We start from the raw sequence: 72,089 nt of genomic DNA, 5'->3' as shown, positions 1-72,089 counted from the left end.
GCCTTTGAGTACGTTATCTTGCAATAGGTCCATAGCTTACGCGGCCTCTATCGGAATGGTATCTATTTTATTTTTTTAATTTTTTTTTCTTTGTTGTCACTTGTCAGGTTAAGAATGCAATATCAGAAGAAGGAAAAAATGATTGGGCTCCTTTGGAAAGGTTGGAAGGCACGAAACTCGTACGTAGCTGCTGAGAAAAATGGTGCTACGGACGTGAGTTGGCTAAAAGTCGTTTACATAATGCATTTTTTTATTTGTGTTTCTGATTCTGATAACCTTCCCCTTTAAAATTGATATACATTATGATATATAATTATGTATATAGACTTAGTTAAATAGTTTTTCGACAACAAATCCTGAGGTGATTTTGCAGTCCACTACTGTACACTCAGGACAAACATGGCCGTAAAAAAACCCTAGGACAGAGTTTGATAGAACTTTGCCAGAATCATAGGACAAGTATAAGCTATCATTACATGCAAGTCTCATCAGTGGAGGTTCTTGGACCAAGTTCCAAGTTGCTGATAAGCTTATAATATGCAATACCGTAATGACTTGCTAATGATGACGATTTCTTGCAATAGGCAATAGCTTAGTCGGTCTCTATCGGAGAGGTGTTTATTTATTTTTCTTGTTATTATCACTCAGATCAAATTCCGGAAGCAATATAAAAAAAAATCGGTAAGATACTTTTGGAATGGGTAAAAGGCATGAAACTTGAACTTAGCTACCGAGAAACAATGGCGCTGCAGATATAAATTGACTATAATTCGCTTACAAAAACATTTTTTTTTGTTTTTTTTTTTTATGTTTCGGATTCTGGAAAAGATCCTCTTTAAAATGATATACAATATGATACATAATTATTTATGTAGACTTAGTTATCCAGCAACAAATCTTGAGTCGATTTTAGCTCCCACTGTATTTTATCACATTTTTAGCCAGGACAAACATGGCCGTAAAAAAAGAACCCCGGGACAGAATCTGATAGGACTTTGCCAGATTCATAGAGAAAGCATAAGCTTTCATTACATATAAGTCTCATCAGTGGAGGTTCTTGGACCAGATTCGCCCATTCTCCTTTATAATTAAATTACCTAAACTCGTGTTTTGTTGAACAAACTTTCGGAAGTTTCTGGATTTGCTTTGATGAGTATGTTTACATAAACATAATCCCTATTAATGAGAAGCTGAACTTTTTAAAAAACATACTCAAACCCTCTCTAGGTAATTATTAGTAAGTAAGTAAGTCAGTCTTGACTTACTTTCCCAGTTATATAATATTAATAGTATGACTGACGTGAGCTGTTGGTAGTTTTGCATCGGAACTCCTTTACCAATGGTCTGATGACAAAAAATAAAAATAAAAAAATTGTTGCATTTTTTTCATTCACTCACTACTGTATTATGCACACCCTGTTTGTAAGCCGTCCTTTTCCCTTTTATATATTTTTCAACATACGATGCTTTGTGGTTAGGGGGTTAGCTATAAATCGGGAAACGTGTCGTTATTTCGGTAACGTTATGCCTTTATGTTTTATTTGTTATGTTGTCTTTTCGTGTGCGTTACACACAATCAGATGGGTTATCTATACAGGGTGTTAGTGACATCGTAACGAATACTAAGGGGGATGGTTCAGACCATGATTCTGAATTTATATCAAATTGAATTTTCCGTTGCAAAATTATTGTTGTTTTTGTTTTCAATTCTATACTTTTGGGATGAAAAATTGCGCTTGATATTAACTCAGATTAATGAGCTGAATCATCCCTCTCAGTATTCGTTACTCACTTACACCACGTATAAGCACGTACAGGTAGCAATACAAGTACGTATGTAGTGTTTTTTTTAAATTATGGTAAGTTCTTTACTTTTTGCGATAGAAAATTCCACTTGATGTCAACTCAGAATCAGAGGGAGAAGTTTCCATTATGATGTCACTAACACCCTGTAGGCCTGTAGGCAGAGAATTCGAGGATGTTACACCCTTCTCATAAAAAAAAATTGAAATACCTCGTCAGTTTATATTTTATATTTCGTATATGATCAGAAAAATATTAAAAAGACAAAATGTTTTACGAGGAGTTTTGTGTTGATGTTCTTAATTAAAATTTAAAATTAAGTTAAACTCGTGTTTTGTTGAACAAACATTCGGAAGTTTTTGGATTTGCTTTGATGAGTATGTTTACATAAACATAATCCCTATTAATGAATATCTGAACTTTTAAGCCTGTTAAAAACATACTCAAACCTACTCTAGGTAAGTATTAGTTGCCTAATATAAAAAATGAATCATATTTAATTACGATTATTTTATTACGATGTAATCTTTTTTTACGTTTTCTCCAGTAAGTACAAATGTTTTGTCGTGCTTCGGAGGGCACGTTAACATAACCGAATTCCCGAAGGGGTAGGCAACGGTGTAGTATATACATCCATTTCTCCCCAGCTAATTTTAAGTCCCATACATACATACATAAACAGCCTATATACGTCCCACTGCTGGGCACAGGCTTCCCCTCAATCAACAGGAGGGGGTATGGAGCATACTCCACCACGCTGCTCTACTGCGGGTTGGTGGAGGTGTTTTTGCGGCTAATAGCCGGGACCAAAGTTAATTTTACATAAATTTTGCGCCTCGTTACATTTTTTTCACTGGCTTCTTCTGTCGTGTGGGCTGTGAGCTGGATTACCAACCCCAACAACCCTGGTGTCAGGGTTACTATTGAGCCGCCAAAGACTCCTGACATGGCTCATGTAACGACTACTAACTTACATCAGTAAGTAGTAACCGGGACCAACGGCTTAACGTGCCTTCCGAAGCACGGATCATATTACTTTCGGACAATCAGGTGATCAGTCTGTAATGTCCTAACCAAACTAGGGATCACAAAGTGATTTTTGGGTTTTTTTCGCTGTGATTTGTCGAATTACTAGGAGTTATGGGCATAACAAGTCATCTTCCATTGCATGCCTTCAACAATCTCGCCAGTCAGTGTGTCAATAAAATTCAAATTGCCAAGAAATCCTGACTGTATCTTACAAATATGGGTCGGAAATCGCGTGCGTGCGCGTCGTTAGCGTGTGGTTTTGGTAGAATTTTTCACAAACCACCGCTTGCATGCCAAATCAGACGGAAGTCGCATTTCGCATTATGTCTTGAGGTATTTTTGTGTTCTGTCACGTTTTGGTTAAGCGAGGGTTGTCATTATTTTAGGATTAGGTATTGGGGGTTAAAAAGGCCAGTCCACCGACTGTAATTGGAATACCATTGTATTTAAGTCTATAAATTATGTAATACAAACTGGATTTAAAAAAAGAAAAGAAAGGAAAACATGAAACAGTAGGACTAGGGCCCTGTGCTGGGAGGTTTTCTGGCCACGTCTTTCCCTCAGCGTTACAGATTCCGATGTGGTAGTAGTATTACAGCTAGTTACATAATATGTAATTAAATTTTTTGACGTTCAAAAAGCGCTAACTTTGTAAGCCAATTTTGAAAAATAAATATTTTTGTTTTTTTTCAGGCCACATCGAAGCAATTGATCTAAAAAAACAACATTACTATTTGCATTCCGCACTTACTTTTATTTATTTATTTATTTGTACACAATGAAACAGACACAAGAAACATACAAAGAAAACAGAGAGATTTCTTCCAGCTTACCTACGTGACAAGAGAGACTTTCAACGTATAATATTACATAGATAGACATACATGCGCAAATGTCAAATTGCAATATTCCTTTCTTCTTAGATGAATAAATTGCTTCGATGTGGCCGTTTTAACCCCTTGTTTCATGATTTTTGACAACTTGTATATTAATTATAGGCTATTTGACAACCTAGTCAATTGAATACCTTTTACGAAACGTAAAACGAAAGATTTTTTCGGAGTTCGTTTACTTTACTGTCCTGTGACGTGAGTATGCTCCATACCCCTTCCGGTTGAGGCAAAGGGACGTTTATAGGCTCTTTATACTTATTATGTTATTATAATTAAAACACATAATAACGGGTTCTTACCGCGTTTAAATGGGGATATGAGACTCCCGATATTTCGACACTGTTGCAAGTGCCATGATCACGGGATGACTGATGAGATTGGAGTGGAGTAGGTAGATCCATAATTTTCTACGGGCAGACATATCTGTCTACCCTCTTTCTTTGCCGCTTGTTTATGTTTTTGATATCGGAATGTTCGGAACCATCTGAACTCGCACCAAACTCACTACGACAAACCGCACTCACTGTGTCCTCACGTTTTTTCACCACATTAGGCCGTTTCAAGCTTTTTACAACACCTACTACTGGATTCCACATGGTCGATAATTTGAACCCGTCTTCCCTGTTGAAATTTTTATGTTTTCTGATTTCATTAGCCTCTTTTACGAGTCTGGGGATGTAATGACGTTCTGTCGATAATATTTATAATATTTGTCGATAATACTTAAAACAATGTATATGTGTAATGTGAAATTGATATTCTGCAACGAAATCTTCCGTTCATTTCACCATCACTTTAATCTTAGGTTCGAATGAAAGAGTCTATCTATCTATCTACACAGCCTGTGTCCATCCACTGCTGGGTATAGGCCTACTCTCTTTCACGCCATAATTTCCAGCCCTGTTGAAAGAAAAGAAAAACAAAAAAAAGAAAGAAAAATTGAAAAAGGAATTCTCCACCAAAGAGTAATTGAAACAAAAAGTGAAGATATAGAAGGCCAACTTTTCCCACCGTCATCATCATTCATTTAAGAGCTACGCTCTTGTCGGTGTAGCATTCTCCATTCTTGTCTATCAAAGGTTATTTTGGCTTCCTTATAAGGCACGACGCCTTCCCCGGCTTCCCCTTTCTTTCTTTCCTTTAAGCTTCTATTCTGTGAAGTTTTTAATAAATTCGTCGTGTCTTATTAAGTGTCCAATCATCTAACCTCTTAACTCTTACCACTTCAACCGAAACACGATTCGATGGAACATGAAAAATATTTAAAAGTGTAAAATTGAGCTGACTTTCGGCATTTTCACAAGCAATCAATTCCAAATGACATCGGTTCCACTGAACGAGTTAGGTAGGGGGTGGCGAAAAAAAAACCGAATACCATCCATCATTGACTTCCATTTTGCCCTGACAAAGCTATACTGACGTCACATAAAAATAATTGATTTTTTGAGGACAAATTGCATGTCATAATGTGGGACTCTCCGATGCTGGCTCGCTGGATTCGGCTGCACGCAGTCGTATGATTGGCCGCCAGCGTCGGGGAGTCCATTCGGACTTGCCATTTTAATATACAGGGTGTTAGTGACATCGTAACGAAAACTTTGAGGGGTGATTGAGGCCATGATTCTGAGTTGATATCAAGTGGAATTTTCCGTCGCAAAAGTATGGAACTGAAAATAATTAAAAAAAACACAAAAAAAATATAAATATTCAGACTGAAAATTCCACTTGATATCAACTCAGAATCATGGTCTGAACCATCCCCCTCAGTATTCGTTACGGTGTCATTAACACCCATACCTACTAGTATGGCTACTGTATGAAGTTGTACCGGGTGTAAGTGACATCGTAACGAATACTGAGAGGGATGATTCAGCTGATTATTCTGAGTTAATATCAAGTGGAATTTTCCATCGCAAAAGTATAGAATTGAAAATAATTAAAAAAAACTAAAAAAATATCATGAATTTTGCGACGAAAAATTCCACTTGAAATTAACTCAGAATCATGGTCTGAATCATCCCCCTCAGTATTCGTTACGATGTCACTAACACCCTGTATTTGTATGTTACTAACACTAGTTTTGTAAGCTTGCAATTTTACTAACAAATATGGATGTAATCAATGTGGATGAGTCCGAAATAAATGATTATTATTATTATTATTTTTTTCTATCTTTGAGATTCTCAATATTTTTAAGAAATATTGGTGTACTAATGAAATACACGGGCCTAGGCCAAGTGTATTTCAGTTTCAGTGTCTGGTGCAGTTATTATTATTATTATAATGTGGATAAGTTGTATTTGTTGAATTAGGAATGGAAACATAACGTTAATAGGTAGGTACTCATTTGTCAAGTCCTGCCTACCTTCTGATTGAAAATGTGTCTTCTAACGACTTCTGAAGCACGGATCATGTTACTTTCGGACTATCAGGTGATCAGCCTGCAATGTCTTATCAAACTAGGGATCTAGGGATACTCCACCACAAACGAACCCGGGACTTACGGATCGTAAGCCCAACGCTCAGTCAATTCTTCTATCGTGTGGGTTGTGAGGTTGAATACCAATCTTATCAACCCTGGTGTCAGGGTTACTATTGAGCCGCCAAATGCCCCTGACATGACTCATGTAACGACTACGTACTTTGTCTTGACCGGCGTGACCCGCCCATGCTTATGACTCACACAATAAAATAAAAGAAGGTTGTATTTTGATTACTTGTGTCTTTACCCATCTTTCAGAGCTGGCGTATTTACGGGCGTTACACATATATACATACATACATAAACTCACGCCCGTAATCCCTAATGGGGTGGGCAGACCCACAAGTAATTAAAAACAACTTGCAGCCACTGTTGATACGATGTCGCAAGCTGGATATGATGAACCTTATGGTGATAAGGGATCAGCCTATCGCCCATAACATTAGTCCATCATGTTAGAGGACACAATTCCTCTGTCGGTTTTTACGACATGCCCGGGAAGACAAGCAGCTGAACGTGTGTGTTACGGGCGTTAGTTTATGTATATATGTTTTAGTAAAATAGTGCATTAACAAAATTAAACGTTTTGCTTTTCCTTACACAGTAACAAGCCTCGTGAACTGCCGAGTTTAATATTTATAAAGCGGTGCGAGTGTGTAGCGGTGTTTGCGCTCGACAAGGATTAGCTGTACCTTTAATTATTACCTTGTTGCCGTGGCATAGAGCTGGTAAGGTCAATTCTAATCGAGTAAAATCTTACGTGAGATTGCAACACTGGCCGGAATTAGAAATACGGTTAAAAAGTAAAATGTTGGAGACGGGGAATTGTTTTGGGGTTTTTGTCATGGATGTATATAAAATTGGATAAGAAGCTTAAGAGTATTATGTTTAAAGAAAAGGAATCAATAAATAGGTATATGTTGACAAACATAGAAGGTGAGTTTTATTATATTTCAGTTGTAGATGTGACTAATCGTGTAGATTCTAATCTTGAAATTATGACTTCTTAAGTTACGGTCTTTACCTCTCTCAACTCAACACTTATGCACGTACGACACACACACTAACACACATACGCAGACTCACCCGCACACACATTCAAAAGACACATAGACACACAAACTCACATACCCTCACTCCAACACTAATATGTAACATATTCCTATTCCTATCTTGTAACAACCATCCAAGCAAATAAAATTATTCTATTCTATTCTTTTCGATTTATATTTTAAGTTTCCTGTGTTTATTAATTAATTTGGAAATTTATGCGCCAAACTTAGTACTTATATCCTATCCCATTGTCCACGGTTTCCCAAGATACAGGCTCCACCTAGTTTGGGAACCTCTGTTCATTTTGTTAAACTTATAATGTACCTCAAACATTTGCCTATTTTCTTTTTGTACTATTTCAGATAATAAACCATTTTTGATTTGATTTGATTAGATGGACAATTACATAAACATAAAGGTATATACGTCCTACTGCTAGGCACAACCCCTCTCGGTCAACTGGGGGTTTGTTAATGTTTAGCAGTGAACTACATAGTACATACAAACTAGAATATTACAATAAAACATATCTGGTACCACCCCTCAACATGTGACAGCCCTAAGAGCTCTCCGTTAGTCAATCACCTCATATAAAGTGTCGCTTCTGTGAGCTTTGAGCTTTAATCTATGCCACAGCTTTACGAGAGAATTGCAAAGTTTATTTGACGTTTCCCTGAAGGGCCCTACGGAACTCGCGCGCGAACGCTTCCACCAACCTGTAATCAAATTAATTGCCGTATTTTATGCGGGTCCCTGAAAAAAGGACGAATCGTGACTGTTAAGGTTATCCCATAGGGAGTGCTCGCGTCATTTTTTAAACTTTACGAATTTAAACTTGATTTTTTCAGAGGCGTATTTTTATGGGCGGGTTGTTAAGTATGTCATGCACGGTGTAGGTATGACGGCCTCCGTGGTCCAGTGGTTTGAGCGTTGGGCTCACCATCCGGAGGTCCCGGGTTCAAATCCCGGTGGGGAAACATCACGAAAATCACTTTGTGATCCGTAGTTTGGTTATGAGACATTACAGGGTGATCACCTCATAGCCCGAAAGAAAGATGATCCGTGCTTCGGAAGGCACGTTAACCGTTGGTCCCGGTTACTACTTACTGATGTAAGTACGTAGTCGTAACATATGAGCCATGTTAGGGGCCTTTGGCGGCTCAATAGTAACCCTGACACCAGGGTTGATGGGATCGGTAATCCACCTCACAACCCACACGATAGAAGAAGACGGTGTAGGTATAATGCTATGGAATCGAAGAAAACCAGGGCTAAGTTGCGCAACGTGATAAAATTATCGATCGATTAAATAAATTTTATCGAAATCGATAAGTTTGTTTTCTTCATAATTTTCGACATAATTATATCGTCAGAATCGATAAAATGACCGTGATAAAAATTTATCACGTTGTGAATGTTAGCCCTACTGAAGAGTCTCTGCTGAATTTGGAGTAAAGAATAAATGTTGACATGAATGTTAACACGGGTCGCAGTGTTAATGTTAGCTCGGTGAGGTGTGGATAGGTACAGACATGAGCAATATAATGTACCCACTTTAGGACTCTGTCGCACTAACATATTTGACATTTAGGGAGACTTACAGTTCAATTTGTCAAAAAAGTTAATGTGACATGGTACCAAAGTGTATACATATAAATGCTCGTGACCTTACTTAGTTCATCTTGTGATGGATGTATCTCTGTAAACTTATGTAACAAGATCTTTATTACGTAACAATTGGGTCGTGTACTAGATTCAAGATAAATTATGAAATTCTCATTAATAAATAAAGACAGATCTAAAACTAACGAAAAACATTTTGTTTTTTTCTATTTAGATTATTTATGAATTTTAATCAAGTAAACACGTAATAATATGTGTAATACTTTATTGTATGTGGAAGTTTGTAATGGTCTTTCAATTTATATACTTTAGTTTTTGTAATACTATTAAGACGCTGTAAATTTCCCAAATAAATTAGGGTTTCCCGATGGTGGCTGGTGGATGGTGGCTTTTAGGGTTTTCCGATGTTAACTATTTAAAATGTAGCATTAAATTGTATCTATGATAAATAAATAAAATAAAATAAATAAATAAATAAATATATAAAATAAAATAAATAAATAAATAAATATATAAAATAAAATAAATAAGTCCGACATTTTATCACGCTTTTCTATGATATTACATTGTGCGTTTACATTGTGCGTTTGTGTATTTGTGTTTGTATTTACATTGTGCGTTTTACATACAAATTCTACAGTAATTTCGTGTTTTGACGTTTAGTTAAAGTAACTGATTTGACGAGTTCGAAACTAGCCTTTTAGGCAGATAAGACCAACGTACAAGAAAGAACAATTTGTAAAAGAAAAGCAGCCAATGTACTCACTATTAAATAGTTCTTATAACGGCAACGTTCCCGGGAACGACACATAACCATAGAATAAGGAATCCAATCAAAAACATAAATGTGAAATGACAGCCAAGTTCAATACAATGATAAATGCCTTGGTTGTTGACTTCAACGACAAAAGAAGTGAGATCTAAATGGGTGCCAAGTTCAATGGTCAGTCCTGAATTTATTTATAAGTAACAGTATAACATAAAATATCTTCTTATAACATAAGATAATCTATTGTAGCCTAGGCTCTGTCTTGGCTAGTTTTTATAAACCTACCAACGAATTATTATGTTCGATCGTTAGTTTCTACAATATATACTGTTCTAGACACATAGGTATCTTCATTGTACCATGTTTATGTCTTCAACCGTTACGATATCATAACGTAGAGTTACGGTAACAACCTGATATTACCCTTTACTGGACACAGACTTGCCTACATCAACAAGAGAGGTACCAAGCAATGTACACAAGTTACGTCTGGTTACATCTTTGGTACAGTCGCTTTCATAAATATTGTGCATGTAACTTTTTTATCCTGTGAACAATAATATTGTATTTGACTATACATTTCTCTAACACTAATCATAAGACTGATTCTACTTCCCCATTTTTGTACAGTTTTTTTTTTATAATCCTTTCAGACGACTCCGTTCGCCGAGGTTCGTGACCAACGTTGTTTTAAATTATGTACCGGGTGAGAGTCCTCAGCGCTCCCCATTTATCCGGTTGGTTAATGCCATTTGCGGCAAATCTACGATAAGCAAAAAAAAAAAACATTTGCCTGTAATATATTGCCTGGATGCGGGCAGCGCAGGACCTTGGGGGAGGCCTTTGCCCAGCAGTGGGCGTCGTACGGCTGATGATGATGATGATGATGATGATTATAGTTTCATGCATCACATACTTTCATAACAATATAACATAAGCTCACGACTACATGCCAATTGGTGTAGTCAGTGATAGGCGGTGAGCCGTATCACAGTCTATAATGGTCGAATAGAAGAAAAAAAAAAAACAACTCCCAAACAAAAAAACAACTCTAAAGGAAAGAAAAAAAAGAAGAAAAAGAAAAAAAGAAAGAAAGAAAAGAGAAAGAAGAGAGAAAGGCCCTATCGCGCATTTTGTATGAGAACCATTAATATTAATATTTTTTTGACGTGACTTACCTATTGTAGATTTGCCGCAGATGGCATTAACTACTTGGCCGGACAAATGGGGAGCGCTGAAGGCTCTCACCCGGTACAACGTTTAAGACAACAGGCCTGAGGGTGCCCAGTTGGGCGCGAACCTAGTATCGCTGTCGCCGTCTCAACCTCGCTCTCTTTTAGTACTACTCCTGCAAACAGATAACTACGAGAGCTCTACTGCTTCCAAAATTCTATAGCCACTTTACTGGCAATGTATATTTTATGTGATAGGCTACAACTTAAACATTACTTTTCGTGAAATACTGTACACAAAAGTATTTTTTTTGATAAATAGCTGATCATACTAAGACTTTTAACTTTTCTATGATAAGGAGAGATCTTTCATCAAAGTTGATATTTTATTTTTTGCCCTGCAGGTTATAATGCACTAGACGATCTTTTAATATACTATCGCGGAGCTCCGCGTGTCGTAAAGTTTGTGGACGAATGGAGTGCAGAGTTGAAGTATGAACTATTTGCTCATACTTGTATGGCGCGCTCACTTGGCTCTCTCTCTCACTTTTCTATACCGTAGGTCGAACCAACTGTGTTAATAGAAAACTGTACTCCTTTGGCATCTATAGGTAATATTACTGTAGCGGACCCAACTAGTTGGCCACCTAGTTCCGCTCACATGCAACAGATGGCGCCACATTCAATAATGCCGACTTCAAGCGGTCGTGAAACGCGATATCGAAGTTTACACAGCAAGACGCATATGTATACAACTTCCAACACAACACTGTTGGATCGTCGATCCCTAGTCACACTATCAACTTGTGGCTAGCGGGGTACTATGCCCAGTTCGGTACCCCGAAAACATCCTTTGGCGGCAGCACATCCTTGCTGCCAAATTACTAGTATTTATAATTCAATTTTATATTTGCGTATATTTTCCCGAGCTCAACAGTACAGACGGTCGGTAGCACGGTATATCGACTATCTATCTGACGGTTAATTAATAGAGGTGGCTTTTGTGCCACAACAATGGCTCGTATTGTGTTCATGTGGGCCAATCTTCCTTCCTCCTTACACGCTTGCCTCACTCAGATATATGACATCTCTACCTTCTTCAAGAGGTACCTACCTATGTATAGATGTGCCGATGCCTTTATGTAAATCATTCTGTTACAATGAGGGGATTTCCAGGCTACTCCAAAAACAATATAGATGGCGATGTACAGATTTCAAGGAAAGAAACATTTATTACTTCCGGACTTACATTCAACACAGGACAGAAACCACGCGGACATTAATACATAACATAAACATAACATAACATAAATAGCCTACATACGTCCCACTGCTGGGCCTCCTCTCAATCAACCGGAGAGAGTATGGAGCATACTCCACCACGCTGCTCCACTGCGGGTTGGTGGAGGTGTTTTTACGGCTAATAGCCGGGACCAACGGCTTAACGTGCCCTCCGAAGCACGGAATCAACTTAGTTTTTCGGACAATCAGGTGATTCAAGCCTGAAAAGTCCTTACCAAACAAAGGACAGTCTCACAAAGTCCCCATCGGGAATCGAACCCGGACCTCCAGATCGTGAGCCTAACGCTCTTACCACTAGACCACGGACAGATATGTCTGCCCGTAGAAAATTATGGATCTACCTACTCCACTCCAATCTCATCAGTCATCCCGTGATCATGGCACTTGCAACAGTGTCGAAATATCGGTGAGTCTCATATCCCCATTTAAACGCGGTAAGAACCCGTTATTATGTGCTTTAATTATCTACGACTGGTCTAAGACAGAAATACAATCGACCTTAGTAACCCTTGTGGTTATTATTGAGCCACCAAAGGCTTCTGACATTACTCATGAAAGGATCCCGTACTTACATAGCAATAAAATAATAACCGGATCCAACGGCTTAACGTGTCTTGCGAAACACGGATCATCTTACTTTTGGACAATCGGGTGATCAGCCTGTAATGTCCTAACTAAACTAGAAAGCACATAGTAGTTTTTTTGATCCCCACCGGGATTCGAATTTGAGACCTCCGGATTGTAAGCGCAAAAATTCAACGCAATACGATGTAGGTAACTGTATCTTGTCGTATACAGGGTGTTAGTGACATCGTAACGAATATTGAGGGGAATGATTCAGACATTGATTTTGAGTTTATAACAAGTGGAATTTTCTGTCGGAAAATTCACTTACACTCCGTACAAGTATGTACAGGTAACCATACAAGTACATGTGTATGTTAGTGAGACATGATTATGAGTTGATTATCGTGCCGGAAAAGTCATGAAAATTTTAGTGCTTTTTTAAAATTTTCAGTTCCATACTTTTGCGACGGAAATTCCACTTGATATTACTTAGAATCACAGTTTAAATCATCCCCCTCAGTATTCGTTACGATGTCACTAACACCCTGTATAAGTTTGTTACAAGTCGAACTACTAAAGTACGAGAGTTCAGTAAATCTGTCCATGTGACGTTCACAAGCAATAAATTACAGCAGATGTTCTTATCAGTTGGCAACTTGATATCAAGTTTATACGCTAGAGACTGAGTTGCATGTATTTTATACATTTAAAACTGTTCTTTATTTAAACTTGAAGCGAGAGAAGTGGGCAAACTGCGAGATATGTTTACGACTGACTTTTTAAATAAAGAAATGGCACAGAATTTGTTCAGTTGTTTCTCACTCCGAAAATGTAATCCGACCTACATCCGACTAAAAGACTAAGGCATTATTATCCTCTCCAACATGATAACCAGTCCATCTATTGGCAATGAGTTGGTAAATCGATTGATGAAAGCGGAGGAAGCAAGAGAAGTATATCAGAATCGAAGGAAATGGAATTCCATAGTCTGTGCTTACTCCGGTGGGAAATAGGCGTGAGTTTAAACACACTGCAAATTGCATTTATGAAATAATAATATCTTAGAGTAAATCAAAGTTCAACATTTAATCATATGCATCGAAACGTGCTTATATTTTATGTAGGTATCTACTATCTTATTTATATCGTGTGGGTTGTGATGTGAATTACCAACCTCATCAACTCTGGTGTCAGGGTTATTATTGAGCCGCCAAAGGATCTGTCATGACTAATGTAACGACTACGTACTTACATCAGTAAGTAGTAACCGGGACCAACGGCTTAACGTGCCTTCCGAAGCATGGATCGACGTACTTTTGGACATTCAGGTTATCAGGTGATTTTTATTACTATATATGTACTTATAGTGAAAGCTCCCTGTGCATGACACGACTTTCTACCCTTGCGATAGGGCTTTTCCTCCGCTGCTTGTAACTTCTGAAATAAATTAAAATTATTGTAAAAGGCACGTGACTACACAGTGACTTATCTCACTTGCAAGTTCGTACGAGTCGACGTTAATTTTGAAAATAAATTAAAGAGGACGCCTCGGGCCGCCGCCGAGTTGCGAACAAAGTCAGTTTAGAAGTACACCTCACCACACAGATATGCACCCCATTTACGTAGGTATGAGACATTAATAATAATATAATCGTCATATATGATAGTTATTTCAAGCCAGGCCCATATCTTAAAATTGCAAATAAAAGCAAAAAGACATCACAAACAGAGTAAAAGTTAAAAAGAAATTACACACACAGCACAAAGTAAATTTAAAAGTGTATCCGGGACAATACTAACATTTAAAACTTTATGTTTTTATTTTTTGTTCACGTCCCAATGCGCTCTAATCTAGGGCCTCAGAATCCCGTTTCCATATATATCGCCTGGTACCACGCACATCAGCTTTATACATTAGTGCTTAAGCATCTAAAGAATTATTAAGCATGATGGACTGTATTTGCTGTTGATTTGCAATAGCCCTTACAGTTGTCATACCCAATATAAGCTCACAACTATACCCCAATTAGGTGCATAAGTACATACACTAAAATGTTTCTTTATGCGCCAAAAGGAAAGAGACGCGTGACAAAGAACTGTTAATTGTTACAAAGATTTAGATCTGTCATAAAACGTAGAGCTATTATGGAGAGCCGTGGAGTTATGATAAACAGTCTATCGCTTATTTGAGTTTGTTTATTTTGGTCACCTATTTGTGATTTTTTTTAAGTGTCAGGGGGGTTAAAAAGGCCACTTTTACTTTTTTTTTCATCTAAAGAAGCAATTTAACATTTGCGCATATAAAAATAAGTGCGCAAAGCAAACAAATGACAGATTTCAATATTGTTTTTTAAGATGAATTGTTTCGACGTGGCCTTTTTAACCCCCAGTTCATTATGACCTAATAAAATATTTTTATTGACCATCCGTTAGCCCCATTAACTAATGTAAACAACATTTCAATTTAAAAAAGCATTTCGACTCTTGAAAATAAGTAATTAGAATTATGGTGGCTTGTATAAAAAATATTGGGAGCAAAGTGTGCCAAACGGATGTTGTGACCAAAGTGGACTATTCATTATCTTGGAGAAAACACAACCATTTTGACAGTTTTTAGACAATTTTACATACATAACTTTTACTTACATAAAAATAAATAAGTTTTGCGACCACTTACAATATTTGAAATGACTGGCCTATTTCATGATAAAAATAAAAAGTCTTTTGGTAAGTATAAAATCTTTTTTTGAAGACTAATGTTTGATGTGCTGCAAATGGAATTAACCTTGCCCAGTAGTATAAAATGGTGTAGGTACACTGAAATGGTCTAGTGTACACAGCAAGAATCGTTGAAAGCTATGTTCCGAGGGTATTTCAAAGGATTTGCTGTCTGTTGTCTAAGAGCCGAGTTTTTGCCGAGTTTCAACTCTCGAAGCGCTCCATATCTTTTGTTGGTATAATTCATAAACAAACCGTGTTTAACAGGTGAATATGGTTCTATTGATCAAAGGATATGTCGCCCGGCAATGTTAAGCCGGAAAAGTATGAAATTGATGAGGGTTTTATCTTGCCAAAGTTAAATGAGGACGAGATTAACCATACATACATACAACATTCATACACATACGTAAACACAAGCCACAGGTCTTCTTCTCTATGGTGTGGGTTATTATGAGGTCAATGACCAACCACATCAAGTGATTTTTGACAAATGGAATTCTATAGTCTCTGCTTTCCCCGGTGGGAAATAGGCGTGAGTTTATGTGTGTATGATTTTTGTAAACAAACTCACGCATTACACAAGCTAGTTTCAAAACAGGTCAAAAATTTTAGTCTTCGGTATATCAGAAAATGACAGGTATAACTTAATCCCTTTTTCACAGGGTCCGTTTACCTAACCTAAAGATTTGACAGGTTCGGTTTATTATAGAAGCGACCGCCTATCTGACCTTCCAACCCAAGGGAAATTCAGCCCAATAAAATGCATTAAAATAAAATTAGGATGTGTCTGCAGGAATCGTGGCTATTGTATTATGTGCATAGCTACATCGTCGAATAATTTCAAAAATATTTAATCGTTCGTTAATACAAGTCTGTTTACTGTGTCTTGCCCTTAATAAATTCACGATAAAAGTAATAATTAATTTAGGAGAAATAAATAACTCGATCCCACTTTCGCTGACAACCATTTTGCGCGTTACCAAAATCTAATTTAGACTGATACGCGCTACCGTCGCAGCCACAATTGCGTTAGTATGGGCGCCATAAATTTAGCAATTACAGGACGATGGCAAAACAGGGGCGCTACGATGTTGCTAAGACTTGCATATTATATTTTTCTTACATTAAGAAATATGTTAAGAAACAGACAGAACAAAAAAATGGCTTTCCATAGAATAACGAACTACGCATAGAATGGCAACTCTCTGCTCTCCATTCTGAGCTAGGTTTACCTCAAACAACACACTCCCCCCTCCTCGGTCTTACTTTAAGTCTTCAATCGTATGACGTCAGACGTCACAGTAGTACGTGTACGATAACGTCAGTGTAGTGTCTGTACAAAATGAGGTGTTTTAGGTATATAACCTGTTCCGGTTGTGACGTGACTTACCTATTGTGGATTTGCTGCATATGACATGAACTACATGGCTGGACAAATGGGGAGCGCTGAGGGCTCTCATCCGGTACAAAATTTAAGACAAAATATTTATGACTTACACTAAAGCGAGGCCTGTTTAAAAATCATGTACAGTTATGAGCAATATCATGTACCCACTTTAGAACTCTGTCGCACTATTATATTTAACATTTAAAGAGACTTACTGTTTAATTTGTCAAAAAGTTAATGTGACATGGTTTCAAAGGGTATACTAGTACTCGTGATCGTACAGTATTGTTTCCTTTAAAAATTCAACTTGATTAAAACATTTTAGCTCCCCCGAGTGAAAGGGAAGAGCGTAATGTTGGTGGCGACGTCGAGGCGACTGCAACAGACACACTAACTCTACAGGCCGCAAAAAGATATTTTGGCACTGCGCGGCTCTTGCCAACAATACGGAAAATGGCGTTTTCGGATGAATACCTACGAAGAGGGAATTGGCTGGAGAGAAGTGTTGGGAGTACTAAATGTATTTCCTGATCCAATATTTTCTAGCACCCACTCAAGCGTGGCCATAAATGTCTATCCGACTGCGGCGAAACACGAAACGAGGGTTATTGTTTGACCGCTCTGTGTGTACTCCTCGCCAGCTATGTTTAAGTCCCATGTAATAAGGGGCGACCCAATTAAAAAAAAAAAACACAAATCCTGGAAACCAAGTGATATCAATTATATCTATGATCCAAGCAAATAAACTGTAATAAATAATATTTTCACTGAATTATTAATGAAAAAAAAACATAAATATGGATATTATCCCAAATCTTATTTATTGCATTGACCCAATTCCGGTAACGTGTTGTATCCTAACGAGTATATTGTAAGGAAAAAAATATGGAAGTTGTAATAGCGACGGCGAAAATGTTTATCTTTTTTAAAATATATTTTTTATTCATATGAGATCGTGATTAATTCAACATTGCTTGCTGAATAAATATTTATTCGCAAGATAAGTAAAGGTAAGTACTTAATATAATTTTACGACTTAAATTATTATTTTTAATTTATAAATTGACTGATTTTATTACGAATAAGAATGAATAAAATAAATTTATTTATTACGAAATTTAAATCTTATATCATCCAAAATATTTTTGTATTTAATTTTATAAGACTACTAGCTTTTGCCCGCGACTTCGTCCGCGTGGCGTGTTATATAAGAGAGAGATCTTTGTGTGTGTGGGAGTGCATACTTATGCAGTTTAGATTTTTTCATATTTTTTTTTTCCCAATAACTCCCATTTTTCAAAATACAGCCAAAAATAAACTTTATATTTACTAAGGTATGCATGCATGCTAGATTGAATCAATTGATTGAATTGATTTTTTTTTTAATTGATTGTTCATTGAGTTTTAATTTTAATACACACTTCCTCTCTTCCCTTCAACGTTGCTGTGCCCTACAGGGTCCATGTTTTAGTTCCTATGCCTATGTAACACCCCATTGTACTACATGGAATGCAATAAATAATTTAATTGAATTGAATTGAAAACATCTATCTTACGCGGTTTCGATTTTTTCATACAAATGTTTTTTTCCCGCTTACTCCCGTTTCCGTGGGAATTTTGCAATATCCTGTTGCAACTAAGCTTTAAGTTAACTAAGGTACCTGCATGCCAAATTTCAACCGTCTAACTTAAGCGGTTTAGATTTTTCATACAAAAGGATTTTCCCGCAAATTTCCGTTCCCGTGGGAATTCCGGGAATTCCTTTCTTAGTGCACCTCTACGGTACCTAAGCTATGTCCCTTCCAAATTTCAAATGCCTACGTTTAGCCGTTCAGGCTATGCGTTGATATGTCAGTCACTGAGTCAGTCAGTTTCTCCTTTTATTTAGATTTGATTTTTTCATACAAATGTTTTTCCCGCTAACTACCGTTCCCGTGGGAATTTTGTAATATCCTGTTGCAACTAAGCTTTAAGTTTACTAAAGTACCTGCATGCCAAATTTCAAACGTCTAACTTGAGTGGTTTAGATTTTTCATACAAAAGGATTTTCCCGCTAATTCCCGTTCCCGTGGGAATTTCGGGAATTCCTTTCTTAGTGCACCTCTACGGTACCTATGGTACCTGCATGCCAAATTTCAAACGTCTAACTTGAGTGGTTTAGATTTTTCATACAAAAGGATTTTCCCGCTAATTCCCGTTTCCGTGAGAATTTTGGGAATTCCTTTCTTAGTACACCTCTACGGCATCTAAGGTACCTGCATGACAAATTTCAAACGTCTAACTTGAGTGGTTTAGATTTTTCATACAAAAGGATTTTCCCGCTAATTCCCGTTCTCGTGGGAATTTCGGGAATTCCTTTCTTAGTGCACCTCTACGGTACCTATGGTACCTGCATGCCAAATTTCAAACGTCTAACTTGAGTGGTTTAGATTTTTCATACAAAAGGATTTTCCCGCTAATTCCCGTTCCCGTGGGAATTTCGGGAATTCCTTTCTTAGTGTACCTCTACGGTATTTAAGGTACCTGCATGACAAATTTCAAACGTCTAACTTGAATGGTTTAGATTTTTCATACAAAAGGATTTTCCCGCTAATTCCCGTTCCCGTGGGAATTTCGGGAATTCCTTTCTTAGTGCACCTCTACGGTATCTAAGGTACCTGCGAGCCAAATTTCAAACATCTAACTTGAATGGTTTAGATTTTTCATACAAAAGGATTTTCCCGTTAATTCCCGTTCCCGTGAGAATTTTGGGAATTCCTTTCTTAGTGCACCTCTACGGTACCTATGGTACCTGCATGCCAAATTTCAAACGTCTAACTTGAGTGGTTTAGATTTTTCATACAAAAGGATTTTCCCGCTAATTGCCGTTCCCGTGGGAATTTCGGGAATTCCTTTCTTAGTACACCTCTACGGTATCTAAGGTACCTGCATGACAAATTTCAAACTTGAGTGGTTTAGATTTTTCATACAAAAGGATTTTCCCGCTAATTCCCGTTCTCGTGGGAATTTCGGGAATTCCTTTCTTAGTGCACCTCTACGGTATCTAAGGTATCTGCATGCCAAATTTCAAACGTCTAACTTGAGTGGTTTAGATTTTTCATACAAAAGGATTTTCCCGCTAATTCCCGTTCCCGTGGGAATTTCGGGAATTCCTTTCTTAGTGTACCTCTACGGTATCTAAGGTACCTGCATGCCAAATTTCAAACGTCTAACTTGAGTGGTTTAGATTTTTCATACAAAAGGATTTTCCCGCTAATTCCCGTTCCCGTAGGAATTTCGGGAATTCCTTTCTTAGTGCACCTCTACGGTATCTAAGGTACCTGCATGCCAAATTTCAAACGTCTAACTTGAGCGGTTTAGATTTTTCATACAAAAGGATTTTCCCGCTAATTCCCGTTCTCGTGGGAATTTCGGGAATTCCTTTCTTAGTGCACCTCTACGGTATCTAAGGTATCTGCATGCCAAATTTCAAACGTCTAACTTGAGTGGTTTAGATTTTTCATACAAAAGGATTTTCCCGCTAATTCCCGTTCCCGTGGGAATTTCGGGAATTCCTTTCTTAGTACACCTCTACGGCATCTAAGGTACCTGCATGCCAAATTTCAAACGTCTAACTTGAGTGGTTTAGATTTTTCATACAAAAGGATTTTCCCGCTAATTCCCGTTCCCGTAGGAATTTCGGGAATTCCTTTCTTAGTGCACCTCTACGGTATCTAAGGTACCTGCATGCCAAATTTCAAACGTCTAACTTGAGCGGTTTAGATTTTTCATACAAAAGGATTTCCCTTCACTACTCTGCTCCTATTGATTGTAGCGTGATGAAAAGTATACTATAACCTGTCCAGGAGTGTGAAGAATAATTGTACCAAGTTTCATTAAAATCCGTCCAGTAGTTTTTGTTTCTATAAGGAACATACAGACAGACAGACAGACAGACAGACAGACAGACAAAAATTTTACTGATTGCATTTTTGGCATCAGTATCGACCACTTATCACCCCCTGATAGTTATTTTGAAAAAATATTTAATGTACAGAATTGACCTCTCTACAGATTTATTATAAGTATAGATTAGCAGTATTAGACACTTAAGACAATAGTGTTTGGTGCGTACGTACATTAGTGTCGCGGAGATCACATAGAACTAGTAGATAAAACTTTCTTTTGTTTTAGGTTGACCACTTAAATGACATCACCGTCCTTTTCATGGAAGGAAGGAAGTGGTCGCTAGTTTTAGCATAAACCACATGGGGAGAATTGCCGTTCTATACGTAGTATTATTCCTTATTCTATGGACCAGCAGTGAGACGCATATAGGCTGTTTTAGTTGAAGGTCTTAGATTCAAACTAAAATAAAAAAAATACTTGAATCCGCCAGAATCGGTAGCAATATTCGTAAACATTTCGGTACCCGCCTGTACCATGAATACGTCGGTAATTTTTGTCATCGCTACGAAAAATGTGTTCGTGGCATAAGGAAGGGTTTCCTGAAAAGGGCCTGAGATGTTTTATAGCCCTAATAAAATATTATTGGCGAATAAATCACGACATATTAAAGAGTTACGACTTTGAAAACGCGTGTTTGCTAATTCCTCAATAAAGTTATTGTTGGCGCATTTCGGTGGTTAATAATTTGATGAGCTTGTAAAAACAACGTACGGTATTGCTGAATAAATTATATTTTGGGTTGCTGATGTTAGAAGTTGTTGGAGCAACTGTTAAGGTCGAGTTTCGAGTAAAAACAGACATACAGACTCATTCCCGCAATTCCTTATTGAAGTACATCAAGTATAATCAGGGGGGTCAAAATGGCTACATCGAAGCAATTCATCTAAGCAATATTGCTGCAATAAAGCAATATTGCTATTTGACATTTGTTTGGATTGCGCACTTACATTTATATGCGCAAATGTCAAATTGCAATATTGCTTTATTGCAGCAATATTGCTTAGATGAATTGCTTCGATGTAGCCATTTTGACCCCCCTGAAGTCAACATCCAGCTTTAGTGTGTCAGAATAATCAGAAGTCAACGTACAAATTGGGATACGATAAATTAAAAAAAAAAGCTTTATGATGACACTAAACTAAAAAAAGACATACTTACAAAAGGAGATTTTAACTAGGTACATGGTAATTGACGGCCTTATCGCTAAAAGCGATTTCTTTCTGTAGTATTTGCACGATGACCACGGCGCGCGTCGCGAATTATAATATCGTCGGCTTCGACCAATAAGCGCAGAGAATGGCTTTCTACGTAGATAGACGTCGTACGACTATTGGTGGAACCCTCGATATAATTCGCGCCGGGCGCGGCGCAGTTGCCGTGCAGACAAGGCGAAGAAAATATACATAGATCAAACTTTCAACTATTCCTAAAAATATCCACTCACTATTATTAAATTATACCAGACGTCTCCATGATAGTCTGTTCTGTTCACAGTTGGCATAGTGGTACCGAGCTATTTGCAAGCCATCATTTATTCAACACATACCCTCGCCGCTTCTTCGCTTAATTGTCGGCTACTGATTGTCAGGGAGACCGCTACGATTGGACGAAATTCGGAACGAGTTTAAACTTTCAACCAATCACAGTGAATATAATTAGTTTTGTCTCTAATAGAGTTATGGAAGTTCGTTCGAATTTCGAATCGTGTTTGTGAAATGATATCTTTTTGGTTTTGTTTAATATATTCGAATTTTAAAATACGTCTTTTGAATGTATAAGGCATTCAATAAAAAATAAATAACTTGTTTTCACTAAAAAAAATTCAGTCAAAATTACGTAAGGTTTTATCTAATAAATTGATAAATGTATCTAATAAATGATAAATAAATTGTACCTATTTGATTAGTAGAGTTGCTGTGGTCCTGTGGTTGCACTGCCTTGCTTTTCAAATGGGGTACAGTCACGAGCAATATAATGTACCCACTTTAGGACTCTGTCGCACTAACATATTTGACATTTAGTGAGACTTACAGTCCAATTTGTCAAAAAAGTTAATGTGATATGGTACCAAAGTATATACATATTAATGCTCGTGACCGTACGTCGGTTCTAATCCCGGTACCGGAGTGCACCAATCAGTTATTAATTTATTTTGAGCGCAGTTTTCACTTACATAGTGACGGCGATACGGCTCACAACCTATCACGTTGGTCTAACAGAAAGTTCGGTGAGGTGTGGGTACTTAGTTCATCTTGCGATGGATGTACTTCTGGCTACCCCAATTGGGATATAGTCGTGAGCTTATGTTATGTTAATTGGTATTTTAGTTACGACGATTACCTGCAATGCATACGTACAGAATCCGTGTTAGCTTTATTCTTAGAATGCTTGATTTACATGCTTTATTTGCTTCTATGCTGTTCTGGGAGCATATAAAAAACATAGAACACGTTCAGCTGCTTCTCTTCCCGGGCATGTCGTAAAAACCGACAGAGGGATTGTGTCCTCTAACATGATGGACTAATGTTATGGGCGATAGGCTGATCCCTTATCACCATAAGGTTCATCATATCCATCTTTGGACTTCGTATCAACAGTGGCTGCAAGTTGTCTTTGATTACTTGTGGCTCTGCCCACCCCATTAGGGATTACGGGCGTGAGTTTATGTATGTATGTATGTATGTATGTATGTTGATTTACATCATAGTGTCCCTGGTTCGAATGCCGGTTCGGGCTTTACTTAAATAGCCTATATACGTCCCACTGCTGGGCACAGGCCTCCTCTCAATCAACCGGAGAGGGTATGGAGCATACTCCACCACGCTGCTCCACTGCGGGTTGGTGGAGGTAATTCAATTTTATGAGTTTGAATTCATGTTTGGATCAAGGTTATTTGTAACGCGTGGTTTCTAGGATTTGTGCCCGGTTAATGGCAATGGGCCCGCCTTCTATAACATGGGACTAAACATAGCCGCTGTAAACGACGCACGAACATTTTAATATGGATTTTATATTTTTTTTATAAATTATACCGGGTGTTAGTGACATCGTAACGAATACTGAAAGGGATGATTCAGACCATGATTCTGAGTTAATATCTAGTGGAATTTTCCGTCGCAAAATTCATGAAATTTTGAGTTTTGTTTTTAATTATTTTCAATTCCATATTGTGCTTTTAGCTGCATAGAACCCAAATTTCAATAAAAAAAACAATAATGACAAATTATCGAAAATTTTCGATGTAATGGAGACAACAGCTGCTCGAACGGGTCAACGGCCACACGCACCGCGCCGCGCGCCCCGCTCCGCACGCCCCGCTCCGCACGCCGGCGGCGCGGCGGCGGCGCGGCGGCGGCGCGGCCTACAAAGTAGGCACTACGAACCGATCCTATTTCTTTCTCTGTCTATCGTAAATTATAAATTTATTTTATTCTTATTCTTAAATGGACGGATAATCAACAGGCATAAAATTTATGGAATACACGTCAATTTTAAGCAGAAATCTAAAACAACCGACAGAATTAAGTTACCAGCGAGATACCTTTTTGATTCGACCGGGTTATTCATTCATTTACTCATAGGAATCAGGGCCATTATCTACCTAAAACAGTTGAAACAGTAAATAATTGTATTCTTTGTTGTCATTAGAATAACTAACAACCAACTAACACAACCACCACAGATTAGGTAATTAGTTACCTACTATGTCAACCATCCACCAACTTAGTATGTAAGTACCTACGCAAAACCTCGCTACACAAAAATCGAAAATAAATAAATCTTTTAGATCAATACCCATTATTGTTACAAAGCAAGACCTATCGGTACTATCGCTAGTATCGATCTAAATGTAGTATCACTACTTTCGATAGTTTAGACAATTTTCAAGTTCAACAATTGATAATCTACCTATCGATAGTTCGGCAACTCCGCCGCGTAGGCAATGTCGGCATGTTCAAAGAAAAAAATTGTCCGAGTGGACTGCCGTGTCATACGAATCTCTGCTATCTCAAAAAATGCTGTTTTGAGTAAATCGCCTTTAAAGTTTTTTTCAGTTAATCGTCTGTAAAGTTCGTATTAAGTGAAATATCTGTCATCAAAATATCAGAAAATATTCTAAAAAGTACTCTGAATAACAGGCACTTTTGATTTTTTTCTTTATTATAATAGTTTTTATTTAAATCGAGTTTAAGAGTTGTGCATGACCACTCTTCCATAGAGATGTGGTCACGCGGTCTGTGCTATATTAAGTTAGCAGAGTGTGGCACATCCAGCCGGTTTGTTATTATAACTTTAATCTATCTATGATAATTATTAGAGGTAAGAGATGATCGTTACAAGCTTTCTATAAGGACTGCTTTTTGGGGTAGCCCGGGTTGAGTAGACTAAGTGAAATGGATACAAGGAAAATATTTATATTAAGTACTTAGTTTAATTTTGATATCTACAAAATTGGAAATATTAATGTACAAGTTGGGAATTCCTTTTTTTCTACCCTGACATATTTTTTTTGCTTTGTACACATTCATCAATCAGCAATCAGGAGCTCAGAATTATGTAATTTTATAATTTTAAATAAAATAATCTAAAATATAATGAATGTTTAGAAAAAATATTTGTGAAATATATAATTATGTTCAAACTTCTTCTCAATACAATGAAAAAAATGGGATTCCAACAGCATGTTTGCAATCATCAATCACAATGCCATAGCTAAAAATGTTTTAGGCATAACCTTCAGGAATCGATTAATTCCTCCTCACAATTTTCATCACTCCGAAATCATCGGCACATATGCACCACCCCTTACTAAAAACATCTGTTGAACCCTTACTAAATTCAACCATCCTCAAGGCCAGCACACCACACCCCCTTGGAAACACCTTCCAGTAGTTCGTCGCAAAATAAAATAATGTTTTCGTGGCCAAGAGTCTGCATTGTCGTACCTTCCGACGACTTATTTACTCTTTCTCCACACAATCTGCTAGACTGCATAACTCCCCTCTCCCGAAAACTTGTCTGCTATGCAAGCATACGTGCTTGCATAGCAGACAAGTACGCTGTACCAGACACGATGGAAGTTTGCACCGGCTCGAAACATACTCCTTACGCTTTTTGCAGCCACAAGCGTAGAAGAGTCAATCAAGACGATCATTGCTGAAAATGGATCTCCACTCTCAACAAGAATGTACAAGAATGGATTCTGTGAAGTTTGTACTTCAGAGTAAGAATTTGGTTTTCTATTGCTAGGGACAACCCTCAAAGAAAGTAGAAAATAAAACTATAAAAACTGGCCTCCTCCGCCTGCTTCGCCTCAGTATCATATTTTACCCTTGAGACAAACGTCACAATGAACAGAACCAACGTTCTTGAAAACAGCAATCCCCACAGCTAGCCTGGGCATGCAAATAGCCTCCTGCACATCCACAACAAAAACCTCGTCAACAGTAGGTACCTTCATTATTTAGATCGCCCTCTAAACATCTATGGGACTTATTCCACATATGAAATCTGTAGATATTCAGAAGATGGTGTTAAAATTGAAAATACTGCCAAAAAAGCTTTTAGCTTAGGATCATATGTACATACTATGGATGTGGAAACCAACCGTAATAGATTATTTTTCGAGAAAGGCAGTTCCACTGCAGGCTGAAAAGTCCATAATGCAGCATCAGCATTCTGTCTCTGTATTGAACAACCCTTGCAACCACAAGAACTTGGCTTTGAATTGTGACAATTATACCTCACAAAAGAAAAATATAATTCTCTTCTTGGCTATGATGAGATCAATCAACACGTCCTAACTTGTGTACACCCAGGGTACACCCCCATGGCAGCTGATACAATAATTCTCGGTTGCACAGCGAACTCTTGTATTCTCGAGATTAAAAGAGATTGACGATCTGACATATTATCTCAAAATCGACAACACAGACCATCAGTCCACAAAACCTGAAACCGTTTCGCGACAAACCACAAAAACCGGGTCCAAGGGGGTATAATATACATAGAACCCTTGAAGAAGCCGAATCCAGCAAAGGTTCAACAAATGTTTTACAAAAAATCGCATTCGGCGAACGAGAATCATCTAGGAACAAAAGCAATAAACAAAATAACCCTGTGCTCATGAACTATTTACGATTTTGATGCTACAATTGATGATCAAAACTAAAAATAATATTAATAGCGATGATGTTATCGCTTGCTCAGTTATGAAAACCCAGGGTTACATCTATTGCAATTCTTTATTCAACAAGAAAAGTCACAAGACATCCTCATCACATTTGAGTATGCTTTCTCACAACAAACAGTTTTCCAGCCTGGTATTGTATCCTCCCATCGATGGTTCTTGCAAAACTCGATTCAGTGATACTACACTGTATCACTGTTCTAAAGAAGTTTACCATTCTTATTCAAACCAAAAAATATTTCCCCTTTATGCCTGGTTCAAAGCATTTTGGGTCCTCGACTTCTCTCTCAGATTCAGGAAGTGTTTCCTCCCTGGGCGCCGGGTTTGCAAGTACAAAGAGTGTCGCGAATCGCTAGGATTGCCTTCATCGTAGTCACGCCTATCTATTGTAACTTTTAGTTAGATGAGTTAGGCGTGACCCACATGCAAAAAAATCAAGTTAGCAGACTTTGTCAACCTCTGTATCTCAAAAAGTATCAATAAATTTTAAAATGTTTTTACTGAACTATGTAAAGCATAGGATATAAACCCCTTTTGCACTGGTTATTCGTAACTCGACTATTTTAAGATAGCAGACTTGTGCGTGACACGGCAGTGGAGTGATCTTATTTTTCTTGTTACATGTTGGTACCGTACCGAGGTACTAAGTACTAAGTTATTCGTAGTTTTAAATCTCATTGTTAAATCATCAGTAAAGAACTAATTAAACCTATCCTGTTCTGTGTACAATATTCATGTAACGGCTACGTGCTTACATAAGTACCTAGTAGACGGGAGCAACGACTTCACGTACCTTCCGAAGCACGGATCATTTTACTTTCGGACAATCAGGTGATCAGCCTGTAACGTCCCAACCAAAGGCCTTATAAACAGATTTTTGTGATATTTCCCCACCGGAATACGAACCCGGACCCTCCGCATCCCATCGCTCAACCACTGGACCACATAGGCCAAGAAGGTTCTAAGACATAATTAAAGGATCCTGGGACGCAAGACCTCCGAGTTAGGGCTTGTTTGATCTGTCTTGATGGATACTCGGACGTGAATAGCCTCACGGATCAAGGGCAACGCGCGCCAATAAAGTAGGCATTACGAACAGATACTAGGTATTTCTTTGAGTTGATAGGTATCAAGTGAAGTTTCCTGTCGCCAAATTCATAAAAATAATAGATTTTTTTCAGTCCCATATTGTGTTTTAAGCTGCATAGAACGCACATTTAAAATAAACAAATAAAAATTACTAATTATTAAATTTTATCAATGTCATCAATAATAATAATAACGTATCTACAACTTCAGCTATGCGCAGGTGAATAGCCGGCGCACGGGTCAAGGGCAACGCTCGCCAATAAAGTAGGCATACGAACAGATACTATTTCTTTCTCTGTCACTTGCACCATAAACATACTTCTCTCTCTCTCTCTAGTCGTCGGCTCGACGCGGCCGCGGCCGGTGCGTCGTCGGCGCCCTTAGTCGGCGCCTTTGATGCTTTGCGCTAACGCCGCCGCGCGCTTCCGCTCAGTCGAATACTAAGCTTGACCCGAATCGCGTGATGTTTTTCGAGGATATTTTTTTCGTGTTTGTGAGTGTTTGTTTCATTCTGTAAATGAGTAGTGTCGACTATGATGATAGATCATAGACCATTTACTGCGCAAAAGTATGGAAGATTGTTGATGTTTATTAAAGAGCAAGGTGTTGTGTTTGTGAGTGCGTGTGATACCTACCTACCGCGGAGGAAACGCGATGTTGCATACCTACGTGACGTGACTGGGGCCGTTCAAGTATTACGTAAGCAGATTTCTTACCATTTTTTACCCCCCCGCCCCCCTTGTCATCAAAAATAAGCAAAGCACTTACTCCCTCCCCCTATGCTTACGTAAACATTTTTAGTAATAAATGTTTTTTTATATTGTTATTTTTAAAATAGGAAAATTCATGGAAATATTAGGTTTAACTGATACACATAGAGTAAATGACAAAAAATGTAGAATAATAAAGAACATAACTAACATAAAGAATATTTTCGGAACACATTAACAGTCTTCAGTCCATGAAACCTGAATCCATGATTCTAAGTTATCGATGACATTGGATTGCTGCTCAGTGTTGTGAGTCTGCTCATTTTCATCCGATTTTGGAATGTCTACGTCACTCTCATCGAGCCATTCAACATCTTGGTGCTCTAAAATTTTGAATAATGCACATCAGTTCATTAGCACGACGAGCAGCGACTCTCTTTCAAGTTTAGGATGTCCTACTGAATCCCTCAGAGATAGTCTTCTTTTTATTTCAGGATTTTCCTGACAAATATCTTCTAACTTTCTTTTCATACCATCCCTGTGTTTCTTCTGGGCAACTACGTTTTGAATCTTCCTGTTTAAAGTATTTTTTGCTGTTTTTAGTTCCTCGCGCAACTTAATGATCTGTTTATCAACTTCAGCGCAATTTGGCATAGTATCTCTGGCAGAATACAAAGCGTTCAGATTTTTTTCGAGTAGAGTAATTTTATTTTTCAAAGCTTCTTGAGAAGGTTTTGCTCTTTGTTTATCTGCATTATCATTATTTTCGCATTGCTCTTGTGATTCATTGCCGGTTTTAATTTTATCTTCTTTCTGTTTTTCAATGTTAGAAAATGGCTGTATAATTTGTGTTTTTTCTGCAGGTTTACTGGTAGAAGACGTTGCCTAAAAATGAAAAATTTCTAAGAGTTCTGCTGGATATTCTCTTATTAAGCTACATAAATTCATCGTATTTAATAAAACCAGCGTTTAAATATTATTGAAAGCTTTTCCCCACAGAAACCCTTCACATACAGATATTGAAAACACCGTGTATTTTGTGACCAATTGCCGGAGTCGATCTTAAGAAATAAAATATCAATCATTTACCTTTTTACTTTGAGATAGGCCATCATATTTTTTACTCATAAATCGTTTTAATTGTTACAGAACGTAAAGAGAAACTTTGTTTATATTTACTCACCTTGGAAAAAAAATGAAGCAGATTGGATTTATTTTTAGTCGCCGCTTGCAATTCTTCTTCGATTCTCTTAGATACAATAATATCTAGTTCCTTATCTGTCTTTGCTTGTAATTTATAATTTCGCCAAACTTCGTTAACTAACTTTTGTACATTTTGCACTTTTTTTTGTCCCAGTATGAGATTTTTTAAAACTTTCGAACAGTTTTTGGTATAACTTGGATTTATCTATATGATATGACATTCTAATAAGATATTTAAATTTAAATAATTAAAACGTTAAACTTTGGCTAATTGCATCAACATAAACACAAATGATAACTTTCAATGCTTACAATACGTTTAGAATCCAAACAAAACAATACTGATAGATGCGCACTTGCAGCCGGCCGGCACGAGAGCGAATTATTAGACAAGTGAATAGCGCACGGTAATTTCCCTAATGCGCGGTAATTCCCCTAATCAGTTCTCAAAGCGAGTGCCTACGCATATATGTATTATTTGCGGGAATCCCCGAAAGAACTTGAATAACTAACGATGACGTAATCATCATCTAGACCCCCCCACCCCCCATGTCATCCAAAATAAGCAAAACAGAGACCCCCCCACCCCCCCTTGGTGCTTACGTAATACTTGAACGGTCCCCATGTTCTAGGGTACCTACCTAGGTACTTCATCCGAAGGAATAACAATTAAGGTAAGGCAAGAGTAGGGTTTTTATTGTTAATAAGTTAGGAACGTTTTAATAACTGGTAGGTAGGTACCGTGCGTGAAAAATCGTGGCAGTAGGTGTACTACTTCAACAAACAACATTTTTAAACGTTGAACCACTACTAAGCATCTAAATACAAGAGAATGAAAACTCCTACCTAGATATCAACATCGTATCTCACACGCGTAACGTAGCCGCGCGTAAGTTTAGCGTCTGTGTGGCGCGTTGTTCGACTTACATTGCGGCACAGTAAAAATTGAAAATCTTAATTAAACATTTGCGACAAGAAAAACACCCACCATCGTTTTTAGTACAATAAAATAGGCGTTCCATTTTTTTTTTCGTTACGATGTCACTAACACCCTGTATACAATCTCCTTAGTTTATAAGAATTTCTATGGTTTATTCTTTTATATGGTGTGATTGTCTTTTGTTTTTTTTTCTTCAATTTTTGCTCTCTAAGAACGGTCGTTGAGTTTTAAGTTATTTTCGTTTTTTATTTATGTATTTTCCTTTGTAATTATTTAGTAAAAGTGTCGTATTCGTTTAGTTTTTCTTTTTATTTCCGCGCACTCGCTGTCGAACATTTACAGCCGCCGAGGAGTTGTAGGTACTATAAACCTCTGCCTACCCCTTCGGGGATACAGGCGTGATGCTCTGTTGTGTTCTGTGATTACCTGCAAATGTACAAGACATACATTCAAATGTACATTTAACCGAATTTCCTTGTTATCATGCAAATGTAATGCACTAAGGAAGCAATAGTCGTGCTTTATGAAGAAAATTTACTGAAACAGTTTTAAATACTATAATTTAAGTCTACTTAAGTATCTTTATACATTTGAACAAAAACATTTTAATCTCAATTTTATTTTAAATTGTGCAGTTTCCTAGGTTAAAGATAAATTAATAAATTCTAGTTACTAAATAAAGACAAATCTGAAGGTGACAAAAACGTGTTCCTTTTTCTATTTAACTTATTTATGTATTTTAATGAAAGAAAATGTAATAATAAGTGCAACATCTTGTCTCGTTTTTTTTATAACGTCACTGGTTGCTTTTTTAAATATAAATTCCATAATAATTCCTGTTTCGTCCTGTTTTTTCCTGTTTTCTATGGACTCGGTTATAATCAGATCGCCACATCCGAAACCTATCATCGGCAAAAAACCGTTGTATTGAACATTATACAGGCATCATAAGATTATACAGGGTGTTAGTGACATCGTAACGAAAACTTTGAGGGACGATTCAGGCCATGATTCTGAGTTGATATCAAGTGGAATTTGCAAACGTGAACAAAAAAGTATGGAACGAAAAATTATTTAAAAAGCTCTAAAATTTTCATGACTTTTGCGACGGAACATTCCACTTGATATTAACTCAGAAACATGGTCTGAATCATCCCCCTGAATATTGGTTACGATGTCACTAACACCCTGCATATAATGAAGGACTTTCCCGGCTCGCCATCTATATTGTTTTTGGTGACCGCATCCTGGAAAGTCTGTCATTGGTCAAGCAACCCCAGGAATTACGGAGTTGAAATAAACCCACTCTAGACAAGCTAAACTTCATTTCTATGAATCCATGTAGAATTAAACGAAACCATTGTTAGCATTCTACCAGGCTCTACCAACTACTTACCCACTTATCCATTCAAACGTACAAACTGGCAACTAATTAAAACGAAGGGTGTATTCCCCATTAAGTCTGTTCCTCCACTTAGTATCACGTTCGTAAATAGAGTGGCAGACAGTTTGCTGTTGGCTCTAATTTAATTCCTACCCCCAGACGGCCTAAAAAACGTACTCATTTGAAATTCGAATGCAACGGCGTTCTATAAACATCCCATTTGGATGCACTCGTAAGAACAACATTTACAGTTTATTTTGGAACGAGAATGTGCTCGGTACCTAGCATAGTGCAGAATAGTTAAGTAGAGAACTGTTTATGTAGTTTCTTCGGGTAGATGGCGCTTGTTGTGCTCAAGAAGGATGTGTTCTAAGACATATAAGTACATTTAGGATTTCTAAAAGTAATATAACATAGCCTCACACCTATAACCCCGAAGACGTAGCCAAAGGTGTACCATATTAGACACACTAACTCCCCGCCAGCTATTTTTAAGTCCCATGTAATAGAGGGTGAGCCTATTGTCATTAACCGAGACCTAAGATTCGTAATATAACCAAGTACGACGCCTGACATAACCGTTTTCAAGCCCTAGTCGAAAGCGGTTTGTGTTTTTTACTCGCAGTCAAGCGTAGAAGCAAGTATTCAAGTCATAAAATAAGTTAGAGCTACTCGTAAACCCATCGATCACACTTTCCCCCAACAAAACCTGGCTTTAATGCTATCACCACTTTCCATAACCAGACTGATTCTCCATAATTTCTACTTGCTCGGCTAGCTGTCCAATCCTAATTGACGTATCATTGAGGCCAGTCGGCTGCGTCCGGATACGGTTCGGATTAGCACTGCAATACCGTCGACAGAACGGACATCGGACGATCGATCCGGGAATGTCCTGACGGGTCTGTCTTTTCAGTAGCAGCTTTAGACATTTATTTATACATATATTTATCTAATAATTTAACTATAGGTTACCATACAGGCACATGCCCAAAGCGGTAACTTAGACACATAAATATAAACTTCAATTATTATAAATGTATAAATATTTACAGTAGGTACTAAACTGTCTACGACAACCGCGCGGGCGGCGCGGGGTGAAGGGGAAACGCGGCGCGCGCGCGCGCGCCGGCCGCGGCGCCTCCACTTCCCATTAGAACCGATCGCGAACACACATGTACAGCGCATTTCATTTTTATTTTATTATAATTTTCTCAAAGTTAAAAGGCATTTCTCTTATCTTGTACCTTTATCGCCTACAAGAAGTTTTTTTGGCGACCTTATATCTGCAATCTCATCGGTCAACATCAAGAATTGGATTGGCGCGTATGGTGAATGGAACATTCCATTGCAACGGCAACTGCGCACTTCTAGAAAGATCGACGCGGAGCGGTGTGAAGAATATTCTCGCTACGTCACGTACCTACCTTCGCCGCCGAAACCAGGGGAGTGCCAGTTTCCTTTCATCTCCTTTCATATTCTTGCTTTAATTTGTGTTATTTAGTGTTGCAATTCTCCAAAGACCTAGTTAAATTCATTTCACCTACGATATTGCAAACTCACGGTTTGATAGATATTTTTTCATCTCCGTGAGGCAGCTTAAAATAAATCCAAAATCGTCAAACATTAAATTATTACATTATTTTTTTCATTACTGTGCAATAATCCAGTCATCCATTATAATCATAAAATACAATAACGAACGTAATAGTACCTACTTGCTTAAATACAATAGGGAATTTTATACTTACCTTCGTGATAATAATACATGAACTTAACATAGCCTTCATTACAAAAGGCAATAATTTTCTCACTTTAATAAGTCCCTATGAACAATAGGTTTAGTTTAGCCTTCCTTAAACAAGGCATTTTATAACCCAAATTTTAAATAATTTTACCACGGTACTATCGCGCGCCTACCCACCCCGCTTTGCTGCGTGAAGCTTGTAGCTTCTACCAAGTTTGATGCTAAGTCGCTATTTACGTAAATTCACCATTATTTATCACTGTGTATACCTGCTTGAAGCATGGGCGATTGCCTTCGTGCACAAACAGCTGATGAATTCACTGTGAATCTTATAGCTGTACATACCTAATAATATTTAGTAAGCACGGGTAACATAAATCTTATTTGCGGTGCAAATTGTTTTGAGAGGTAGGTAGGTATAAGTACAATAACTTTTTCACTTCTTAATGCGAATATTCGTCCCTTATGTACGTAATAAACTCATCACACCTACTTAATTACATAAGTTGCTATTAACTATTACCGTAGCCTTCACGTCTAGCTATACTGGGGTAGGCAGTGCGCCAATTGCTGGTATACAACATTTATTTCTTTACCCACTTTATCAAAGATATTTTATATTCCTACAATTAGTATAATCTTCTTCACGCATAAACTATAGCCGGGTGAACAGTAAACAAAACCCGCGTTATATTCAATATTAATGAGCTTCATACCTGCGTAGTAATTTCGCTTTACTTATTTAGATACATAAGTCGTTATTCATTAACCACCTGCTTGCACCTTCATGATAAATCGTATCAGGGTGAGCAGGGCATTTTTGCTGTTCCACAACTATTAATTTACATATGAAGGATTATTTTAGAAACTTAACTTTTATACCTAATTAATATTTCGCTTCTGCACGCTTGATCCGAAGCAGGGTGAGCAGTCTTAATTTGGACCTAAGAACTTTTCTTACGAATTAAGTTTTCAGTTACTATTCAAAATACTTACGTGTGTTCATTCGCGACATAGTAAAAAAAAAAAAAAAAAAAAACATATACCCACTGTCTACAATATTTGAAATCGTAGTTTATACAATTTACTTTTATAATCATGACAAGTCAAGCTGTTCCGGAGGATACTAAAGAATTTAAGGATCTTGTCAGACAGCGCGGTTCTATTAAAGGGCGCCTGACAATCTTTGCAAACTACCTTAAAGGCTTAGAGGAATTTGGAACCAACAAAATACCTATTTCCTCAATACAAGAGCTAAGCTTACGAACAGAAAAAATAGAATCTTTATTTTCTGACTACGACAAGTGTCAACTAAAAATAGAAGTTTTATGTTCGTTGATAGATGAACAAATCAAGGAACGGGAAATAACGGAAAATATTTTTTATACCAGTATTTCTGCCGCTCAGTCATTATTGCAGGCTCACCCTAAGGCTACATTGGAGGTAACTGATTGCGCTAGTGTTGCTTCTTGTAGTAATGTAAACATGCAGGTCAAGCTGCCCATCATAAAACTTCCAACCTTTGATGGAAATTATTTTATGTGGTTAGAGTACCGTGATACATTCCAATCTTTAATACATAATAACGAATCGGTTCCAGAAATAAATAAATTTCATTATTTACGATCCTCTTTAGAAGGGAGCGCATCCCTAGTTATCAAGGCAATCGAATTTACTTCGACTAATTATAGAATTGCTTGGGATTTATTATGTCAGAGATACGACAATAAAAATATTTTGATATATAATCACTTAAAGGCCTTATTCAAAATAGATCCTCTTACTAGGGAATCGCATAAATCATTACGATATATCATTGATTTGGTAACAAAAAATTTAAGAGCGTTAAAAACACTCGATTTACCTGTGGACAGTTGGGACATTCTCATCATTTTCATGGTTTCTACTAAGTTAGACCCCGTAACCAGTATGAAATGGGAAGAATACAGAAACGATTTAGATGATCTGCCACGTTTTAGCCAGTTTATTGAATTTCTTCGAAATCGGGCCGACTTACTTGAAACGGCACTGGCAAATAAAAGTGATAGACATGAACAAAATATAAATTTTCGGTATCACCATAAAAACGATAATAAAAATTCATTAACGCATAATAATAAATATACAAATTCATTACAAAATAACAATCATAAATTTGCAAAAAGTTTTGTCACTTCTGCTACCACTTCAAAACCAACAGGGCCTTTATCGTGTCCTCTATGTGGTAAAACACATAGAATAATAGATTGTGAATCTTTTAAGAATTTAACATTAGATAAAAGATGGAATGAAGTGAGGAAGCTTAATCTTTGTTCAAACTGCTTGAGACGAGGCCATGATATGTCCGTCTGTTATATTGGTCCATGTCGGTTATGCAACGAAAAGCATAACACGATATTACATAAGGATAAAAATTCACATACAAACTCATCACCTGTAACGTTGTCGCTGCGTACGGCAGGGCAAGTTCTTCTTGGTACTGCTTTAGTTGAAGTTACCAACCCTGAGAATGAAGCTACTTACCGCGCTCGAGCTTTACTTGATGCAGGAAGTCAGTCCTCATTCGTGACACATAATTTAAAACATAAATTAAAAATAAATAGTCATAAACTTGATTATGTAACAATATCCGGCATTAATAATGTTCAGGTACCCATTGCAGACAGATGTAATGTCTTCATAAATTCATTAACTGATTCATTCAATTTTGACTTAAACTGTTTCGTAGTGCCGGAAATAACAAGTAAATTGCCAAACACTTTTGTAAATATCTCGTCACTAAACTTACCTGATGACCTTCAGTATGCAGATCCTAACTTCAACATCCCGTCGAATATCGACCTACTATTAGGGGCCGAGGTTTTCTTTGATATATTATGTCCGCAAAAAATCTCATTAGGAAGAAATATGCCCACGCTTCAAAGTACTAAACTGGGCTGGGTAGTTGCGGGTCCATTAGGTCTTGATGGAAGTCAGCCTCCTAAATCTATCCATTGCCATTTTACAAGAGAAATTAATGAGAACCTAACTAAATTTTGGAATCTTGAGGAAGTTCCTTCATCAAATTCAATCATGACAACTGATGAAGAATTTTGCGAGGAACATTTTCTTAAGCACACGACTCGAAAAAGCGATGGTAGGTTCTCAGTTTCGATGCCCATTAGAGACAACCCTGAAACTGCTCTTGGTGAGTCATACAAAATGGCCACTAAGAGATATTTTAACCTAGAGAAAAGATTGAACAAAAATCCTGAACTTAAAAAACAATACATAAACTTTATTCAAGAATATGATTCATTGGGGCACTTGACTAGAATTGATAAACCTAAATTTGGATATTACTTACCTCATCACGCCGTAATCCGTGAATGTAGTGAAACCACGAAGTTACGCGTAGTCTTCGATGCTTCGGCAAAAACTACAAACAAAAAATCATTAAACGATATTCAATGTGTAGGCCCGGTGGTGCAAGACGATCTATTTAATATTTTGATTAGATTTCGTCAACACAAATTTGTATTAACGGGAGATATACAAAAAATGTACAGACAAATATTAATAAATGAAAGTCAACGACAGCTACAATTGATAGTATGGAGAGACGATGAATCCAAACCTTTAGAAGTGTTACAATTAAACACAGTAACTTACGGAACAGCTTCAGCTCCGTTTCTCAGCACTCGCTGCCTGTTACAGTTAGCTCTCGAATGTTCGAATCAAGATATTTCAGAGATAATAAAACAAGATATCTATATGGACGACTTGCTGACTGGAGCAGACTATGAAGACGATTTGAAACGCATTCTTGAGGAGGTAACAAGGGAGCTGCATTCAGGAGGCTTTCCTCTCCATAAATTTCGCAGTAATTGCCCTCAAATATTTGAGGATTCAACCTTAACAAATTCTCTTGATCTCAGTAACCAAGCGAGTGTTTTAGGCGTGCAATGGACACCTAATACAGACACGTTATCATTTTCTATAAAATTAGATACTTTGAACGATAAAATAACCAAAAGATTAATTCTTTCAAATACATGCAAAATATTTGACCCCCTAGGTCTTCTAAGTCCATGTACCGTAACACTAAAAATACTATTACAAAAACTGTGGCAACTTAAATTATCATGGGATGAACAGGTCCCTAATGACATAAAGAAAGTATGGTTAAAAATGATTGGTAGTCTCGACGATTTGCTTTCATTATCGGTGCCCAGACACGTGATGTGCCTGTCACCAGTTAAAATTGAAATCCATTGTTTCGTTGATGCGTCGCAGCAAGCATACGCTGCTTGTGTGTATATGCGCACTGTTAGCAACACCAAAAACATAAATATAAAATTAATCTGTGCTAAGACTAGAGTTGCGCCTCTCAAGGCCGTCACTATACCACGACTTGAATTGTGTGCGGCTTTATTAGGCGCTCGTCTTGTAGCTAAAGTCAGTGAATCCTTCCGGTGCCCAATACATACAAAAAAATTTTGGTCTGACTCCACAATTACATTGGGTTGGATAAAAACACATCCTAAAACTTTAAAAACATTCGTTTGTAACCGAATAAATGAAATTCATGAACTAACAGAAAGGACCTCCTGGAGGCACATACCGACAGATATAAATCCGGCGGATATGGCCTCTCGAGGTGTGGAACCCAAATGTGTCCTTAATTCTTCGTTGTGGTGGGAAGGTCCTGATTTCTTAAAAAAACCTGAATCGCAGTGGCCTCAATCCCCGAATCCTGAAACAAACTTACCTGAAATAAAATCATTAAAAACAACTATTGCTGAAAAGGAACATAAAATCATTAAATTTGAAAATTGGTCAAATTCATCAAAATTAAAGAGAATATTTGCGTATATAATTCGATTTATAAATAATTGTAAAAATAACTCCAATAAAACTAAAGGTCAATTGACACAAAGAGAACTAGATCAATCTCTTACATACCTCCTTAAACTGGCACAAAACGAATGCTTTTCACACGAAATTACCTTAATAAATAGAAAACATAAACTTACCTCATCTAGCTTGTTACAGCTTTCACCTTTCCTCGATGACAGGGGCGTGCTCAGAGTAGGTGGTCGGCTTGATAACACCAATTTTAATTTTGAGAAGAAACATCCAATATTACTAGATGCAAAACATCATTTCACCAAGCTTTTGATGAGAGCCGAACACTTGCGACTGTTGCATGCCGGTCCTCAACTGCTCCTGTCTTCATTCAGAGATCAATTCTGGCCTCTCGGAGGAAGAACGTTGGCACGTAAAATAGTACGTCAATGTGTAACGTGTACACGGCATCGCGGCAAAACTATGGAGCCGTTGATGGGCCAATTGCCATCTACGAGAGTGACACAAAGCTTTCCCTTTCAAATTTGTGGTACTGATTTCGCAGGACCGTTCTATATTTCAAGTAAAAAGGGACGTGGTAATAGAATTTCGAAATGTTACCTATGCTTATTTATTTGCTTTTGCACCAAGGCATTGCATTTAGAAATCGTCAGTGATTTAAGCAGCAACGCTTTCATTGCCTCTTTACGTAGATTCATTTCTAGAAGAGGAAAACCTAATCAAATATATTGCGATAATGGCACAAACTTTATAGGAGCAAATAATGAATTAAATAAGGTAGTTCAATTAAACCTAAGGGCTATGCAAGACTTCACAGCAGAGGAGGGAATAAAATTTAATTTTAATCCACCTTACTCTCCGACATTAGGAGGTCTATGGGAGGCCGGTGTCAAAAGTGCCAAATTTCACTTAAAAAGAGTTCTAGGTGATCTCAGTTTAACGTATGAGGAGTTGAGTACGCTTTGTACACAAATTGAAGCCGTCCTCAACTCCCGCCCCTTAACTCCTTTAACATCTGATCCAAACGACCTTTCTCCCTTGACCCCAGGGCATTTCCTCATCGGGCGGCCGCTGACGTCATTACCTGCCGCTCCGAACATCACAGAGAGGAAGATCAAGACGAGATACCAGATGCTTGAATCTCTACGTGTCCACTTCTGGAGAAGATGGCACAACGAATATCTATCTGAATTGCAACAGAAAACAAAATGGCGTATACCTTACGAAAACATAAAAAACGATGCATTAGTCATCTTCAAGGACAAAACGCTACCGCCCATGAAGTGGAAATTGGGGCGAGTTATCAAATTATACCCCGGAAAGGATGGAGTATGCAGAATCGCTGACTTTCGAACACAAAGAGGAGTGGAACGGCGAGCACTGAACAAGGTGTGCCCCCTCTTACAAGGTGATGACGACGTGTCGGATGAACCCCTAACTAAGGCACCAGTTGCAGCAGCTGCATCTTCTTCGGCTCCGGCTGAAGAGGCCCCAAGATGTCTACGACAACCGCGCGGGCGGCGCGGGGTGAAGGGGAAACGCGGCGCGCGCGCGCGCGCCGGCCGCGGCGCCTCCACTTCCCATTAGAACCGATCGCGAACACACATGTACAGCGCATTTCATTTTTATTTTATTATAATTTTCTCAAAGTTAAAAGGCATTTCTCTTATCTTGTACCTTTATCGCCTACAAAACTTATGAAATATCCTTCATTATTATTTACATTCTAACCTATTATCACATAATATTTTAATTATAGCCTCTGCGAACCTCGCCAATGAACTACTGAACAGGTCTATTTCCTTGGCAACCACATTTAATATATTTAGAGCTGTGTTAACGGGGTTTTGTCTCATTATATTAGTGCGACTCTTTTCTATACCCATATAGAAAAAAAAATGATTCCGCGGACCATGCCTCAGCCGTAGATTTGAGACCTGCAGCTCGATAGCTTGTAAAATCGCAGGGTTATGCAGGACCCCTTGAATACAAAGCCCATGATTTCTGAATCGTCAGAAGAAACCTTATTTTGAACTCCCTATAAATCGAAGTAGGCTGCCCGGCTGGTGCGAATAAAAGGAAATATAAGCTAAGGTCAATGTGGGTAAGACCGTCTCGTGGCAATAACTTGACTTATAAAATATAACCAAGTAAATTATCTACCGTATCCTATCAAATGACTTGCTCTACAATATTTGAATTTAATTAGTGTGACACTTGAGGTAAATAAACTTACTTCGAGACGCTGAATGCAACCAAATAATTCCACTAAGTATTGAAAATCAACAAAATGATTACGAAGAAATGTCAATCTAGTCAAATTCAAATTTTAGAACAGTATGCCGATCTTCCCCACATTCACATAACAAGTTTTATCCTTTGGGGAGGCGAGTGTAAGGGCGAGTAAAATATGTGACGGTGCGGTCATGCTCTACGGAGCAAGAAAGAATTGTGACCTCTCTAGTATCTTCCAGGATCCTTTAGAAAAGGTAGCTGTGGTTATGTAGCTGAGAACCGTCGAGGGGACTCAAAACGGTAGATATAAGTTAGTCGGCTAACCTTATTCAACCATTTTTACTCTACTTTCAGTCGAATTAGTTAAACGATACGAAAAAGAAGCTGTGAACCTTTATAAAACTAAGATAGGGGTGATAACGTTTAATAATAATAATGAAACACTATTGCACACAAATTTACAAGACATTTACAGGATAAACTTATTATAAGGTGGGCAAAGGCGGCCTTAAAACTTTTATTTTTAATTAAATCATGAAATAAATGCATCTTTTTATTTATAGCTTTATTTTTTTATTTATTTAAAAGGTACACACAACAGGTAACAATCATGGCATGCGAAAATAAAAGGTTACAGATGTGGGTAATAACTAACGTAGATTGTAACCCAAAACGTGTATACACGGCATGGTTAGGAAATTTTGCAACGTGAGGTTAGTTGCAATTAAATGCTAAAAAGTGGTTAATTACTACATAACAACAAAATAAAACAAGAAAAAAAAGTGAAAACAAACATTCCGTAACTAAAGATAAGCATGGTTAACTTCTTTTGTTAGACACATGCAGTGTTACTACAAAACACAAACTAAAAATAAACTAAGTTTAAAATAGTATTTCGCGCCACGAAATAAGTCGGCGGATTTTAATGAAACTAACTTGACAAGTCATAATAATTCTATGCAGAATCTGCGACAGTAGCGCCGCGGCCTTCGGGACTTCTTTCGTATACGGATTATATTTTAAACATAGTTTATCTTTTAGTCTTTGTTTTGTAGTAACACTGATGGTGTTGCTGGCTGAGGACTTCTAGACAGGTACGTTTGTAGGGTCCGACATGTCTGTTGAAAACATCCAATTTAGTTTGCATGAACATGCCGCCATGTTTGAACTTTTGCATGTTCTCCTTACCACCTTATCAGCTTTTGGGTGTTTGGAAGAAATCACGTTACCAGGCCATGTAAGTACCTAGTTAAGAGAGAGTTTTTGAGTTTTTCAAAACCATATATCTCAGACATAGAATATAATATTTTAGATTCCGAAATCAAGATATACAATAGAAAAACGCTTTATTGCACATATAAACACAACACTAACAACAATTACAAATGTGACAAGAGATGTGCGATCGGCGGCCTTATTGCTAAATAGCAAATTCTTCCAGGCAACAGGAAAATAGTAAGATGTATTTATGTATTAGTAAAGGATCTACTTTAGTAAAAGTCGCATTCAGTTACACTATTGTAATGAATCCTCCTATTTTCTTTTGTTTTGGTGCAATAAAGTATACTTGAATTGAATAGTGTGGTGCTTGAGGTAAATAAACTTTCTTCGAGACCCAAATAATTTCACAAAGTATTGAAAAACAACAATTTTTTAAACGAAGAAATGACAATTACATCATCACAAATCTCCAATACTCAGAACAATCTGGCCACTTGATTTATACTCCCAATGAGGGCTCGTCCACACAGAAGTGGTTCTCATTCGGCCCCAGTCATTACATGGTGCCAATCACGCGGCGCGCGAAATCATAACTCAGCAGGCGCCAACCCCACTCTAAATCTTGGGGAAGCCTATCCATTGCGTTTAATTATACCCGACCCCAGTCTACTACCTGAGCGTCGTTAATCTTTCTTAAAGACGTATTCCCTGAGCCTCCAGCCCTCTGCTACCGGCGCTAATCGCTTCATGTCTCATAGAGATATTCCGCTCGAACCGTACGCTGCTGTGTAGGTATGGGTTAACTTAGAAGAGGTAGGATTGGATGGATTTTGAGCTGTGATGCATTTGTAGGATCATCAGACAATACTTTTGATAGAAAAGATTCTAGATATTTAGTTCTATTCAGTAATCATGAATGCCGTGCCGTGGTAGCCCAGTTGGTAGAACGCTTGCCTCTCACTTTGAGGTCGCAAGTTCGAATCCAGCACAGGCCTAAACCAATGATTGTTGAATTTGTTTCGAATTCATGTTTGGATCATATATGATTATCACGTGCTCAGAGGTGAAGGAAAACATCGTGAGGAAACCCACATTCCCGAGAAATGCATTTTCGGAGGTATGTAACCTGACCTGTAAAATGGTTTTTCCTGCGCGGGTTGGAAGGTCATACAAGCAGTCGTTTTAGTAAAAAACCGTATCTGTCAAATCTTCAGGTTAGGTAAGCGGACCCCGTGGAAACGGGAATGCTAGGGAGATGATGATTATTATAGTAACGGATACAAATCCAATTTTACAAAAAAATCCATCATGATTAATAGCTTATTCTGCTTCATCGTCATTTTAATCGTTCTCCGATAATTTTTGAGTGTTCTGAGTCAAATTTGTCTCATCTATCTCCTATTTCCCTTTCTCAATCCTACAAAATATTCTTGTTCCTGCATGTAACTCTTGAGGTCTGAGCTACAATCTTAGCTAGCTTCATCTCCTAATTTGGTAACTCTTTGAACTCCCCCTCTAGTATAAGATCCAGCTGTCACTTGTCTTATTATTTTAATCAAAATAATGATTTGAAGCAAATATTTTGGGTTCACAGCCTCTGTGGTCTAGTGGTCAGAGCGTTAGGATCACGATCGGGAGGTCAGGGTTGATTACCGATGGGGACATTGTCAAAATCACTTTGTGAGACTGTCCTTTATTTGATAAGGACATTGAATCACTTGATTGTCCAGAAAAGGAAGATTACTCCGTGCTTCGGAGGGCAGGTTAAGCGGTTGTTCCCAGCTATGAGCCGTAAAAAACATCTCCATGTCTCCAGCGGTGGAGTATGCTCCATACCTCCTCCGGTTGATTGAGGGGAGGCCTGTGCCCAGCAATGGGCGTTTAAAGGCTGTTTATGTTTTATGTTATGTTATTTTCAAGGTCGTATATTATAATCACATGTTATACTTATACTTGTGCAAGTAACTCCAATGTTGTATGACCTATGTGTAAAACTTAACGCATGTGTAATACATTTAATTCATAAGAATATAGTAAGTATGTAATCTTTATATTGGCCATGTCAAGAAACTTTGGCGGTACGAACCCTGACACCATGGTTGATGAGGTTGGTTACTGATCTCCCAACCCACATAAGGAAAGTATAAGAAGAGTAGGATAAGAATACATAGAAATTAAAATTTGTGCTGACACATTATGTCGTGCAACTACGTCGGCAATTTCTTCATGAGATCTTGCACTATTGGTATTTGGTCCCATTCGTGTCTTCATTTGACGTTTATGTTTATCGATTAATTCATATCCATTCAATGAGCTCCATTAACCAATTTGTGTGCAAGTTTTGTTGGTTTAAACTTTATGACATCTTGTCTGAGAGCTTTCAGTTAAATTGGGGATCAATTTGATGCCGATTCAATTTAGCCTCGTGTGCTTGATGCAGAAGTAAAGAGGTATTAGTAGGAAATAACAAGATGCTTTTCTATATTATGAATAGAAGTGTAGTTGGAAGGATTTGTTTTTGGAAATATTGGAAAGTACGCTTTACTCGAGAATCGCCGTGCGAGTATAAAACGATTGATGAATGTGGACGAAACAAGAGAAGTATATTAGTATCGGAGCAAATGCAATTCCATAGTCTCTGCTTACCCCGGTGGGAAATAGGCGTGAGTTTATGTGTGTGTATTATTTGGTTACAATTTGAAATTGTGTAGAAAGGATGCTTAACTCTGAACTCTGTCAGTCTGTTACCCTTTCACGCGTTAACTACTAAACCAATTTTAATGAAATTAGAACAGACTGATTGCAACTTGGATGGACTTAGAGCACACCCCGGATACTTCATACAAGACACCTCTTTTTACTTAAATACTACACATTGACGTTATCGTACAGTCATGAGCAATATAATGTACCCACTTTAGGACTCTGTCGCACTAACATACTTGACATTTAGTGAGAATTACAGTTCAATTTGTCAAAAAAGTTAATGTGACATGGTACCAAAGCGTATACATATTAATGCTCGTGACCGTACACGCGCATCTGTGTGTGTGACGTCTGATGCTCATACGATTGTAGACTAAAGTAAGACGGAGGGGGAGGGGAAAGTAAATCTAGCTCAGCTGCTGGTGGGGAGCGGAGAGTTACCTTTCTAGTACATACATACATAAACTCACGCCTATTTCCCACCGGGGTAAGCAGCGAGACTATAGAATTCCATTTGCTTCGATCCTGACACACTTCTCTTGCTTCCTCCACATTCATCAATCGCTTCATACACGCACGCTGGTTCAGAGTAGATCGTATTGAACCTTTTCTAAGGACATCTCCAATTTGATCATCGTAAGTCCTTCTCGGTCTTCCTCTGCCAGCCCTACCATCAACTTTCGCTTTATATACCGCTTTTGCAATTCTATTATACCTTTCTAGTATTTTTCCTTATTCTATGCTTAGGGTAAGTTCCTTTCAGTATGGACGTGTATATGCCGTCATAACCGAAGGCGACAATGTCGCGGCCAGACAGCTAATAGGGTAAATGTTTTCATTTTCTGACCGTATCTCTATTGTTTTTAAAAATTTATAAGTGCGTTTTTAGGGTGGGTAGGTTAAGTGGGTTTATACACTTAGCTATAGGTACGTACTAAATATATAAAATCGCTGGTAGTAGGTCCCCGATACCGACCACGCTGACGTGGCTGACGATTTCCCTCATTCAGTGCTTATCGCTATTATTATAATATAGGTAATCATCCAAGACGATGCTCTGAACCGAGGTTCGCGCTCAACTGGGCGACCTCAGGCCTGTTGTCTCAAATTTTCTACCGAGTGAAAGCCTCTAGCTATCCCCATTTTCCCGGCCAAGTAGTCAATGCCATTTGCAGCTGATCTACTCTTTTAGTCACATCTAAAAATCTGGTAGTAGGAAATCTTAACCAAAAAGTACTTCGCTGCAAAAATACCCATAAAATTTAAAATTAAATGTAAGAGTTGTGTCTAGTAAAATAAAACGTGTTACCGTGTTTTATTTCAGTTGAATATTTCAACAACATTCAAACTTAACAATGGTTGTATAATAAAGTCCGTTTTATTCCATTGTGAATTTAAAACGGGGAATTTCATTTCTGGCCAGTATCGGGTTAAAAATATGCTTTTATAACGAAATTGTATGTTTTATCACCTCCATTGTAGGTTTCGTGTATTCTACGTTGGATTTTAACACACATCACATCACTAATTTAAAAGCCACGCTCTTGTCGGTGTAGCATTCTCTATTTTTATCTATCAAAAGCCAATTCCTTCACTTCCTTATAAGACACGACGTTCGCCTTTTCTTTAATCTGTTCCATGTAAACTGTTCTTGGTCTTCCCCTTCTTATCCTTCCTTGTAGCTTTCCTTCTATGATGTTTTTAATAAATTCGTCGTGACTTATTAAGTGTCTAATCATCTTGCCTCTTTTGTCCTCAATAACTCTCAATATTTGCCTCTTTTCCTTTACTCTTACTAGCACTTCCTCATAAGTAACTCTTTCAGTCCAACTTATTCGAACATACAGTCGTGATTAAATATCTATGGATGGACCTACTTCCCACCAGGGTAAGCAGAGACTATGGAATAAATAAAGTATTCGTATTACTAGTAGTTCTCTCTCTTATTATTTAAGAGCTGCGCTCCTGACGGTGGACTAATCGCCAACTTCATTACTCCATAAATAAGGCGAGTAGTACGGTAAATTCGACAATCATTGGTTTAGGCCTGGATTTGAATTTGCGACCTCAAAGTGAGAGGCAAGCGTTCTACCAACTGTAATGTATTAACGAGCCGTAGTAGCCTAGTTGTCTAATGATTCAGAAAAAAACAAAAGTTGCATAGACTATGGGTAGTATTAATAAACGAATCTCAGCTGAGACTGTCCTCAAGATCATGCTCAAGTTTCTGTTTTTATATAAAAGTGGTATTAATAAACTTATCTCAGCTTTCAGACTGCCCTCAAAATCATGTCAATGTGACAGTTCTTATAGAACAACACGGACTTGAGCATGATCTAACAGAAGAATCGTAACATTGACATGATCTTGAGGGCAGTCTCGAAGCTAAGATTAGTTTATTAATACAACCCTATAAGAGAAAATTTTAACTACATAGGTATTCATACATGACACTGAACTTTAAAGGATCCTAACATCCCAGGCTGATAGATACAACAATAAGGACCTTGTGTGTGGAGTCCGATGTAAACGAGGCACAAGAGAGAGCAGCACACACAGTCTGGTCAAAATCAAGTATTAAGTAAATACTGACATCCGTCCGCTCCCGATAGCAGCGGTTTGTTTGAGTTGGCCATCATACCTGGTCCCTTTGACGTCCTCATATTCCCAATGTGTAACTTGCTTTGCTGACTTTTATTGGAGTTGTCAGCCATTTAATTTGAAACTTCCATAAACTTCTCGTTCGAATGTGCTTACGTGAGGCATAATATTACTTCGATGAGAGTTTCTCGTCTATGTAAGTGCTCGTTCATGCGTTCGTACTCGGATGAAGATTGCTTAAGTTAATTAAATCTAATGTTGTGTTAATGTCTTGTTTGTATTTTGACTGATTTTCTACAAAACCGATCTTTTTCAGATTTTACATCAACCCACAGTGGAGCAGCATGGTGGAGTATGCTCCATATCCCACCCGGTTGATTGGGGGATGTGCTAAGCCAGCAGAGGGACGTAGGCTGTTTATATTATTTTATATATATTATGTTTCTACAAAAACACCAACGAATTGAGTAAGTTAAGTATATAGAAATTTGTATTTTTCTTTTATTGTGGAATCTTGTATTTCATATGTGTGCAATTAAGTATTTGTTATATTATGTAGATATATATTGTAAAACATGTTATTAATTAAGAAATTATAGTAAAATAAATTTACGTCATTATCCTCCTGTCCAACATGTATTCCTCTTCCATTCATTAATGTCAGTCGATCCACACTTTCGAGTCGACTCACACACATATTCTTTTTTACACAAACCACCCACACTTTCTTGGGTCGTTTATATCCATCCACATTCATTCATAGTAAAATACATTTACGTGACAGTCGGTAATAAAGTCCACTTTTCACGGATAAAATGCATTATATACATAAAATTCAGACACGCAGTAAATCAGGATGATACCGAAACAATATCAAAATAACGTAGCGAAACAAGACAGGAAAAATTCAATCTACGAAAACGTTCCGGAATGAAATTCGGGAAGATTTATATCGTTTTACATCTAATAACAGTGAAAGCTGTCTCGAGCAGAACGCTAAAAGACGTCCCTGTAAAAATGAAGACGTATTCGTGAAGATTTATGCACTCAAGGCCCTCACAAACCGAAGACAATGGAGACTCGACGAAGTTATTTAAATTACGCGACAATTTTCTTGGGCCATAACGTTTAAGTGGTAGAGGCTAAATGAGGTTTTAAGCCGTCGTTCTCATGAAAAGGGATTCGCAAAGCAGATTTCAAGCTTCAGAGAGACCTGCCTCGCACAATACGCTGTTGATCCCAAACAGCTAGACAACACTCAAATTATTATATTGTTTTATGGATCCTCGCCCGCTTATGACACTTTAAATTAAGTGTCTAAAGTTCGCCTTTTGTTTTGCAAATGGAATGGAATCCCAACCCGCGGTAATTAATGATCAAGATATGCCACTTCATATAAACGGTGTATTCTTGTAATCAAATGGCACGCTTCAGACTTTCAGCCAGTGTTGAATTATAATTTATTTAATAATAATGCCTATATCAAGTACATTAAATTCATCTTTTTTAAGGTTATGTATACGTTTTTACAATAAAATACCAGATAATATTTTGAATTTGTCACAAAATAAATTTAAAGCTCATGTGAAGCTTACTTTATGTAAAAAAGCTTGTTATAAGATTAATTAATGTCTGGTATTAAATATGTGCCTCTAGTTATTAAATTACTTGTATGTAAACTCATTGATTTAAAAGATGTGTTGCTGTTGCAGTTTCTTACATTTTTTTCTCCTCGGCCTTGCGAAATGACGTAAATTCAAAAATGTAATATTGACCTTCAACAAATTTGTCCATATAAATGAATCTGATTCTGGTTCTGCCATTAACCAATAGTGGTTATTAATATTAATCGGCAAAATTAAATACTACTTATCTTTTAATTTACGAGTATCGTTTCCTTCCTTCCTCCTAATCCTTCATTGATTTAGGAGTCTATTTTCTCAGTACAATTTTCTATTTTATACATACAAAAGATCTCGTCTACCTTCTAATGGACAGGGGAACCCCCCCCCCCCCCCCCTAGTCATGACCCCAACACATAACATTCGCTTTTTCACTTTTATTCCTCACATCATCCACCTTCCTTGGACCAATGGTTGAGCGTTAGGCTCACGATCCGGAGGTCCCGGGTTCGGATCCCGATGGAGAAATATCACAAAAATTACTTTGTTATCCCTAGTGTAGTTAGGACATTACAGGCTAAACACCTGATTGTCCGGAAGTAAGATGATCCGTGCTTCGGAAGGCACGTTAAGCCGTTGGTCGCGGTTACTACTTAGTGATGTAAGTAAGTAGTCGTTACATGAGCCATGTCAGGGGCCTTTGGCGGCTCAATAGTAACCCTGACACCAGGGTAGATGAGGCTGGTCATCCATCTCACAACCCACACGATAGTAGTAGTATTGGTTTAGGCCTAGGAATCGAATCTGCGACCTCAAAGTGAGAGACAAGCGTTCTACCAACTGGGCTACTGGGACAAATACAGAAATATTAAATTAACCAATACAGGGAGTTGCGAACTAATTTGTGCAATCCTATTGGTTTATATTTCTCCACACACGACAACAGAGTTGATGAGGTCGGTAATCCACTTCTCAACGAGAGCAGAAGAAAAGATCCACCTTCTATGGAACTTGAGCTGATACTGATTTAAACATATTTTATTTATTTGTACAAGATAACAAACAGTAAAATACAGCACTAACGAGGCCAATTGTAATTGTTAATAATAAAAACCGTTACAAAAGCAATTTGTTGGCAAAATGAAATTTGAGGAAATGATGTCTCCAATTTGTTGCCCTTTCATAATTGAGTAAACATCGTAAGGCAGCCGGTTCAAAAAGCTGTGTAAACAAGATTATAATTTTGGTGAATTTTGAGCGGAGAGTTTCTACGGATGAATAAAATTATATACTATTTTTTGGTTAGCGGTATATGGTTCATTACGTTTTGGTTCGTACAGGAAAATGAACCGAAAAAGTTTTTTTTTATGATCGTTACTATTTAATGATAATGTAATTATAATGAAAAATTGGACAACAAGTGGGCTAAAACGATAGGTGATGATACGAAGTATGACTTTAGAAGATGTGTAGATGAGGTTTAAGGAATATAATGATTGAGGTTGCTGTAGAAGTGTGTGGGAAACAAGAGAAGTGTGTCAGGATCGAAGCAAAACATTCATAAATAAACTCACGCCTATTTCCCACCTGGGTAAGTAGAGACTATGGGATTCTATTTGCTTCGAACCTGACATACTTCTCTTGTTTCCTCCACATTCATCAATCGTATCATACACGCACGCTGGGTCAGAGTTGGTCTTACTGAACCTTTTGTAAGGACATCTCCAATCGAAGCAAATGGAATTCCATTGTCTCGGCTTACCCCGGAGGGAAATAGGCGTGCTGAGTATGAGTTTATTTATTTATTTTGAGGAAGACCGACGGCCTTAAACATATCCTTAAATAATTAGGAGACATTAATTAAAGGCTAATTATAAGTCTTCACCTAATAGTGGCTAAAGTGGTATAGTAGATGTATAACGTAAATCTGGGGGCACGGGAGTGCTTCCGCCAAGACGAGCAAAGCGAAGCGCAAGGGCAGGACTACCTTTTCTCAAAACGTTTCGTCGATTTTTTGAATCCTCATAACTCTGGTTTGGATTATACCAGATAAACGGGAAAGCCCCATATTTTGCCTAACATGTAGAGTTTGTAAACTTAGTGTTAGTATAGTTAGCCAGTGTAGAGTTAGAAGCTTGGCTCTACAAGAGATCTGATAACTTTTTGACATTGCGATCGATATGGTCTCGTCTATGGTACATTTTACATCAAAATGTTTTTGTTGGGATGTGGTTTATCTCGTCCCAACACAAACACACCACACATCCCTACACCCAATTCTTTTAAGTCACGGTCAAACGCACTCAATTCTTGTAATAAAAATAAGATAATCATATGCATAATTACATAATCCCGTAATCCCTAATGGGGTAGGCAGAGCCACAAGTCCACAAGTAATTAAAGAAAACTTGCAATCACCCTTGAAATGAATTCGCAAACATTTTCGAAAGTCATTTGTTACCTGTGCTTGGATTCGAACCTGCGAACATGAGTCAAGACTAAGTGATCTCCAACTGTGCTACGACGGCTCATTTAGTCACATATACTGTAAGTATACTATTTATTTAATTTCCTTACTATTTTATTTATTGTATAATCCAGGTTTTACCCGACTGCGCTAAGGCATTTACATTGGAAAGCAGATTTTGTCTAATCCCCCGTAGCAGCATTTAGCACTAAATTTATTGCGGCTCCGTTAAAATCTAGGATTTCTTGCTGAAACAGCAATTTGTTTGTTCCTCTCTCTTTTAAAACTTTTCCTGTTTTTTCGTAAGATTATTTTATATTTAAATTATTTTATTAATAAAAAATATAAATAATATAATATATATTTATTAATTATTTTATTTATTGTAAAAACATAAAAATGGAAAACGTTATGGGGACCTTTGCGCCGGGTGAGGCGAGGGGGGGCCTGTTTGACTAAGCAGGGATCCCTGCTACAATGTTTAGTTAAGGTATTTTCTGTTTTTTGTATTTATTTTTTTTTCTTTGTATTTTCCATTTTTATGTTTTTACAATAAATTCATTTATACCAAAAAAAATATTTTATTTTAATTATTTGATTATTTTATTTTTATTTGATTATTTTTTATTTAGTAATATTTTACTTAGGGAATTCAAAGGCATTTGAAAGCAAAAATACAAGTTCTTTTTTGACGTAACTTCCATTGTTTTGCCACATACGGCATTTACTACTTGGCCAGACAAATGGGGAACACTGAGGGCTCTTACCAGCACAGAAATAGAAGCAAACCTACAATAGTAGTTTTTGCCTTAGATGGAATTAACTACCTTGCCTTCAGAGAATCCCAACACGGGCCAATGATTTTCGAATTTCTTTCCTAATTCATGTTTGAATCTTAAATGTTTTTTATCAAGTACTCAGCGGTGAATGATAATAAACATAAACAGCCTATATACGTCCCACTGCTTGGGCACAGGCCTCCCCTCAATCAACCAGAGGGGGTATGGAGCATACTCCACCACGCTGCTCCACTGCGGGTTGATGGAGGTGTTTTTACGGCTAATAGCCGGGACCAACGGCTTAACGTACCCTCCGAAGCACGGAATCATCTTACTTTTTCGGACAATCAGGCGATTCAAGCCTGAAAAGGCCGTACCAAACAAAGGACAGTCTCACAAAGTGATTGCAGCGGTGAAAGATAATATCGTGAGGAAACCCAAATATCCGAGAAATGCGTTTCGAACATGTTTTGGATTGGTTTTCCATCGTTAAAAACTGGACCTGTCAATTCTTCAGGTTAAGGAAGCAGACTCTGAGAAGAACGTGATCACGCTAAGGACATATATAAATAGGTATCAAATTCCCTCAATCAGCGCTTATCGCTATCGACCCACCAGGTTCGTATAATTGTTTCAAATATTTTTCCTCTCACACGACGCCCTGCGCCCAACTGGGCACTCTCAGGCCTGTTGTCTTAAACGTTGTACCGGGTGAGAACCTTCAGCGCTTCCCATTTGTCCGGCCAAGTAGTTAATGCTATCTGCGGCAAATTTACAATAAGTCACGTCAAAAAAAAAAAGGTATCAAAATACACAGCCACATGGCACATCAGCAAAGACTTTATGTTTTAAAATCTGTACCAACAACTTGTTATAAATCACTGACATACTGTTGCAGCGGCACATTCAGAATACCGAAACAGTCTCGTGAAATATGACGGTAGATAAAGATTGCCTCCGAATAGTTCCGAAGAAACCCCGGTTTAGTATAATGCGCTGCAGTTAGTCATCGGTACGTTATCAAAGCGAATATATCGTGGGCCTCGGGCTATTAGTCACGGAATAGTTTCGTTTCGTACTTATCTCCAAATACAGCCTTTGAGATAGTTGTGGTGTACAGTCATGAGCATTATCATGTACCCACTTTAGAACCCTGTCGCACTATCATATTTGACATTTAATGAGACTTACGGTTTAATTTGTCAAAAAAGTTAATGTGACATGGTTTCAAAGTGTATACATATTAGTACTCATGACCGTACGAAACTGCTATTTTCAGGGCTGATTCGATTTTGATATTTATACTTCAAAGAAGGACTATCCTTTATAGGTAAAATTAAAGAAAATTGCAACAAAATACAGTTCTTTTTTAAATATAGATCTGTCCTTTACTTTTAGTTTGTCCTTGCAATCGATCAAGACATTTGCGCTCTACTATAATGAAAATAAAATCAAATATTTCTTTTTTTGACGTGACTTATTGTAGATTTGCCGCAAATGGTAATAACGGGATGTTGCACATGAAAACGTGTTGTAATTAAACATAAGTAAATAATTACTAGTAAGATATATAAATAAACTATATTGTAATTAAAACACATAATAACGGGTTCTTACCGCTTTAAAGAACCCGTTATTATGTGTCTTAATTATGATAACACCCGCATAAACTTAAAACAATGTATAAAGTATTAGTTGCAATATAATATTATTTTGTCGAAGTACTAAATTCTCTGTCGTGGCAGTGTGCATTGATATATTGTTATATGCTGTGCTTAGGACCACTTCAGCTGGTGAAGTGGTCGGTAATCGTTGCTCCACTCTGGTCGAGAGGCTGTAATGGTATTTGGAGATATCGACGAGGTAACAATAGGATTTGAGTTGGTATGTTGTGTGGAACTTCAAATACCAAGTGCTCATATATCCCTTTTGATAAAGCCGGAAGGGATACTGTTCAAAGACGTAAGGGAGACTGTTTTTGTTTTCTTAGAAAGACAAAATATATTTCGGGAAATACTTTCCTGTGCAAAAAATCTAAACAAAAATGTTTTATGAGATTTTAAATAGTACTTAATAAATGTGTTTTTTGTCTAAGAAACAACATCTACAATAAGTCTCATCAGGTTTAAACCCCGTGCTGAGTTTCGAACCCGTGACACTACCATGGAATTCACTCATTCTCCGAACAGGGCTACACAAAACAAAGTTCGAAGTTCGCACTCGCATTCGCACAATAAACAGTTCGGAACATAATTCAAAACGTTCAAAATGTGGTAAGTATGTTTTTAGAGTCGCAGGTATCAGTCGACTTTAGAACTCGTTATCGTGAGGCGTTGGATCCAAGTCCCGAAGCCAACTCCTACAATAAATGCTTTGTCAAACTTTCCCTGCTCGAGGCTAAAGATAACCGACTTCTGTTTGTTTCAGAACTTAAATTCTCACTTCGTTCCTTTTTAGTATTGTAGTATTTGGTCGTGGGGATAACGGACGCTTTAACACGATTTTAGGGATTTCCAATTCTATTTTCAATTTCAATGGTTAGGTTAAGTTGGTAAATTTTTGCAGGTAAGTATTTTTCAATTATGAGTTGTAATAGTTATAAAAATACTTAAGATGGGTATGTACTTGGTATCTTTTAATTTAAAATAAACATTGAGATTACCACTTTTATTATGTGCCCCATTCAAAATGTTTCTGATTTAAAATAGTAAGTATGTAATAAAACACTTAGTAAGACGTTAGGCTATTTTTTCTGCTTTATAGACTCGATTTTTATTAATGAAAGTCTTTGAAAGATCAGCGTCATTGACATTTCTTTGAGACAGAAAATCATTAGATCCATTTATTAATAAAAAGAAATAGAACCGTGAACGTAACTTACTTAAAAAAAAACTCTTTCAGTCGACTCCCGACCCTTTATTAACCGGATTAGGGCATAATTCCATTCAAGGGTTGGTAAAGAGTACAGCAGTATGAGGAGGCTTTATAGGGAGTGAGGTAATAAGGGGCACTTTTTCGTAGATCCGGAGATAAGGGAAGGTGAGCGTCAATATATCAGGAGATTAGTCGTTGCCGCCCCGGGTGAGACGATGAATGACAAGTGGTGAGGCAAGGATGCGGGCGCTTGTCGATAAGTACAATATTATTGTGTATTTCTGCAAAGATTTCTAACGCCAAACTTACCTTTAGAGAGAGAGAGAGAACATTTATTTAAACAACCTTAACCACACAAACTTTAGCACCTTTAGAGAGAGTGAGGGAGAGAGATTGAACATTTATTCAAACAACCTTAACCACACAAACTTTAGCACTTTTAATAACCTTAACCACACAAATTCTAGCACCTTTAGAGAGAGTGAGGGAGAGAGAATGAACATTATTTTATTCAAACAACCTCAACCACACAAACTTTAGCACGTGTTTAGATCCTTTAGAGAGAGTGAAAGAGAACATTTATTCAAACAACCTTAACCACACAAACATTCAATGATAATGATGACAATGAAAATTTATTTGCTGAGTTAGTTATTAAGTTTTTATGGTAGAACATTTTCAGTCAAAAATGTGACATGCAAAAACCGTACGTATGAGTAAGTTAGTGACTAGCGATTGTTCGCGTTGTTCGGGTTACATTGATGATTTTTTATTGTCGTTTTTATTTTAAATTTGGGTCCCATTTAAAGCATAACATGCAACCGAAAACAATTCAAAAAAACACAAAAAAAAAATCATAAATTTTTCGACGGGAAATTCTAGTACATATCAACTCAGAAACATGGTCTGAATCATCCCCCAAAATTTTCGTTACTATATTACTATCACCCTGTATACTTGCACTTGCTTAGTGCAGCACTAGAGGCACAGAGCTCGCTCGAAGCCCATCGTACGTCACGGCCTGCGTGACATATACCCCATTATGTCTTCAGTACAGGAGAGATCACTAGCACAAAGGATACAAAATAAAAACAACCCGCGTACGATTCGGAAGAATCTGTATCTTTATTTAAATTTGTGTTCGAATTCATGTTTGGATCATAAATGAGTATGCTGAGAGGTGAATGTAAACATCGCTTAAGAGGTATGTAACCTAACCTTTATTGGACTGAAAAAAAAAAATTAATTTTGGTGACTGGTGAGCTCAAACTAGGAAATGCAATCCCGACTCGAGATCGCAAATTCGAGATCCCGCGGTATTGGAAATATTGATCCTGCGAGATTCCAAAATTTACGGGATTTCGTCTAGTTCTTAAATAAATGTAAAGTTAGCTAGCTGAAAATAATGAAAACAGCTTGATTGTGATAGTGAGGTTAATTAAAACATTTTTTTTAGAAAGAAAACAAAAACCTCTATACTTCAATATTACTAAGTAAATAATTAAGTTTTCCTTGGAAATCAGCATAATTAAAACAAAAAGTATAACTCAAGGAGATTCACCCAATCCCGTCAATTTCGAATGTGATCTCGTCGTATTCATATTCAATTATTTCGTAATAGTTATGTTATTACATAACATGCTCGTCATGATATGCTTCGGGATTGATCCCGAAAAATTAGACGAGATCTATCAAAAGTGACTACGGCTATCAGTCACTGCGCTTAGCCAAACCTTCCTCTTTTTGCCGTCTGCCTCTGATAAATGGCGACCTTTGTTAGGCGATGTAGCGATGTTTGCCGCTGTAATTCCATGTTAGTGCACTGCTATTTTAAAGGAGCTTACAGATGATATTTTTAATAATTATAATAAAAAACTTTATTGCACAGGATAAACTTATTCTAAGGCGAGCAAAGGCGACTTTATCGCTAAGTGCGATCTCTTTCAGACAACCTGGGAAAAGAGGATAAAGTAGACTTGTACAGCTGCAGTGTAGGGTACAAGAAAAGTAAATTAGAAAATAAATAAAAAAAGTTTACCTTTATTACAGAACAATAAGTAAACAATATTTAAACTGTCCATATCAGAATCAGAATCATTTATTGAACGTAATTAACATAGGTAAACTTGTTGAAGGTCAATTTAACATTTTTGAATCTACGTAATTTCGCAAGGTGTTATGTCCGAGGAGAAGAAATTACAAGAAACTGCAACAGCAATACATCGTTTAAATCAATGTTTTTCAATCTTTACATATTATTTAATAACTAGAGGAACACATTTAATACCAGTCATTTTTATGATTGAGGTAATCGTTAATCTTATTATAATAAGATAGTAGATTAAGTTGTCTTACTCTGCAAATGTTGTGTGCACCTATAATTGGATGTAACTGTCTAATTGACAACATTTCAAATTTTTAAGCCGTGGTTTTTTTGTGCTATTTCGAAAGTACTTATTTAAATAGAAGACACGTATTTTTTCTTTTCAAGATTTTTCCACTAGAAGTTACAAAAAATATTTACATTTTTTACATTTTTTACATTTTTGACATTTACATTTTTTATAATTTTTATGTAAAGGTCTGAACTTATTATGCCTTCCTCTTCTGACCTCGTGGATTTTTCAATATATTTCTATTATTACTGAATTAAAAAATCTGAAAAAATGTGTTTTGTGTAAATCATAGAAATATCTCGAAATGGTTTTCGATTTAAGGCACCTTAGTAAAAATGAAATGTTGTCAATTCCCGATGTAACATTTATTTTATTTAATGTTTTATTATTATAAGCTGTTGGTGTACCATTTTAATAAATAAAAAAAATAAAAATAAAGTAAGCTTCACATGAGCTTTAAATTTATTTTCATGTATGACATACGACTATCTCCCATATGCACGAGTCTGCAACCTCCTTAAGTGAAATAGCCGTAGTAGGTAAAGGAAAGTGCACTGTGTACTGTGCGACTTGCAATATTTGCAGCTGCACTGAATGCAGTTCTATCGTTGGCATCCTTTTAACAGGTCGTTGGGTATATTGTTCGAGTTTACTAGATATGCCCTGCTTTTATTATTGTGCAGTCTATTATTTGTAGTAGGCAACACACAAACATAACGTGCAGCTCACGACTATATCCTAATGAGGTTGTTAGAGGTACGGTCACGAGCATTAATATGTGTACAGTTTGGTACCATGTCACAATAACTTTTTTGAGAAATTGAACTGTAAGTCTCACTAAATGTCAAATATGTTAGTGCGACAGAGTCCTATAGTGGGTACATTATATTGCTCATGACTGTACATGCATCGCAAGATGAACTGAGTGCACTTTTAGTAATGTGATAGGTGGTGAGCCGTATCGCCGCAGTCTTTCTTCTTTATTGTCGTTTCCTCAATGCTGAGGATCGTGATTGTTGGTGATCTTCCTCCACTGGGTTCGGTCCTGTTCTTTCTCGTTCTCGGTCCCGCTCTTTGTATAGGGCCCTCTGCTACCTGCTTGACCTGGTCCACACATCTGATCGCCGCAGTATTAATTAATAAAATAAATTCATGACATAAATTCGTTATAACTATAAAACGTGCGCTAAAATACCAGCATTTGAGTCACAATTTAAAATCAGCTTTGCCTTATTGACGAATTATTCTTACCAACACGAGCGTATGAAAACTGTTCTTTTACTCACAAAAGGCAGCCCTGTTTAAAACCAAACAAGAGGCATTTAAGGCAAAATCTTAAGGTTAATAAACCAAACAACAGTACTGTCAATCGATTAAGGAGACGCTCCTAAATTCTTAATACCTCACGTAAGACGTCGGAGATTAGGGGAAGGAGGGGAAACTGCACTTAACTTTTATTGTACCTCCGTTCGATCGATGGTAATGCAACGTTTTTGCAAGGGAATCTTGGCAAGTAAGTCTTGAGATTATTGCACGGTTCGTTCGCTTTTTAAATATAATTTCTGAAATATTTTAACGGTACCTTTCAAGATAAAGCCGTGGTATATAAAACTATATCTGTATGAATATAAGCTTTAAAGCCAACATGCAGCTGTATATTGTCCTTATTAACGGAATAGATCAAGGAAATGGAACGTAATATGGTAGGTAATATGTTGGAGCCAAGTGTATATTTCAGGTTTAGTCAATTTTTAAAATGGCATCAATTCTTTGAACAAGATAAATAAGACAGAAAAGTCAGAAGTTTCTATGCTATTCTGGGAGCAAATAAAAATCATAGAACACGTTCAGCTGCTCGTCTTACCGGGGATATCGTAAAATCCGACGGAGGGATTGTGTCCTCTAACATGATGGACTGATGCGATAGGCTGATCCGTTATCACCATAAGTTTCATCATATCCAGTTTACGACATCGTATCAACAGCGGATGCAAGTTATCTTTGTGGCTCTGCCCACCCGGTTGGGGATTACGGGCGTGAGTTTATGTATGTATATATTATCTCCGTCAAAGAAGTCCTCATTCTTCAACTAGAATCTAAGAAATTAAGAACTATATCTCACTAGGACACCACAATGGCGTCGCCAGAGTAAAAGAAAGTTCAATGACTATTTAACTAATTATCAGACAGAAAACCTACAACCATCACTGAACTTTTTTAATTTTAACTCCCGCACAGCATTTCCACCCATTCATGTGCCTTCATTTACCGACATTTAATCCTCTAAGAGTCCCGTACCGATGCACGTTGAAATAACTAAGCCGATTACATTATTCCGTAGCGGAACCCTAACAAGAACTTGACTTGTTAGTGAGGATCTAAGTTTGTCTCGTTATAACTCTCGCTACGACTTAGATATGACATCCCAGACAACCTGTGAATATTGACTTTAAAGTATCCACATTCAGAGTATCGGCAGCGTTTTGGGGATTCGATTATTCGGTGCAATATTTTAATAGAAAAATTCAAATTCAAATCATTTATTGTGACACACAGGTACAGTGAGAAAATAAAAAAAGAAAGAAAAAGAAAATAGAAAGAAAAAAAGAAGAAGAAGAAAAGAAAAAAAAAGAAAAGAGAAAAGAAGAGAGAAGATGGGGAAAAGGATAGAGAAAGGGATACTTAGATTGTTCGGATATGTAGACAGAGAATGAACTGAATGAATGAGCCGTTGGTTCCGGTTACTACTTACTCATGTAAGTACGTAGTCGTTATATGAGTCATGTCAGGGGTCTTTGGCGGCTCAATATTAACCCTGACACCAGGGTTGATGAGGTTGGTAATTCACCTCACAACCCACACGATGGAAGAAGACCTACCACGTTGGTCTATCAGAAAACTTGGTGAGCTGTGGGTACTTAGTTCATCTTGCGACGGATGTGCCTTACCCCATTGGGATACAGTCGTGATACTGAATGCTGTTCTTGACTGAAAGTAGTGAGATAGGGCCCTTAGGTTGCAACGATGTATCATGTATCGGTCACCCATTGATAAAAGGCCTTACTTAATTATGAAGTCGTGTATAAATATCTACTGAAACAAAGACTCACAATGAAATAGTCTGAATAAACAACTAGATAAATAAGACGGCTTAATAATTCAGATTGACGTAACAAAAATGTACAAAATAATTCCGTGGTAACACAGGGTACGTGACACAGGGCCGTAGGATTCGCTTAACGAGATTACAGAGGCGAAAAATGCCAGAAAATGAACCCGAATTAACTCAGGACGAATGTGGGGCGTATTGCTACAACGTGACTCCTTCGCTCCGTAGCCGTCTAGTTTTACCCAAGTACTGACTTAATTTAGCTAAAGTAGTACCGATTCCAGAGAACTAAACTTGATTTTAGTGGAAAGCAATTATTGGCTCATAAAAAACACATGTTTATGGAATACGATGTTCGTGCGCCACCCAACAGGGTCCACATAATATCATAATTGCCATAATTTTATTGGCACCACTATCTATCTTATTCTGGGCGTAAAAAAAACATAAAACGCGCCAAATTCATTTCCAAAATGGCTGCAAGCTATTTTTTGATTATTTATTTCATTTACAGAAACATGACGGGCTAACTTTATATTGGTGTTGTTATACATCTATTACTTAAATGGAACGATACAGTAATGCAAAAAAAAAGAATATTTGACAGAGGCACGTTTAACCAAAGAAGGGATTATGATGGATCCCATGTGAATTTTAATGATGTCGCTAAAATCTTTATTTGGTTTCATACATATAAATAGCATAAACAGTCTATATATGTCTCACCGCTGGGCACAGGCCTCCCCTAAATCAACTGGAAGGTATACGGAGCATACTCCACCACGCTGCTCCACTGCGGGTTAGAGGAGTTGTTTTTTACGGCTAATAGTCGTAACCAACGGCTTAATCCAACTCAAGCACGGAATCACCTTTCTTTTTTGAACCATCAGATGATTTAGGCCTGCAATGTTAAGGAAATTGCAGGCCAAAAAAACAAGAACGAACTACCCACACCTCACCGAGCTTTCTATTAGACCAATGTGATAGGCGGTGAGTCCGCGCCGTCTGTAATGGTCGAGCCAAAGGTGTTAGTGAAAACCTAATGCCTCATTGGTGCAAGTCTGGTGCCAGGGTTCGAACCGGCATCGGCAGTAACAGTTTATTTACAAATAAAAGCACTTCAAAGGCACCTCACAAATGGAATGCCTCAATCAACCTTACGGCAATTAAGCAAACTGCATACATATGAGGAAAAAATCGTTTGATGGTTTAAATTGAGGGTCCCCTAGACGGTCAATGATTGAAACTCTGTAAATAATCCAGAAATAACGAGGTAGTAATTAAATGGGGCTTTGAGACAATCATGGTGTGTGCCAGAGGGAGATAGCCACGTGCTCTGAAGATAAGTACCGAGTTGAGGTACAGTCGGCTAAATTGGTAGAGACTCTTCATTGAATAAAATTAAAAAAGGGCTTACGGGTTGATTGAATAGCTGTAACCAATAATTATGTAGTTTTTATTTTTTTACTTTAAATTACATTTTTATTTAAATTTTTCAAATAGTTCCACTAGAAGTAGCACTAATGTTATTAAAAAAAAATATATATACCTCTGAGCCGCATTTCTATCTATTTAGGCCTCTTCAATCATGTTTGATCCCATAGAACAACACACTGTTCTTTTGGAGGCGTTTGGGCTGATATCGGACCAACGGCTATAATAAATATTGTTATTATAATAAGAGCGGGTACAAATTCGAACCCTACACAAATTCCCGTCCACAACGCCTCTATCCTAATATCCATTGGGCTTAAAACTGTGCAAGATTTAATCTCTTATCTTATCTAGCCTATGTGATCCCACGGCTGGGCAAAGACCTCCACTTGATTTATGTAAAAAAAGGCAAAAATATATTTAAATTAAATTGATAGATAAATTAAATAGATTAAGTAAATTAAAATAAATGTAAAAAATAATTATACGTTTTTACAATAAAATACCAGATAATATTTTAAAGTCAGAAAATAAATTTAAAGCTCATGTAAAGCTTATTATAAGATTAATTATTACCAAAATTATAAAAATGTCTCGTATTGAATGTGTTCCTCTAGTCATCAAAATAAATAACTTGTCATGTATACTCTCATTGATTTAAAAGATGTGTTGCTGTTGCAGTTTCTTGTCATTTCTTACTAATTCAAAAATGTTACATTGACCTTCAACAAGTTTATCCATGATAATTACGTTGAATAAATGATTCGATATTTGTTTTTTTTCTGATTTAAATTAATATTTAATTTATGTATCTGACTGTATCTAATACGAATATTGCGCAAAGGGACTTCCCCGTGTTACGACTTATCGATGTAATTTTAAGGGCCCATGTTAACATTTGTCCGTTTGTAACATTAATGCTTAACAAATACGCCACCCGGCGCTTTAGATACGTGGTAATTGAATGTGACATCAAAGTATTCGTTGTCCATAAAGTTGTTTTATAATGTTAAACTGATGAAACATAGATCAATTTTATAATATACAGAATGTTAGAGACATCATAACATTTTTGAGGCAAGAGTTAACATATTTAATGCAGTTGCGAGACACAGATTGCCTCCTTCATGTCTTCTCTGTATCGGTCGAATAATGTTGTTATCAATAATGTTGGGCACTTCTTGGTACAAACGATGGCTAAATGTTGTGATTTAAAGCTTTACTCATTTATATTTATAAATGATTGTTTTACTTTAGAATATTTATATTTTATTTTAATGCAATTTTGTTATTTATCTTTATTATTTTATTATTGTATTGTATTATTTATTTGTTTGTAACTCGATGGATATTGTGCCTGAAATAAATGTCTATTATTATTATTATTATAACGAATGCGAAATAATGAGAGGGATGATTTAGACCGTGATCCTGAGTTGATATCCAGTGTAGTTTCCTGTCGAAAAAATCATGCAAATTTTACTGTTTTTTTTTTAATTATTTTAAATGTTCCGCTTGATATCAGTTTAGAATCATGGCCAGAATCATCCCTCAAAGTTTTCGTTACGATGTCACTAACACCCTGTATTGCTAAAAGACTAGTAGGTACTTGATAATAGATGTTTTCTAAATTATCTAGTTTAGGTATACCTATACCAACATATACCTAAACTAGATAGTCTAAAGAACAAATCCAAAAGGAGCACGCTGCAACGAAAGCCACTAAGTCTACAAATCCGCCTGCAGTAACTGGCAGAGCAATTACTTGCTTAGACACTTTTAAATTCCACCAACATTGGGAAATGGAAACGTCAGGCGCTACCAGTTATCTACGTATGCTCGCTTTATGCGAAGGCTTCATGTACAGTTATTTCTGTCTGGATTTCCTATTTTTTTAAATATTAACTTTGTTTTTTTTTAATATTGTAGATAAACGTGGAGAAGTTTCTTACGACTATACTCTACTAATACGCGCATCTACTAAGTCTACATGGTTTCTGATTGCCCAGTGGAAAAGAAATAATCTTCTATCATGGGGGTTGTGATATGGATTGCTAACCTCATCCACCCTGGTATCAGGGTTATTATTGAGCCGCCAAAGGCCCCTGACATGGCTTATGTAACGACAACTTACATCAGTAAGTAGTAACCAGGACCAACGGCTTAACGTGCCTTCCACAGCACGGATCATCTTACTTTTTGGACAATCAGGTGATCAGCCTGTAATGTCTTAGGACATCAGGACAAACTAGGGATCACAAAGTGAGTTTTGTGATTAGTCCCCACCAGGATTCAAACCCGGAACCTCCGGATCGTGAGTACAACGCTCAACACCTGGACCACGGAGGCCGTTAAAAAGAAATCATGTTTTTACCATATTTTCACGTACAAATAGGAGTTCAATCGAAATCAGCTGTGGCAGTCGTAATTACTGGCAGGCCAGCCGCGGGTCGCCTCGCCAGAACGTGGTCAGAATGGCCAATCGAAACTGATTAGCTCCACCGAACAGGTGTTGGTACGTGGCTGAATGTGACCCTGTTACGTGTGCTGATGGCGATTTTCAAATGACGAGAAGAACTTCCTTTCTATTCGTATTTACTTCATTCAGTATTTCTTGGCTTTTCAATTTACTCATCCATTTCCATTTGTCCTCTCTCGGAGAACCTTCCACCGGGTCATGAGCTGACAAGGCCGACCTGGAAATCTTTAAATAGAAACCGAACTGTTGGCCGAAGTTAAGATGACCTGTCCAGGCGGGGTTTTCTCAACGGATCAGACCTGAGCTGCGTGTGTGGTGTTACGCCACAGACTATGGCTCACCTGACACCTTGCTCCGCGTGCTCTGATACCTGTACGCGAGAGGAGCTGATGAATGCCACCGAAAATGCTGTTCGGGTGGCAAAATATTGGGCTGACAAAATCTGAATGCCATCGAAACGACAAGAAGAAGAATTTACTCATCAATTGTGATGTTATTTGACGTGACTTAAAGCGCTGAAGTCTCTCAAGGAGCTGCTTAAGGAGCTAGTATTTTTTTTATTGCAAGATTTGAGTGCCTTTGCCCACGATCCAGTCTGGTCTTAAGCAGCGACGTGGTTTAAGGAGGAGCATGCGAATTCAAAAATAATGCTCATTCATTCTTGCCTTGAAAATCGTCTTCTTCGTTAAAAGAAATACTTTAGGTATATTTGCCAAGTCACCGTAGCGCGTGTCGCCGTTCGGAAAGTCGCTGTCAACGCTACAATTCTTCTCATACAATCATGAGTAAGATAGGTAAAAACCCAGAATTCGAAACTTTGTAACATAACATAACCTCACGAGTTTATTCCTAATTCTCCTAGTCAGATGTACAGTCATGAGCAATATAATGTACCCACTTTAGGACTCTATCGCACTAACATATTTGACATTTAGTGAGACTTGCAGTTCAATTTGTCAAAAAAGTTAATGTGACATGGTACCAAAGTGTATACATATTAATGCTCGTGACCGTACATCTATCGCAAAATAAACTGAGTATCTAATTTGTTTAATCACCTGAGTTTTCTATTTGACCAATCGGTGGTGGTTTCACTTTGTTTTGAACAAAACATCACCTATGGACATTGTAACATGAAACAAAGGCACGGAAAACGTTGCTAAATTCCATTGCCAAAATTCTACATTCCTATTATGGTAGTATTATGTAGTTGTGTTCATTGCCTCAGTAAGAACGGTGTCTGGAATTTCAATTAGAGTATTTGTGTTTTGTGGTTATAAAATCTTGTAGTAAGTATAATTACGGAGTTCATGGTAATGATTAGATGACATGACCACCAAACCAGAGGACCTGGACTCAGTGCAAACGAGACAGTCCGCGCTTGCTTTCCCTTAGGGTGCCTTTCCACCAGAGATGTGCTATGCTATGATGCTACGGATGCGTTCATATCCACCAATCATATACATTGCTGCACATAACATAGCACCGGTGGAAACGGATTCAACTAAGATATGTTTTTTATATGGAAGGATGCCTGCTATAGATGTGTGCTATGGATGCGTGCTGTGGATGCGTAGCTATGTCTCTCCCCTCACCGCGCCGGTGCCCCCGCCGCTTCTCTACTATCAATACGTAGCATAGCTCGTAGCACAACTACTTTGCGGAGGCGCATCTTCGCAGCGCATCTTCCTCGCACAGCTACATAGCTTAGTATCGGTGGAAAGGGTCACATAGTTTCGTAGCGCAGCTTATACATCTTCGCAGCATGGCTGCATAGCACATCTCTGGTGGAAAGGCACCCTTACTCTTTAGCGGCTTATGGGCGTTTTGAATGCCCAATAATATAATATTAAGGAACTAATTTCATGAGAAAGTCTAAATATTTCGTTTTCCGTCATTTCTAATCCGCCCCACTAAAGAAGTCCACGGATTTTATATTAGAACTAATTGACTAGTCGTGGTCGCTATGTCACTAACACCCATATGAACTTGTATGGCTATCTCTACGTAGGTACTTGTACGGGGTGTAAGTGACATCGTAACGAATACTGAGAGGGTGATCCAGCTCATTATTTTGAGTTAATATCAAGTGGTATTTTCCATCGCAAAAGTATATAATTGAAAATAATTATAAAAAACCCAAAAAAAAAAACATGAAATTTGTGACGGAAAATTCCACTTGATATCAACTCAGAACGCGACAACTTTCGTGGCGCGGATTTTATTTGTTACCTCTAGTCTTCGTTTTCTAATAAGGCAGCCTATGTTCAATACGAGACGGTTCAATACCAAGGGCAATGGTTCACCGAAAGTGACGTAGCAGGTATAACCGCTGCCCGCCCTATTCTACAGCTTCCGGTAGCCACTGACAACGATAATCTTCGACGTACGTAATTTACGAATTGGACAGAGTGATGGAGTAGTCAAAGTACTAAATAATATTTTATTATCGTTAGCCATATTATTACCGTATCTGTTAATATATGGATGTAAACAACACATGAGAATTTGCAGCTGGTCTTCGTATCAAAAGACGCTGTACCTAAGTTATCTTCTGATTATAATTTGCTCTGCTCACCTCATTACGGCTAATCGGCTTGAGTCAATGTGTTTATCAAAGTTATGAATATAGTCTTTAAACTATTTAAGAAAGGTACATGATTTATTTTGATACAAACTTAAACACGACAAAATGACAAAATAATTATTCAGCTACACTTAAACACAATAAAAATAATATCTAGGTAAGTACCTGCCTGCAATTGAAATTGTGTGTACATAATCCAACATGTTGGACCATTAATAAGCGATGGACTGATTACTTTATTATGGTTTTTAGTAGGTTCCATTTTAAACAGAAACGATTCTAACCTTGCGAATTCGATATTTTTACTTCTAACTAAGCTTTCATGATTTTACCCTGTGTTGGAAATAAATATAATATTCTCACCGTCTCCACAGTCGTCTTTGTCCAAAGCACCCCTAACATTTCGGTACGGTGACTGGCCACCTGCACCCACTCACTACGGAACCCTAGTCTAAGAAGCGTAATGAAACATAAACCATCTTAGTACTTCTGTTTACAAGGGCCGTGGCGCGAAGAAGTTGGTTTTATGAACATTGGTCTGCCGTGCCTGCTCGACAGTTAAGTGGAGTTAGTAAGGATTTAAGATGAAAATGTAAAACTTGAGGGGAAACAGACATAGTGGAGCTATATTATGAATTTTAGATATTTCATTATTTCGAGCCTGAGCATGCGTATCATTATCTAAAACTCCTCCACCTCCACCAAATTAGGAATTGCGTAATAGATCGGCCACACTCCACCTCTCATCAATTCGTATTAACGGCCTCTGTGGTCCAGTGGTTGAGCACTGAGCTCACAATCCGGAGGCCCCGGGTTCTAATCCCGGTGGGGACATATCACAAAAATTGCTTTGTGATCCCTAGTTTGGTTAGTACATTACAGGCTTATCACCTGATTGTCCGAAAGTAAGATGATGCCGTTGGTCCCGGTTACTACTTACTGATGTAAGTTAGTAGTCGTTACATGAGGCATGTCAGGGGTCTTCGGCGGCTCAATAATAACCTTGACACCAGGGTAAAAGAGAGACCAATTCGTATCCATGCTTTGACCTTAGACATAATAGAATACGGGATAATACTACGAACTTTGGGAACCGCGTAGTCATGTCGAATCACCCATACAGGGGCCGCCGTAGCCTCGGAAAAATACACCCTAACGTCGCATTTTGGTATAAAATGCAAACTGCCCGGAATAAATCCAAGCTTGGCTACAATATTTATGACCTGCCGCCATATCTCCTGCCTTCACACTCTTCCACTACATTGAACCTCCGCCACTAAACTGAAGGGTCACCATAGGTTCGGGAATTATTAATTTTGATACAAAAGTCATAGGTTTCGAGGAGCCGTGGTAGCCCAGTTAGTAGAACGCTTGCCTCTCACTTTGAGGTCAAAGTTTTGAATCCAGCACAGGCCTAAAACAATGATTGTCGAATTTGTTTTCGAATTCATGTTCAGATCATAAATGATTTTGACGTTCTCAGCGGTAAAGGAAAATATCGTGAGGAAACCCACATTCCCGAGAAATGCATTTTCGAATGTATGTCACCCCTCACCTGTATTGCGCTGGTTTTCCCTTTGTGGGTTGTAAGGTCAGACAGGGAGTTGCATCTGTAAAAAACCGGACCTGTCAAATCTTCAGGTTTGGTAAGCGGACCCTGTGAGTAACGGGATGATACAAAGTCTTAGGTTTCTGTTACATATTTTTAACGTGATTTGTTGTTTTATCTTATATGTTAATGACTTATTGTAGATCTGCCGCAGATGGCATTAACTACTTGGCGGGACAAATGGGTAGCGCTGAAGGCTCTCACCCGGTACAACATTTAAGACAACAGGCCTGAGGGTGCCCAATTGGGCGCGAACCTCGGCTCAGCGCGTCGTCTGAGAGGAAAAATATTTGAAAGAATTAGTCGACCCTATTGGGTCGATAGCGATAAGCGCTGATTGAGGGAAATCGTCGACCACGCCGGGTCGGTATCGGGGTCCTGAAGTGTTTGGTGTCGGGAGCTGATTGCCTGCCTCTATGGCTAGAGTACCTAATCGGGTCGTCGGGATCGTATATTACGTCCTGTTGTTTTATCACAACTGGGACATTTCATACAAAATACCTAGTTTTACACAGACACTACACATTGATGTTATGGCTCACGCGCATCCGTGTGTGTGACGTCTGACGCTCATACCATTGATAACTAAAGTAAGACTGAGGAGGGGTGAGGTAAACCTAGCACGCCCGCTGGTGCGAAGCGGAGAGTTGCCGTTCTATACGTAGTATTATTCATTTACATTATGTTCTCACCCGAAGCCTCATCTAGACAAGAAGACATATACCCATTACCGAGCTATAGATATCCTAACCACCTAGCTATCAACTATCTGAACTAAACTACTCGACTAAACAGCCCTCTAAACAATGCTAACGGTCCAACTTGCAGTACAAGTTGCTAATTGATCTTATACCCGGACATTTGCGTCCAGATGGGAGCTTGAAACTTGCATTCACTCCGGTTTCTCAATAGTAGGTAATGGGCAAATAAATTGTGGTCGAAGGATGGTAAATCGCACTTATCCGCTGCTAAGTATATAATTATTTATCTTATTTTAATTTTATTTATTTGGGAAATTTGCAGCGTCTTAATAGTATTACAAAAACTAAAGTATATAAATTGGAAGGCCAACAAAAACCAGTTGCGAGCTCATTTTGAATCCTTATGTGGATATTCTTAAGATACTACTTTTATGTATGATGTATTTTATTTATTTCAATACTTGTTTTGTATGTGTGTGTGTATAGTCTATTATTTATTATTATAGTTTTCTTAGGTTATGGTTAGGTATATTTTTTAGTATATATGGATTATATTATATTGAGTATTTATTAATATAGTATGTACGTATAGTGTTAAGTATTTATTATGTTAACTTTAGTTTTACTTTTAGGTATTTATTTTTTGTTGCACCATCCCGCATCCAAGTTTGTAAATGTTTATTTCCTTTTGGTGGTTGCCTGGAAGAAATTGCTCTAGAGCAATAAGGCCGCCCAAATTGTACTGTATTCATGTGTTATGTCTGATTGTTTAAATGTAGTTCTGTGCAATAAAGTATATTTGATTTGATTTGATTTTGATTTGAAGGCCATTACAAACTTCCACATACAATTATAAATGTAAACAGTTATAGCAAAGAACGGAAGATGCGCTGTATATCGATGAAGATCTGTTGTTAAAAAATCTGTTCATATTTTTTCCTGTACCCAAAGGTTGGCCAGAGATCGCGCAATTTCAAGAGAAGTGGAAGAATCAAGGGGAGGCCTTTGCCCAGCTGTGGGCTATCAAATAGGCTAGATAAGATAAAGGTTGCCTGGAAGAAATGCTGTTTTAGCAATAATGCCGCTTGTTGCGCCTGTTTTCGTACTATGTGTCCTGTGTGCTTAAAGGTTTTTTATTGACATTTTGAACCTTTCTTTTTCGTTTTCATGACATTATTATTATCTTCTTCTCTTCTATCGTGTGGGTTGTGGAGTGAATTACCAGCCTCATCAACTCTGGTGTCAGGGTTATTATTGAGTCGATAAAGGCCCAGACATGTCTCATGTAACGACTACTTACATCAGTAAGTAGTAACCGGGACCAACGGCTTAACGTGTTCATCATCAGGTAATCAGCGGTGAATATGATTATATTTACGTACTTAGAAAGAAAGTCCCGCCTACTGTAGACCTTAAAGGATGTCATGACACCAATAACAAACATGCAGTTACTTCTGATAATCCTTCACTGATAAGCCTTCTTCTCATGTTGTTCCTCAATTGTGCCTGTGTAGTGAATACATGTCTTAAGAATAACATTCCCACAAACACCCGAGACCAAATAAATATCGTCTCCGCATCTTCAGAACAAAGGAATGCAAATCTTGTTTATTAGGCGGTAAGGGCCAAGGTGTCTAATTTAGTGTTGCTTGTGAAATGTTAATTCACGTCAACAATTACAAATAACTGTCTAATTAAACGGCACTTGGCCCCGGGCCATGTGTTAAGTTTGCAGGTAGATAATTCTTGTGACACACTGCTGGCAAGTTTGGCCAACACTTAGCCTTTTTTTGACGTGACTTATTGTAGATTTGCCGCAGATGCCATTAACTACTTGGCCGGAGAAATGGGGAGCGCTGAAGGCTCACCCGGTACAACGTTTAAGACAACAGGCCTGAGGGTGCCCAGTTCGGCGCGAACCTCGGCTCAGGGAGTCGTCTGAGAGGAGAAATATTTTAAAGAATTAATCGACCCTGGTGGGTCGATAGCGATAAGCGCTGATTGAGGGAAATACTTAGCCTGATATACTGCATATGCATAGTGTTGCTGATTTCAGTATACACCATCTCATTTTATTCTAAGTTATACCTGTCATTTTCTTATCCCCTGAAAAAGAATTCTTCTGTTCCGTTCTTCTTCTATCGTGTGGGTTGTGAGGTGGATTACCAACCCCATCAACCCTGGCGTCAGGGTTACTATTGAACCGCCAAAGGCCCCTGACATGCCTCATGTAACGACTACTAACTTGCATCAGTAAGTAGTAACCGGGACCAACGGCTTAACGTGCCTTCCGAAGCATGGATCCGTCTGTCCGGATACTTGTCTGTTCCGTTGAAATCACAGTATTCGGTATACTTGACAAGCTTGACAAAAAGATGGTCCGTGTGTATCACGTCGAAGGGAATTGTC

The 72,089-nt window shown here is 37.7% G+C and overlaps 2 protein-coding genes across 2 annotated transcripts; one reads left to right on the top strand and one right to left on the bottom strand.

Moving 5' to 3' along the window:
* Positions 1-28,908: 28,908 nt before the first annotated feature.
* LOC126366413 (uncharacterized) lies at positions 28,909-30,566 on the bottom strand. Its single transcript, XM_050009522.1, has 3 exons — positions 30,552-30,566; positions 29,922-30,146; positions 28,909-29,623 (listed from the first exon to the last, which is right to left on the bottom strand). The coding sequence occupies exons 1-3, from the start codon at positions 30,564-30,566 to the stop codon at positions 29,144-29,146; spliced, it is 720 nt and encodes a 239-aa protein (XP_049865479.1). The 3' UTR covers positions 28,909-29,143.
* Positions 30,567-35,024: 4,458 nt separating this feature from the next.
* On the top strand, positions 35,025-40,466 carry LOC126366187 (uncharacterized). Its single transcript, XM_050009175.1, has one exon. It carries the CDS (start codon positions 35,111-35,113, stop codon positions 40,445-40,447), a length of 5,337 nt encoding a protein of 1,778 aa, XP_049865132.1. The 5' UTR covers positions 35,025-35,110; the 3' UTR covers positions 40,448-40,466.
* The last annotated feature ends 31,623 nt before the right edge of the window (positions 40,467-72,089 follow it).

Source organism: Pectinophora gossypiella, chromosome 4 (assembly GCF_024362695.1).
Source record: "Pectinophora gossypiella chromosome 4, ilPecGoss1.1, whole genome shotgun sequence".
Lineage (NCBI taxonomy): Eukaryota > Metazoa > Arthropoda > Insecta > Lepidoptera > Gelechiidae > Pectinophora > Pectinophora gossypiella.
The sequence above is the reverse complement of the archived record's forward strand: the minus strand, read 5'-3'. Positions and strand labels throughout refer to the sequence as shown.

Excerpts from the sequence above, each read along its gene's own strand:
- LOC126366413 (XM_050009522.1), bottom strand. Across the intron at positions 29,624-29,921 it reads TGCTTCATTTTTTTTCCAAG|GCAACGTCTTCTACCAGTAA; the intron begins GTGAGTAAATAT and ends TTTCATTTTTAG.
- LOC126366187 (XM_050009175.1), top strand. The coding sequence starts at position 35,111 with ATGACAAGTCAAGCTGTTCCGGAGGATACTAAAGAATTTAAGGATCTT.